At 41.8% G+C, this 72089-nt stretch overlaps 1 protein-coding gene across 1 annotated transcript; it reads left to right on the top strand.

Annotated features, from left to right (window-relative positions):
- The first annotated feature begins 38776 nt into the window (after positions 1 to 38776).
- LOC148010104 (pentatricopeptide repeat-containing protein At2g39620-like) lies at positions 38777 to 62603 on the top strand. The gene is made up of 12 exons (XM_087672870.1): positions 38777 to 39379; positions 39540 to 39594; positions 40780 to 40850; positions 40963 to 41041; positions 48093 to 48584; positions 48682 to 48704; positions 48803 to 48916; positions 49077 to 49131; positions 61515 to 62006; positions 62104 to 62126; positions 62225 to 62338; positions 62499 to 62603. The coding sequence occupies exons 1-12, from the start codon at positions 38777 to 38779 to the stop codon at positions 62601 to 62603; spliced, it is 2226 nt and encodes a 741-aa protein (XP_087528996.1).
- Positions 62604 to 72089: the final 9486 nt, after the last annotated feature.

Here is a 72089-nt window from a genome sequence, read left to right as displayed (position 1 = left end):
GGGCTCCAAAGCCCGAGTGGTTAGATGCAGACGACTAACACCGACTGAGGGAGGAGGCTACAAATTCGCTAGGACGTTGGAGTCAGCAGCGGGAGGCGGCGAGGGCACGAATCGAGGCCGGATCGGTACATCATCTTGGGAGTGGCGGCCATAGGACATATTTGGAGGACTTTGTAAGATTCTCTTTTGTTTTGCTTATTTGTTTTTTTGAGATATTCTTTGTACTGACAATCATGTTTCTAACAGTTAGCATTTTGTTTTCTTTGCAGCACTCCATTACAAATCGCTATCCGCAAGGCCTTGAGACTCGATATGCGGAGAGGCACGGTCTCAGATCATTGATCGACCGATTGTATAGACGCGGCGGCCCAGTAAATCACTCATCTTTCTTGTCCGTAGTTACCATGAGATATTTGAATGCATTATTGTATGGTGGATTGATATGTTGTTTCTTTTTCTGCAGAATCCGTTTGATGCTCCTTTACAGCGGGAAGAGCTTTCGGGGGACGACGATTTGTAGCTCGCCCTTGGATCCTTAGAGCTCACATACCTTTAGTTTTTAGTCGCCCGATCTATGTAGACATTTTCTATGTATTAGTGATATTGTTTTATGATTGTACCAATCGCATTTTATGCGATATCATGTATTTATTTCATCCATCAGTTTTATGATTTCAGTATACATTCTTTTTGTTTGCAAACGCTTTGTATGAAGCAGTGCAGAAACTATTTTGTATGGCTCTCATACAGCACACAGTGCCTGCCCTGCCACAAAAATTTTTTTTCTCTGTTACCGTCGCTATTTGCATCACAAATTTACTGCACTCGTCGCTATTGCCGTTGCTATCAGCGTCGCAAATTCTCTGTAACCGTCGCTATATGCGTCACAGCGACGCATATAGCGACGGTTATAGCGACGATTCTATGGCGTCGTCAATAACGACACTTTTTGCGACGACGGGGGCAATGTTGTTTGTATTTTCGTCGCTTTAAACGTCGCTATAAGGTCTATATCTTGTAGTGTAAGTCTATTGGAAAGCTCATGTCATGGCATGCTAGTCATCGTTCAAGTGATGGAAAATGGAGGATCCCTGCAGACACACCCGCATGGTAACATATAGATAATTTGTGGCCGGTTTTCAAAGAAGAGCCAAGAAATTTGAGGTTTGATTTAGGTATGGATGGAATCAATCTATTTGACATCAAAAGCACATCATACAGTGTATGGCCAGTGGTATTGGTGAACTATAATATTCCTCCATCCATGGCAATTAAAAAGGGACATGTGATGTTGTCCCTTCTGATTCCTGGAAAGCACAAGGTAAAAAACATGGACATTTACTTAGAGCCTTTGATTGAAGAGTTAGAAATGTTATGGGAAGGTATTGAGGTGCAAGATACAAGTGCATCTGCATCCTCTAGAGATTTCACATTGAAGGCCATGTTGTTGTGGACCATGCATGACTTTCCAGGATACAGAGAGTGTTCAGGTACATGCATATCACTCTATATTTGAAATTCAAGACTTGAATCAATTGCATTTTATTAATTCACTTGTTTTTTCAGGTTTAACCACGTCAAGATATCATGCATGTCCTATTTGCAGTCCCTCTCTAGTTTCCTCTAGGCCGGCACGTTTAAAGAAGGTTATCTATGACAATCATCATCGATTTCTTCCTATTGACCATCCCAAATATGTTCTCCCTACTAATGGAATGACTCCACAATCTCTAACCATTCGAGATTGGAAGGAGAGATGGATTAATACCGACAGCCACTCTCCACTCGGCATGAGTCGGTAAGAAGTGCATTTCTCTCGATTGACTTTAAAGTATTTAGCATGATGAATTGTTTACATAATATATTGTTTGTTTGTTAGGTTCTCTATATTTTTTTGTCTTCCCTACTGGACTGAACTCAAGATCAATCACCTGTTGGACCCCATGCACATATTCAAAAATGTTGTATCTACATTATGGGATCACCATGTGTGACTTTGGGGTATGATGACTTTTTTCTCAACTAATCATTTGATCTATGAATATTGTTTACATTCAGTTCGTACTTCCTACTAGCATATCCCATTGTGTATCCAAAGATGTACGTGATATCATTTACAAGATGGGAGAGCTTGTAAGGTGTGTATACATTGTATTTTTTCATTACATATCTTTGAATTTCTACACAAAATTAAAGAATTCTCAAATACATCTTGACAGATACGTGAGCTCGAAGGAAATTGATCCAAACACATTGCAAGATGCTCGAGTATTATCTGTTAAGGTGGTTTGTTTGGTGGAGGAAATTTTTCCTCGATCCATTTTGACTACTCAATTACATTTACTCGTACATTTGATTGATGAGATCGCACTTTGTGGGGCAGTTCATGTAAGGTGGATGTTTTTTCTTGAGCGCTTCATGAAAACCTTGAAAGATTTTGTGAGGCAAAAAGCACGGCCTGAGGGAAGCATGGCTGAGGGTTAATTAGTGCACTCATCCCTTGTTTATATCTCTGAATATCTTGCTGAAGTGGATCCCTCTCAACCACAACTATGGAAAGATGATGAAGACTTGAGGATGACCTCTATAGTACCTCAAGGAAAAAGAATGAGTGAAGTGCTAACAAAAGAAGAACTTCGTAAGTTAAATAGTTTTTGTGTGCTCAATAGTGATGTAATGAGCAAATGGGTGACACTATATAATGAAGTAAGGGCAAGAAGAAAAAGCGAAAGACAAGAATTTTGCACTAGATATGGACGTAATGTCTCATTTCCAAATCATCTAAATGCGCTCCCACATCATATTGATATAGATTGGTTACATGAGGAAATGGAGAGAATGGAAAAAGAGGAGGAAATTAATATATCTCAAGAAGAGTGGAAATACACACGAGGTTGCTTATCAAAGGTGAGACATACTATCCATTAATTTGTTTCTATAAGTTTTATTTTATATAAATAATTGACATGTTTGATATTTCATCTTTTACTACTAGTGCACATTATTCAATGCACTTTGATGTGAGGGTAAACATCTTCGAACTCAACATATAGATGAAAAGAGAAATACCCAAGATTGTGGTGTCCTTGCTCACTTCGAGGATGCCAATGGTACCATGGAAGGTTATTGTGGCTTGATCCAAGATATTCTGAAGCTTGACTTCAGACGATTCTTTATATATGTACTGGATGTGAAGTGGTTTAAAGAAGTGGTAACAAATGGTGAGCATTGCACAATCAAACGTCATCTAAGTGGTTTTGTAATCATTGATTCTACAAAATTTCACCAAAACAAGAATGACACATTAGTACTACCTCAACAATGCGAGCAGGTATATATGCAAATGCTAAATTTTTAATATGTATACATGTGATACATATACACAATATAATAAGTACTTAAGTTTTTTGCTTTTGTTTTTCAAATACAGGTTGTGTATCATCCAATGGTAAACAATAACCGATGGTGGTATGTCATACCTATATCTAATCGTTCAAAACCAATATATGGTAATATTACCGACATGGAGATAGCAGATGACAATCCAACAATTAATGATGATATGCATGATGACACCATAATGGATGATATGTGTGACATAGTACGAGATGAACCTCGCGAGGATGTTCAAGGAAACACAGAAGAAGACAATAATGTGATTGTCGATGATATTGATGAAGTTATTGAGCAATATAGCAACACATCTGATAGTGGGATAGACTTATTTGTTTTGTTACCTCTTGGTAACATAGACCTAGAAGTAGATAGTTTAGCAAGGGCTGATCTCATTGAAGATGAGATGGATCATTCATTGTAACATACTTAATTTGCTTATTGATTCAATGTGTATTCCTAATTCTGTGGTTTTTATCATACGCACACGTGCATACTCAAGAATCAATAGTCAATTTTAAAGCTAAATTGAATCTTCCATAATCAAAAGGAAGTATCTTTTATCATCTTCAAGTACGTAGAGAAATTATGAGATACATATTGCAATGCTTGCTACTAATTGTAAGGTTTCTGTCGCTTGCCGCTAATTACTTATATCAGGCTTGTCAATTGGAGGAACTACCATTCATTAGAGAGCAATGAAAAAGTAATTATTAACTCTATTTTTTTAATTGAATGATTCAATGTGTATTCTTAATTCTATGGTTTTTATCATGCGCACATGTACATGCTCAAGAATCAATTTCAAGTGGTTAAATAATTATTAACTTTGGTTTTTTAATTACGTGAATTGCCAATTTTAGGTGGTTAAATAATTGTGCATCTGCTGGCGCGTCTATATTAGCGTCTATTTATGCGTATGTATAGACGCAAAATTCGTGTCTATTTACACGCACATTTACACACACTTATAGACGCTGTGATAGACGCGCCTGACTTTGCGCATCTAACACGCGCATCTATGCCTCGTTTCTATTGTACTGTTGTTGAATCCCATGCATATTTTCAAGAATGTGGGTAGCATGCTATGGGACCACATCACAGGAAAGAAAGACACTATAGGGGCATGAATGGATTTGAAGGAGATAGGTAAGATGGAGGTGCTTTGGCCGCCGCAGTCGAGTGCTGATGGTCGCGTGTAGCTACCTCGTGCTGCTTGGGTTTTTTCCACTAAAGAAGAGCGCATTGTGAAGCAAGTAGTCAAGTCTACCTGCACTCCGATGGATATGATGCGTTCTCTCAAGTCTACATTATCAGGGCTAAAATCCCATGGCTGGCATAAGATATGTCAGGTTTATACTACGAATGGATTGTAATTGGTGTACGCATTTTGCTATTTAGAGTATAGCCATTATTCATAATGCTTTGTCATTTGTGGCAGTTTGTACTACCGATCGCGATCGCAGGATGTCTTACTCTAGAAATACACGGGGCTATTTATAGGTTGTCGAATTTGGTGCAATGGATTTCACAGAAGGAGATTAAGACATCCTCTATTGAATCTGCGAGGCGAGGAGCAGTGGAGACGGTCTATCTCTTTGAGAAATACTTGCCCACCTGCAAGCTCACGATACAAATCCACCTTCTTGTGCATCTTGTAGATAAAGTGGAGATTGCTTAACCTATCCATATGCATGGATGTTCTTCTTGGAGCGCTTCATGAAAACCCTGAAAGGCTTTGTGCGATAACGAGCTCGGCCAGAAGGTAGCATGGCTGAAGATTGGTTGGTGTCTGAGACGCTAATGCATATTTTACAATGGCTACCAACGGTGGATCGAGACGACAAAATGCTATAGTCGCTGAAGGACGATGATAGACCAACTGGAGATGTGGTGGTTGGAAATGGGGTAGAAAAAATAATGGATGCTACAATGGAGGAGAAGGTGAATCGCTTTTGTATGTTACACTATGCCTCTATGGAGACGTGGCTTGCCAAGTACTAGATCGCTAGACAAGATCGAGAGGAAGCGCGATTTGAATTCCAACATAGTATGCATCATCGATCGATTCGATATCCCTAGGGCATGGAGGAGACGCCGCGGTTCATATCAACGCGATGGTTGCATGGAGTTTTGACCGCAGGGTCTCGCGAAGGGACAGAGATCTCAATGGAGAAGTGGAAATTCTCGAGGGGATGTAGTCCAAAGGTGATGAGGTGTTTAGGATTTGTCGTATCTATATTTTATATACGACATCTAATTTGAGTGTTTCAATGTACAATACAAAATATATAGTGCAGTGTGGTCATGCGGACAACATTTTCGCGTAGAGTGTGTGAGAAATGCGGGATCTAGAGCATGGCAAAACCGGAAGCTATGGAGGATGGAAAAAGAAGTGTAGACTCATGATGGAAAGGACACTGTTTGTTACACAAGTGACTTAGGTTCCAAGATTGAGACTTGGACTCATAAACACAATCTTGTGTATGTGGACAATGACATTGACACTTTACTGAAATGAAAAGAGTACTATCATTGCATTAAGAAAGGAAGCAAGTACAATGCTTTATAGGAAAGTAGGAAACTGCAGTAGGCACCATTGTGCATATGGGATAAGTTAGCCTGCATATCCTTGACCCTGAGACTCCATGCAAAGAGGCTGTTTGAGTGTGATTGCTGATTCTCAACACCCCTCCTCAATCACAACTAGAAAATGCATAAAGTGTGTAGAGGCTGTAATGAGAACCACCTGCAAAGTGTGGGCATACCACAGACATGGCAAAACACCAGAGGCTGTCGCAGAAAAAAGCTAAGTGTGGGTACCATAAACATGGTGGACATCCAGAGGCTGTAACAGGGGCCTCACAAAGTGTACAGGGACTGTAATGCCAAGTTACATAAGGAGTTTACAAAGCTTATGGCAGGAAGCATTAGGGCAAGGAAGTACAAGGCTTTTAAAACAGTCTATCAGAATTATGAGAGTACAAGGACTGATGAGTCTTGTCCTTCCGATCCTGGTGGTCTTCATCTTCATCTTCTTCTTCCTTTGCTCCATTTTCTTCTTCTTCTTTGACTGTGACTAGATATGCCTTTTGGGATCTCTTTCTTGCGTGGCAGAACTTCTCGGTGTGTCCGGTCCTTTTGTAGAAGTCACAAAAGAGCTGATCCTTCTTGCCTTTGTACCTGTTGCCAACATATAATGCATGCTCATCTCTAGAGGTACTTGGTTCTTCTTTAGTTTTTAGCTTCTTTTCTTCTTCTAACAGTGATGCCTGGATATCAACAAGTTCAGGATTTGGCATGTTGATTAAAGTTGTTGATACATTATTATATTCAGGAGGCAAGCTCTTAAGTAGAACACCGATGCAAACATCTTCATCCATTTTAATGTTGATTCCTGCAAGTTGGGTTAGGAGTTCTTCCATGTAATTGAGATGTGTGGCAAGTGATGTGATGGACTTCATTTCAAGCCTGAAGAACTCAATCAGGAGACCATACTTTGATGATTTAGATTGTGCACCGAACGGGGTGTCAAGTCTTTTCCATGTATCGTGTGAGGTCTCACAGTTATCCACATGATGGATATAACTGTCGTCTAGCTCCAGTTTGATAATGGCCTGAGCTCTGTCATCATTCTTTTGCCAAGTAGTTGCAAGGTCCGCGTCCCGAGGTTTCTTCTCTTTGCCATTTGTGATGGCCCAGAGACCCTTATTCATCAGGATGAGCTTGATGCGGGTTTGCCAAGTATGAAACCCGACTCCTTTGAATCGAGCATTTGGAGAGTCTTTTCCCATGTTATATTTACGGGAATAGTAGCAAATCAACTTTAGACTTATTAGATTTGAGCAACAGAAGAATTGATTGAGAGACACAAGTGCTAAAAAACACTAACTGAGTGTCAATGAATACCAAATCTGCAAAAGTCTTTTACTCTTTTAAAATCCAAGTGATCTTCCCCTTCTTGATTTGATGCTGATGCCTTCAGATCTGAGTGACAGTAATTTAATGAACTTCAGAGAGTATTGCTCAGTGATTAAAATCACTGTTGATAACTTCAGTGAGAGAAACAGTGAAAAAATGTCAAGATTTTGAAGCTTTGGCTATGGTGGAATTAGGGTTTCTGAGATAGGGGCCTGGTTTTTCTCAGATTGCAGGAGCTACAGTGGATCATTTTCAAAAATTTTTATATGCCCAGGAAGCTGATTTCATGGGCTACCAAATCCCTATCATAATCATCAAAATCGTGGACAGTATGCAACACACAGGCACGTCGAACAGCAGCAGGCGCATTTCTGACAGGATTCCGCGATTTTCGCAATGCTGAAGCCAGGGCGCAGTAATGTCATCGATTCTCGTGCCAGGATGAAGGGCCTTGAGCAGAGGAACAACTCCCTAGAAGAAATCGTGGGCTGAAATGGCCTGGTTGAAGAGTTATGGAAGCTCCAAGTAAGGTAGGTCCTGTCTGGCTATGGCAGACATAGAGCAGAGATTGGGGATTTTCACAATGCTGAGCTCCAGATGGTCCAATGTCCTGGATTGATGTGATACAGGGAAGCTTTGTGAGTTGGGGAATACTTTTCCAGAAGGAAGCTTCAGTGAGAGTAGAGTTGGGAGATGAAGCCATGAGCTGACATTGAGCTAGACTGAGGTTGAAAGGAATCAAGAGAGGCTAGACAAGTAATGCCATGCCCAACTGGGCTCTGATACCATGTGAGAAATGCGGGATCTAGAGCATGGCAAAACTGGAAGCTATGGAGGATGGAAAAAGAAGTGTAGACTCATGATGGAAAGGACACTGTTTGTTACACAAGTGAATTAGGTTCCAAGATTGAGACTTGGACTCATAAACACAATCTTGTGTATGTGGACAATGACATTGACACTTTACTGAAATGAAAAGAGTACTATCATTGCATTAAGAAAGGAAGCAAGTACAATGCTTTATAGGAAAGTAGGAAATTGCAGTAGGCACCATTGTGCATATGGGATAAGTTAGCCTGCATATCCTTGACCCTGAGACTCCATACAAAGAGGCTGTTTGAGTGTGATTGCTAATTCTCAACAGAGTGTATTGACAAAATGCGCTCTACAATGGACTGTGGTATCATGACAAGGTTCGAGCAAGAGAGCCGACGACGAGCAACGGATCCAAACACGGTTATAGATGAGATGGAGTATTTTGGGAACTTGCAAAGTATTGTTACGGTGGATTACCGTAGCTTCTCCATGATACTATTCGATGTGTAGTGCTTGAAAGTGATACTTTGTAACGTGTCCACTAGTATCATCTAGGACACGTCTTAGCAGTCCATTAGAAAGAATGTCTAGAAAGCTCCTCCCGGCACTCCCATGGAATGTTACGGGATTTGCGATCTAGGTCTTTCCGTGTCTGCCATGTAGCAGAAGTATCTTGGCCGTTCCCACTTAGGATCAATCGGAATTAGGGTTTTCTTGATTGGTCATTACCTAACAGCAACTAGTGTCGGACCCAAGCGAACTACTTTACGCAGAAATGCCAAGTCCGAAGCGGATTCACATTGCACTTGTTTCAAGGAGAATGGGAAACGAGAGGGATGCAAAGCTCAACCTCTCTGCCATAAGGCATAGTCCCATTCCATTCCCCTAAAACAGTGTAAATCAGTTAAGACATAACTCTAGGTCCACGCTTTCGTTGTTTCTTTTGACGATCATCCCACTATTCTTCGAGATTTTGAGAAAAGTTCTCGGCTAACCGGGACCACCCAACTGTAGGACGGACCCATGGCCCATCCTCCGCACTTTTCTCGGTTTGTTTTGATTAGTAATTATCTAACACATTAATTTGACAGGTAACAATCAGCTTCTTTAATTAAACCGTTAAGCACTGGTTCCTTCACGTAATCTTATCACGTGACATAGAAAAACAATATCAAACAAGTTCTTTATTAACATGTCATCATATTTATCTTTGAAATACAAGGAGTTCCGCCTGTAGGCTTGTCCATAATCTGCCCGAAGGCTATCCAGTAATCCACAGGAATCACTGTTCCAAGCTTCCGCCCGTAGACTAGTATACGGGTCTCGAGATCCAATCCCGAGTCACGTTAGCCTCTTGTGCACGACAGGGAAGGCGAGGGATTTACGGCCAGAGCCCCCCTGGCACCCAAGTGTCCTCCTGCTCCAAGTAGAGCTCAACAGAGAGACTTCTCGCGGCGGGCTCGGTCCATGTTCCCGGCACGGTCAACAACCCCCTTGATTATGAGTGTTGTGACTCACAACATACCCATGATGACGGACGCAACACCAGTCAAGTAGCGACCGTACCCTATGAATCCAAAACATGCTCATGCTATCAAAGAGGAAATTGACAAGCTGATGAGAGCTAGATTCATTTACAAATTGAGGACATAGACTGGGTATCACCCATAGTCATTGTGATGAAGAAGAACGGAAAAATCCGAGTGTGTTTCAATTACAAGAAAGTGAATGCTGCTACGAAGAGAGACAACTATCCATTGCCGTACACTGAGCACATGCTAGAAAGGGTGGCAGGCAAGGAAGCCTACAGTTTTCCGGATGGCTTCTTAGGGTATAACCAGGTGCAAGTGCATCCTGCCGACAGGCACAAGACCGCCTTTGCCACCGAGTGGGGTGTTTTTGCATAGTCATGCCCTTCGGGTTGACCAATGCCCCTGCCACTTTCCATTACCTCATGTGCACCATCTTTAAGGACATGCTTCGCAAGGAGTTAGAGGTCTTTGTCGACGACCTGTGTGTCCATTCGACTTGGATCAAATACTTAGACAAACTCCGCGCAGTCTTTGAACGGTGCCGCTTATATCGTCTCTCCTTGAACCCCTTGAAGTGTCAGTTTTGGGTAAAGCATGGATGCATCTTAGGACACGTGGTGTCGAAGAACGGCATTGCCACTGACTTCTCGAAGGTCAGGGTTATTGTTGACCTTCCACCCCAATTAATTACAAGGGAGTTCAATGCTTTTTAGGCTATACAGGATACTATTGGTGATTTGTACTAAACTACATGCTGATCACCAGACCATTGTACAAGCTGCTCATTGTCTTCGAGTGGACCGAGGCATGCCAATGGGCATATGAAGAATTGAAAAAGGCTCTAACAATAGCACCAATTCTACGAGCCCCAGATTGTACCATTACCTTCCACGTGCACATAGATGCTTCTAAGTTTGCGGTGGGGGCAGTGTTATGCCAACCTGGTGAGCATAGCTTAGATTACCCAATGAGCTTTGCTAGCAGACAACTCACTGAGACAGAGATGAATTACTCGACAATAGAAAGGGAGGGATTAGCCATGGTGTTCGCCGTGAAGAAATTCCGGCATTATCTATTGGCCACACCCTTCGTCTTCTTTGTGGACCATCAAGCCCTGCTCTATTTAGTAAACAAACCCTGTGCTACAGAGTGCATAGCTCGATGGCTCCTCCTGCTCCTAGAGTTTGATTTCTCCGTGGTAGTATGAAAGGGAAAACAACATTACATGGCTGATCACATGTAACGCATCCCCATAGGAGAAGCCGCTGGACAAGGCATCATTGACGAGTTACCTGATGCCCACTTATTTCACCTGTCTAGCGAGAGGGATTTATTTAAGGCTGATCTAATGCCATATTGGGCAGACGACATAGTCCAAGTGCTCGAGCACAGACTACCTGAGCGACCAATAGAAAAGGCCCAACTTAGGCACTTGATCCTAAAAATCCAGCCCTACCAGCTGATTGCAGGCCAACTCTATAGGCTGGGGCAAGACGGATTGCTGCCTAGGTGCGTGTGTGAGTATGAGATGTACGATATGCTCTCGGAGGCACACAACGGCATTGCGGGAGGACACCTTAGCGGAGACACGGCAGGAAGGAATGTGCTCTAGTCTCAACTATGGTGGCCCACACTTTTCTGCAACGCCAAGCGATTCATCAAGCATTGTGATGAGTGCCAATGGACAAAAGTCCTGATTCATAAAGATCAAATGGAGTTAACCCCAATTATTGCTCGCAAACCCTTCGAAAAATGGGGAATTGACTTCATAGGACCCATCAGCCTTGCGGCACAATACTCACAAGCCAAGTACATAATAGTGGCCATAGATTACCTCACGAAATGGGCAGAGGTAAGAGCCACATGAAAAAACGACGCTAGGATGACTCCCAAGTTCTTATGGGAGCAAGTGATCTCGTGGTTTGGTTGCCCAATCGAACTGGTTAGCGACCAAGGCACACACTTCATCAACGAAGTGATAGCACATCTCCTATCCACCTTTCTCATCATCCATTGCAAATCCTCACCATACTACCCTCAGGCTAATGGCCAGGCAGAATCAACTAACAAGATTCTTATCAATGTCCTAACTAAGATAGTCTCAACCTCACGCAGCGACTGGGACAACAAGCTGATGGCAGCCTTATGGGCCTACTACACAGCTTATCAAACGGCTGTCGACCAAACCCCCTTTAGGCTGACCTATGGAACTGAGGCAATTCTACCGTTAGAATTCTTCGTTCCTAGCGTGAGAATAGGACTTCAAGAATGATGGGAAGGGCATGAGGCATGGACGCAACACCTGGTCGAGCTTGAACGCCTATCAAAAACTCGTCTTCTAGCCACCCACGTGCTTATTTGTGAGAAAGCTCGATGCAAAAGCTAGTTCGACAAGCATGTCAAGCAGTGAGAATTCAAACGGGGGGACTTAGTGCTCCTTTACTCAGTTAAGGGGCATAAGCAAAAAATGAAATTTAGAGGTCTCAGACCCTTCAAGGTTCGTGCGATCAGCCGAACCGGCAATGTCGAGCTTGAGACACTAGACAGAGAGGGAATAGGCTTCTTCAATGTGGCAGTCGCGTTAAGAAGTACTACCCTCCCATGCATCCTTTGCATGAGCTGCCCATGTTAGAACCGCCGGTCAAAGTACGAGTAGCCACAATCACTAAAATCAACGAAGATGATGAGGAAGCTTTAGAACCCGCCTACCTCCATGTCACGGTCACTGCCAAGCAAACATGTGCTTTCAACACCTTGATCGACGAGGGAGCAGACTTCAATGTCTTAACCCACAATCATTGGATCCAACTTGACAAACCATTACTTCAACCCACAACTGCCAAGTTAAATGCATATGGAGCTCAATCATATGCACTTCTCCGCAAGTGCTGAGTCACCGTTTCTATTGAGTCTGAGACTATTCCAATGCTTTTTTACGTGTTGCCCAGTGCTACAGACGCAGGCACGGAGTCACTGATGGGGCGAACCTTCAAAAAGCAGACTCACTGCAATGTTGATTATGAGTCGCAGCGCATCCACCTAGCAATAGGCAACATGGGCATTGTCATAGCTTTCAGCAAGGGTTGCATGACACCATCACCGTCCACAAAGCCACCGGTAGAGACATCTGTAGGCAAGACCAAGGAGGGGGTAGTGCAGCTGCCGCTCCCCGACTTCCATGAACTGCAACCCGCAGTGACCAAAGCAAGGGCCCAATAGCCTCATCTCCAGTGGGTGCCTAAACAGCCGCAACAACCGTCTAGGACTAGACGCATCTATCCTCATAAGACCCAGCACTCTAAACCTAGGAGGCCAAGACGCAATCACAGGAAGAGCCGTGTAATTAAGCAAAGATGGGTCCCTAAAGCCCTCTTGCATGCGCAACGCTACTATGAGGGCAATACCTCACTGTGGATCCCCAAGGCCCCCACGGCCAAAGGCACTAGTCGTACGCCACCCTCAGGCTTTATCAACCCACGTCCCTCAGCGCCGCGCAACCATAGGCCGCAGTGCTCTCCGGAGCCCCAACCATCCGACTCATCTACGCTTCAGCCCAAGAGAGTCGCACATACCTATCGAGCCAAGCAACAGCCACTATCACAAGAGGCATCACCCGACCAAGTCAATCCAGCTACCCAAAGAAAAGCCGAATGTAGCAATCCATCTATTAAGGCTCACCCTAATCCACCCATGTCCCAAGCAGCCCAACCGCAAGCACAAGAAAACTTCCAACCGTCCATCCTCATTGTAAAAAACGCTTCTTCTGCCAAACCTCAACCACCTGTCAGCCTTACGCCCTTCTACAAATGAAAATCCTTTCTGACGCTAGCCGCTGACCTTGCAGAGAACACTGGGGATGACATAGTGGAATGCATCAAACAACTTGATGCCACCTTCGTATCACTAGCCCTCTGCTACGACCGCTTGGACTTGGGTCTATTAGAAGAACCCTTTGCGACGGAAGTGCGCAATATGCCTTGCTCTTGGGAGACTTTTGAATTCGCATTTACAAAAGCTTCTCGCTCTACTGCTGAGTTGCTCAGTAGCGAGGTCTCCAAAGAGCAAGCCATTAAACAACGTCTCATCACGTCATACGATCAACAGACCACTTTTGCTATCACTGACCAAGAGATTGCAAAATTATCCCACCTTGTTGACATTGGATCACCTTTCTTGATGCAGTGGTACGTTCTTAGGTTGCAATGGGAGGTTGACGGATGTCGCATAATGACCAACGCCGAGCAACACCGAGCCATCAAAACGGCAGAGCATGATCCCACTTACGTCGCGCCTACCTCGTATAGAGTGTTAACCACTCTTCGGGGCCGAGCCATAGAGGAGCATATCAAGGGGCATCCCTATCTTGACTGCCTCTTAACAGAGGAAGAGCTCCACATCACGAGTCAGGTCGCCTCTGGTGACTTCCTCACAGATATCCTCACATACGTCACACACGTAGGAATTCGACCCTTCGATCTGGACTGCGCCGCTCAACTGGAATACAATCGGAATTTCTACACTTGGCTCCTTCACAAGTAACTCCTACCCCAACCTACCGAAAAGCCCTAACCTTTTAAACCCCAATGTTGGGAAGGATTCTTTTCAAGATGGAAGGGGAGGGGGTATGGTGAAGGTGAAAGGAATCAGATGGGAAATGAATCAAAAGGGATACAGTAAAGTAAAGGTAGTGAAAAGCATAAGCATAAAATATGAAAAAATGGCTTCCTAAGAAATTCATTCAAGAGTTTTTATTCTCATGCAACCAACGAAGTGATATGTGGAAAATACTAATGAAAGTTACGAATTATGGCAGGAGCATAAAATGTCGCAGCACAACTGCGCCCATCGACTCCCGTTCATAGACGAGGAAAGGGTGCAGTACCGCATCCATCTAGAGAACCGCACCTTCAGCTAACTCAAGTTCCGAACCATCCACAACATAGAAGTCGTGGTGGCCAAGGAGGAAGCAATCAGGAGGGTGGTGGAACAATGCAATCTCACAAAGTATATTGAAAAAATCTCGCAGGAGCCAGACCACCTAAAGTACGTGGAATTCCTCAGAACATACAACCCAGACCAAGAAAGTGGTATTGTAACAGTAGGCAGAGGAGAGGGTGCAAAGCAGGTATAAGTCCGGTTGGATCCAGCCTTGGTGAAGAAGGCTTTGGGATTGGTACCAAAGACAGAAAGGAAACAAAAAAGGGATGTTTATGCCATGCTGAAAATGAAGAAGGAAGCGGTGCTCACAAATGACGGCATAAGCATCCAGGACATCCCTGACACAGAAGCCAGGTTGCAGGCCAAGTTGGTACATGTGCTCTTCTCCAGCCAGCGTTACAATTCCTTGATGCATCGAATTAGCATACCTATGCTGGAGAATGTAGCAGCCCATACCCTAGACGAAGTAAATTGGAATGGCTACGTGCGGAAAACGATTGATCAAGCAGCCAAAGCATTGGCCCTAGGAAGTGCATCAGCAGGAGGAGAATCTCCGGCTTCTAAAGTTACGAAACGGAAGAAAGCCTCCTCCAAAGCCTCCTTCATTGGGTATGGAGGAGTCTTGACTGCACTTATCCAGGAGGTAGTAGAGGAAGCACAAGAGGCGGAAGAGGGAGAAGGACTCACCAGGACAAAGATAGGTCCACCGATAGAACTAAAATAGAAGAAGCAAGGGAGCGACAGACTAACAAAAAGACAATCAGGAAAACCAAGAAGAAGACGACGCAGAGGAAGAAGAAGGATGACAAAGGCAGAAAAAATGAGAAAGAAGACTTGGAAAGGGCGAAGAAATATTCCCTAAAAGAAGCAAAGGAGAGAGAGAGAACAAAGAGACAGGAGGAGGAGAAGGAAAAAGAGGAGTTACAGAAAGCAAAGGAGGTGTCGAAACAAGAAGCAGAAGAGAAGAAAAGGAGGGAAAAAAAACAAAAAGAAAAAAAGAAGGTAGTGCAGAGAAAAGCGGAGGAGGAAAGGAAGAGAAAAGTGGATGAGGAAGAGGAAGAGCTACGAAGAAAGGAGGAAGAGGACCTGGCGGAAGCCACCCGCGCTGGTCTATCGAACAACAGAGTCGAGCAGATGAACTGAGGAGCTTGAGCCCGCGTAGAGAAGAGGGGCCAAGGTCTAGCACGCAGGTGACAGAGTTCGTGCCACCTCCAATCCCTAAGGGCAAGGGCAAGGCCCCGCTCTATCCGATTCCTACCCTCCTCGTGCCTTCCACTAAACCCACCACCATCACCCCCAGCATCCCAACCAGGGCACACATGTCAAACTTTGTGGCATGGATGCAATATTTCATCAACAAAGAGATGGGCTAGGGACAGAGCACAGAAACCACGGCCACAGGATAGAAGAGGCCAGCTACAGAAGCGGAGTCTAGGCAAGAGCCCAAAATGCAAAAAAGTCGAAGCCTCAACCTCGCTCATCCACACAACGATGACACCATCGGGTAATTACGACGAATACGTCACCGAGCTGCTCTCCCAATTGGAGAAAGCTAAGGAGGAACGCAAGATAGCCATGGCTGAGTTGGCAGCGGAGAAGGAATCAGTGGCCACCTTCCAGTTGGATAAAACAAGAATGATAGCCTTGTAGCAAAGGGAGATCGCAGATCTCAGACAGGAAATGAAGGCTAGGGATGAAACGGAGGAGCACTAGAGACAGCTGCGTGAAAACGAGACACAAGAGCTAGTAAAAATGCAAAGAGAGCACAAGCTCCTAATAGTGCAATACCAGGAGCTTGCTGCGAAATCTGCTCAGATTGATGCACTTGTGGCTGAGTTGAATGCCAGGGACGAAGAAAGAAAACGAGGCATCGAGGAACAGCAGGAGGAACTCGAGAGCCTGACAGACCAGCTGAGCTCTGAAAGAGAAGAACAAGAGAGGCTAGTCAAGGAATTGGAAGACTATGAGCAGAAACTTTTGATGCTAATCCTAAAACAGGGAGAGAGCTTGGAAGTGATGAACAAAAGAGTAGAGGAGTGGGTTGTGCACAATGAAAAGAGGGTGAAGACACTGGCGCGGCACCTTGCTCTGGCAAAAAAGGAGAAAATCATCACACAGAGCAAGGCAGAAGCAGTCCAAGTGGCCTTCAGCACTCAACAGAAGGCCTTCCTCGACACCATCCTGGATGCCACCCACGCAACGCAAGGAGAGCCATTGGAGGTGATGCAAAGAAAGCTCGGCATGGCATGAAGAGCCCTACACACTGGATTGCAGATGCCACCCTTACATGCGGAGGTTAGGCTGAGCTTGGATGGGCAAGAAAATACCTAATGCTGGCCGGCCTAACCCCCCAGGAGATCAACGCCCTCGGATTCGAGGAAGAAGTAACACACGCGGAACGGTAGAAGGAAGAAGCAGAACTGGAAATCAAAATGAATCGATTCAGGGAGGACGTAGTCCCATAACCCCCCTCTCCGCAGTCTCAAGAGCCACCACAAGAGGACCCATCCGCAGAAAGAAAAGCCGCCTCTAGGGAAAGACACAAAAAGCTGGTGGAGGAAGCCAGAAAAAAATTGAGAGCCAAGCCAGCCGTGCTACCATCCGCATCTCTCCCACCGTGCCCTGATGATCTTCCCGCAGAATTCCACGCAGAACTGGTGTTGTGGGAGATACAGGAACTAGGGAAGGATCCATTCCCCTTTAGTTTCCTCTTACCCAACAGTCTACAGAGGGTCCTGCTGCTCAAGGTGATGGACGAGGTAATCGCGGTCGGTGGTGGCCGGTTGGGGCAAAGATGGCTGGAAGAGTAGGAAAAGACCCCGAACTCTTGGGGCATAGAAATGGCCGACTACTGGCAAAATAAAGTTTTTGAAGTCCCACACACTGTACAAGGCTACAAAAGCCAACCCCTGTAGAGGAGGCGAGTATGCGACATTAGCATGCTTTCCTGGATGGCATTTTGTAACACCTTGCCATTCGAGTGGAACAACCCTACCTACATGGCGTACCCTCGAAGGGTAGGGGTAGATTTTGATGCCACCCTCCACGGGCAGTATGACTTTCCCATTATTTATAACTCCACTGTAGTATCCTTTGAGCATGGCCTTCTTTTTACTGTCGAAAGCCTAGATGAGTCTATGATGCGTTTTCTTACGGACTTCTCCTCATGTCCTGACCCCACTTTTGTAACAACTTGCAATTATCTTAGGTTACTTAGGCTACTTCTTAAGCAGAACCCGACTCCACAAGAGCGTGGCCTACCTCCCCTATTCTTTGATCCTAACGCTATAGACAACTGCGCCATAGCTCATCTCATGATGAGGGCTAGTCTCCTTCCCTCTTTTTGCCTAGCCCTCCTAGAAGATATGAACGACAACCAATTCACTAGGTGCAATCACCCCTTTCTCTCCACCACTTCTCTTCATGTTCGCATGAATCTGAAAGATTACATGTAAATTCGCCAGTTTTTGAGAAAATCTATCCGACCCCCTTCTCCTCCCCATTCCGATGAAGACAATTAGGCCTATTTATCATTTCAAAAAAAAAAAACATCACAGTCACTGCACCTACTGTTTTCCCTAGTCCCCTCCCCACTTCACCCTTAGGGCATATCAAGGGTAGGACTTTCAGACCTGTCACCGTAAGACTTGCACCGCACCTCCAACGACACATGAACTGGGTCCTCAAGTGTGGGACCTGACCAAGGGCTTGCTCAAGGTTAGACCCATCTCTCAGTTCCATTGCCATGGGCATCACGCACTGCACTGCGAAGCAGATACACCCCCTAGGGAGTGCACAACTTTTCTTTCAGGTTATGTTCAAGTCTCAAGAACTGGCTACTCCACTAAAGAGGATCATCCACGGCATCCTTTAATGACCAAAACTTTTTCCCTGTACCAGTGTCCAGCCCTCTGCCTGCTGATGGCTACCATGATTGAACCAAGCCAAGATAGATCTGCCATTGGCATAGATCTTGGAACCTCATCTTCCAAAGATGCATGTCCAATGCCTCAAGATCTACGGATCGCTTATTGATTCCACAAGCCTGAAGACCTTCAACTCAAAGAGAAAGACCTTCAACTCAAAGACAAAGATCTTCAAATTAAAGACACAAATTTTCAATGCAAACAGAGTTCGGGGGGGCTTCTCCAGAATAAATCCCTCCAATACCATCCTCCTAAGGGATTGCTTATTGCTTCAAGCGTTTCTGATACTCGACGGACGACCGGCTACATACCGGGTGCCACAACAGTGTGAAAGATGTCGAATATCTTCATGGAGCCTAAAGCAGGCTAGAATCTCTCCTGGTCATCGTCCTTAAACTCCATCACCTGTCATTCGCCCAACCACCTTGAAAGCAGTGTCATCCACCTACCTGTTCCGCCTAGCAGCCGACCTAACTAGCCACTACGTCCCACTGCAGTGCCATGGGACTGGCACTTGGCTAGGAGGGGGGTAATGTTACCGTGTTTCCTGTAGTACAGAGGAGCGAAAAATGGAAAAAAAAAGAGAAATAGCAAAAAAGGTGCAGGATAAAAGTAGAAAAAGGTACCTTGACCAATAGCCAGACCTTGAAAAATTTAAATGTTCGAGCACGACCCTCAGAAAGCCTCGGTGTCGCCCCGAGACAACAAAAGAGTAAAACGACGCACTATTAAAATGTGGGAGCGCCCCCGAATCTTTGTAAAAGAGTGCCAGGCTCACTCCTGTGCAAAGTGTACGCATTAGTTGGGAATAGGATAAATTAGAATGGTGGGAAATGGGAAAAAGGGCCTAGGCTACGGCCGGCCATGTAAAAAAGGGAAAAGGGGATGACTGCCCAAAAAGGATTTAGGGCTTTGTATATAAAGTTGAAAAGTAAATGAGAAGCTCATTCTTTTGTGTGTGGCAAAAAGAGTCTTCTTCTTCCTCTCTTCTTCTCTCCTTCTTGCTTGTGTGCTCTTGAGAGAGGGAGTGTGAGAGTGTGAGGGAGTGAGTGTGTGTGGGAGTGAGGGATCAAGAGGGTGAAGCTCTTCACCATCTCCTCTTCTCTTCTTCTCTTCTCTTCTCTTCTCTTCTCTTGCGCCGCGGCTATGGAGGATGGAGCTTGGAGATGGAGGAGGCTTGAGGATGTTTAAGCTAGCATCAAGAATCGTGGAGCTACCAGAGTGCAAGAGAGAGGAGGGTACTCGATCAAGCATCAAGGTAAGCTCACTACACTCATAGGATTGATGGCGCGTCGGCTAGGTGAGAGATAGCCATTAGAGCTCGCTTGGAATGCTTGAAACAATAAGGGGTCCGTGGGTCTTGACGGTTGAGCGAGAGCTCCCACATGCATCATATGATATCAACACAATATTAGTGAGTTTGGGAATCTCCCAATTCCCATTTTTTGAATACTAAAAATGTGGCACTCAGATAACATACCCATAAGTTTCTCAAAACTATATAATGCAATCTATCATTGGAAAGCGCTTGAAAAATGGAATCTATTAAGCTATAGAGCGCTTGATTTGGAGTTATAGTGTTCAAGTTATGACAAATCCAAAGATTTGACCATATGTCCCAAACTTATGGAAAATTCCCATATTCCCCAATATGGTGTTTATCTATATGTCACCAATATGTAAATAACTTATCATATATGTCATTATAAATTGTAAGAAACACTTCTTAGTAAGTCCACTTTAGAACTTAAAGCATTAAAACATGATCTATAAGTAGAATTTTCCTATGATAGGTCTTATATATCAAATGCTATTGAAATCTCTTATATACTCGTTATATACAACAAATTATGCTTAGTCTCAACATAGATTACACATTGAATAAATGGATTTTATCATATCTTTTTCTTTGAATTCTCCTCTAAGGATGCTCCCCTATATGATCTACACTTTGTATTTGGTTGTGGCTTGTATGCGATGATTATTGGTATGATATAATGCAATAGTCCGTAGCTAAAGAAAGTATCATTGCAACAATCTTTGCAAACCTTTCAATAGGGTATCACCACATAGGTTTCTTACATGATAAAACCTTGAGAATTCATTTGACCACCAACCTCACACAAGTTACCTATTTGGGCCTTCATCTTCAGGGTCTATCTGAGGTAAAATGAAATGCTGAGAATTGGTCATCTCCTTATCTTGAAAGTTGAAATCTTGTAGCTATATAATAATTTTCACCCTTGTTGTTATTCAGATTACATGATAGTTATTGAGGGGCTATCCATTGTTGTTAAACGTAGTGGTTTCTTGTTTTCATTGAAATCTTGAGGGGTTTTATGTGGTTTGTAACCTTAGTGTCATTAGAGCCACAATACATATTTTTATCCTCATGAACCCAATAGAGTGCCCTTGCTTTTGGTTCTTGAAAGGGGTTGGTATTTTGAGGCCATAATTAAGGTAGCCTACATTCTAGCCTATCAATTGAAACATTCTATGTTCAATTTTTTTTACTAAATTAGAGATTATTTATAATACATATTATTGATGGTGTTTTACTACTTGCACACACATCTAGTGTAGAACATGCTATTGATGATGCACCTTTCGTTTCTACTCTACTATGCATCATTCTATGGTTAGAAGGACCTTCTATTTCAATAAATATAATGATTTACACCTACCTAATCATGAGCATGGATAATTATAGTTACATGCACAAGCTCAGATTGCTTTAGAGCTCTCCCTTCTCCTACTAAGGCATTAAGAAATGAAAAATATAGTGACAATAAACATTAGTTTATGATGTTTGATAAGAATTGTATTATTAAGGCATTAAGAAATGAAAAAATAAGTGGTAAAAGTAAATTATTTCAATGGCTAGGTTTAGGAACCTTCATCTTGGCACCAAAGTGATGAGTCTCTCTCTCTCTCTCTCTCTCTCTCTCTCTCTCTCAAGATGGCAATGGCATCTCAATAGTTGAATGAATAGGAAGAAAGGAGGAAACACAATCAACAAGAAGGGTTTAGTCCATGCTACGCTATTTTCCCTCGACATAGTTATACTCTTTAGTAGCCTTGACCCTCAACATTGACCTCTCCTTTGTCCTCCACACTACACCCCCTCTCCTCATTGATTTGATCCCTCCTAAATTGGTGCTTATCTCATCTCTTTGATGTTTGCCTGGATCAATGGTATGACCCTCCAATTAGTAAGATCCGGTTATAAGGCCTATGGTTGAACTTCATTAATGCTAGAGCCTTTGAGCCTGATAAACAAAGAGGGAGAGAAAGAAAAATAAGAGCTTCAAAGTCCACTCTGCAAGAAAATGGCTCCAATAAGGGCCTAAAAGCTGAGGAGTCGACATCCAAGTTGAGATCCTTGTCCCTGATCCAAGCTAAGCTAGGTTTTTCATTGGTCACTAATATGTGTTAGGTCACGATAGACAAAAATATAATTTATGCTTCTATGAACACATTAGAGGATCTAAATCTATCATGTGAGCAGGTGCTCTACTCTAAGACAAACTTTGTGAGAGCTAGCAAGATCCAATCAGTTACTCTGCTCATGATCCTCACTCCACCATACCACCATCTTATTACACATGCTCACAATGGGTCCGGCAAGACTAAATGTTTCGTCCTCGGAATGCTGAGTAGGGTTGCACCTTTCTAGAATTTTCATATATTGGATTTGAGAGACCAATGTAAATAATAAACAATATTAAAGGAAGAAAAATAAAAAGGAACTTAATAAAGATAGAGATCACACAATAGTTATCCCAAAGTGAGCCACCAAAAACACTCACAAAAAGTTGGATCCAAGAATGGAGCACCAATTAAGAGTGAGTAAAAAATGATTTTAGCATACAAAACACAATATAAGTGAGTTTGGGAATCTCCCAATTCCCATTTTTTGAATACTAAAAAGGTGGCACCTAGATAACATGCCCATAAGTTTCTCAAAACCATATGGTGTGACCTATCATTGGAAAGCGCTTGAAAAATGGAATCTCTTGAGCTATAGAGCGCTCAATTTGGAGTTAAATTTTTCAAGTTATGACAAATCCAAAGATTTGACCACATGTCCCAAACTTATGGGAAATTTCCATATTCCCCAATATGGTGTTACAATATGCAAGATGCCAAATAGGATTGCCTTTGTGTAGGCTACAAGTGGGATGAGACTCAAGAGAAGAAGACCCAAGAGAAAAATAATTAAGAGCATGAGATATAATAATAAGAGGGTCACTAGAGAGACCACAGTATCACTTTATAGAGCACAATACATATTTCTAACATGCCCTCTTGATATAATAAGAGTATGAGATATAATAAGAGGGTCACTAGGAAAACCACAATAGCACTTTATAGAGAACCATATATATTTCTAACATGTCATCTTGATACTCACTAAATGCTATAATAACAAGAGATGTCAATGGGAGAAAGTAGTCAAGAAGATGCTAGGACCATGGATGCTTTATACATAGGCTAGATGTGCCTGAAGATAACACAAAGAATACTCCTTAAGTAAAAATCATGGGATGAAGATACAACTCCCTACATGTGGTAGCTCACCAATTTCCATGAGAGTTTAAATGTTTCTCAAATCTCCAAGAAGACCATCCAATGGCTCTAAATCATGGACACTCACAACAAGTTGGATCTTAAAGTGAAGGACTAATCTAGAGTAAGTAAATGACGCTTTTGGCACACACTGTGTGGGGTGCCAAATACGGTTGCCTTTGTATAGGCTACAAGTGGGATGAGGCCTGATAGGAAAGGACTTAAAAGAGCTGGACTCAAGAGGACAAAGATGATGAGATATGTAAAAGAGTGGGGATAGACAGGTAGGACATGGGTTAGCATGGGAATACCCAGTTATACTAACAGGGTATATAAGGTGTTGAGAGACCCAATTAGGGCATGAGTTATCAATAATCACGTCTCTCTTTTATCATTCCTTGTAGCTTTCATGGCTTCCCTCCTCTTTCTCTCTCCTTTCGTGTCTTTCTCTCTCTTTTGCTAGTCTTTCTCTCTCTTCTTCTCTCATCTTCTTCCTCTTTCTCTCTCCTCTCTACAGTCTCTCCCTTCTGTCCTTCTCTCTCCTAGGTCTTCTTCATTACAGTTGGTATCAGAGCTTAGGTTTTTGGTTCCTTTTTCTTCTTCTTTCCTCATATGCAGTTATATTTCACAAAAAAAAAAACTAGTTACACAGGTACAACATCTATAAGAAGCAGTGATGGAGTACCACACGGTGTTGGTAGCCTTTCTTGGAAATCTCATAAGAGCCACAAGACTTGGAGAGAGTTTTGACTGCAGTTACTTCTCAAATGAGAGTTTTCTTCTTCATTCTTGAGAAGCTCCCATGGATTCTCAGTCCAACGAAAGAAGGGAGAAATCTTGTTTGTTTCTACATCACCCATAACAAGAGTTAAAGAATCTTTCGAGAGTAGCAACATCATATAGGCTTGGACTGCTTCTTCAGCTGTGTCAAATAACTATTTCTTTCTCCTGGAGTTTGTGTTCTCAATAGGTGTTCCTGTTGTGATAGACGAAGGCGTAAATCAGGGTGGAAAAACTTTTCAGCAAGGGTTCCTACTGCACTTAAAATCATCTCGCAATAGCTTGATCATTGGATCTTTGCTGACCAAGCTTTTCTGGTCGACACCTTGAGGATGGACGTACCCTTTCCGACTATTACATTCAGAAGGAAAGCACCATGCACCTTGTCTTACAGCTTCGTGGTGGCATGCAAATCTTCTTCAAAACACTATGATCACTCTGGAAGAGCAGGGCAAAAGGATCCATGTAGATGTGACGAAGCATGACTTTTGGTTTTGATACTGATGTGTGTAATGCACTGGTTGGGATGTATGCGAAGTGATGAAGCATGACTTTTGGTTATGATACTAATGTGTGTAATGCACTGGTTAAGATGTATGCAAAATGCGGCACATGGAGTCCTGAATGCTTATGCAACGCTTGAGTAGTGCAAAAGGATCCATGCAGATGTGACAAAGCATGGATTTTGGTTCTGATACTGATGTGTGTAATGCAGTGGTTGGGATGTACGCAAAATGCGGCACATGGAGGTTGCACCAAAACTTATAATCAAGTCCTTTGACGAGACACCACCACCACTTGGAATTGCAACAATGGCTGCTTAGCAGGGGCTTGGAACAAGGTTCTCCAATTCTTCAAAGGATTGCTATGTGCTCGCTTGAAACTGAATGACAGATAAGTGTGTTCTCTCTGCATTCAATGTCCTTGGTTAATCAAAGGGTCACCACTATTTCAGTGCTAATGTGGTGAGATCATTGCACCACACCAAGACCCTAAGATTGTTGTTGTATGATTGACCTTTTTGGGTCGGGCAGGACTTCTAAATGGAGCCAATGACAAAGTTTTAGGAGTAAGCGGTCAGCGTGGTGCTTCAATGTGGCTTTCCTTGCTTAGTGCTTGCAGGAAGCATCAAAGTATAGCCATGTAGAGGCATGCTTTTGAACACATCCTGAAATGTTTGGGGGAAAATGTCATGCTCTTTAACATCTATGCTACAGCTTGCAACTAGGACGAGGTAGCTAAGCTTAGGAAGGAAATGTCTGATGCAGAAATGGAGTAGGCAGAATGCACTTTGGCTCACATCAATAACTGAAAGTTTTCATGTGAATACAGGGGATGAAATCCTATCCACAGTTTCGCAAATATGATGTTGAGTTGAGAGAAGGTTGGAGATGATAAATATGGAAGGATGTGCACCTGACTTTAGCTCTGCCTTCCTACGATGTGATAGAATTAGCCAAGAAGTGATGCAATGCAATTCACTGAATGAGCTTGATCGTACATTAGGATCAAAAAATGTGGAGGCCAATGTCAAGAGGAGATCCTCTACCACTGCATCTGGACCTTTTCCTTTGTCCAATAGAAAGTAGTAGTAGTTCAGAGCTGGATCAAAGACACATAAGATAGAAGTTCTCTCGAGGTGCTCCGAGAGAATACAAAGCCTCTAGCAACTGATTCCAATGTGCTTTATAGCACTGAATGATGGAGCTTCAAAGCTCAGCTAAAGAAGTCACCAACTGGGCACTGGGCTTTCTAGTAATGCATGCATTCTATAGCTTAGCTCATAGATAATCTCCAAAAGATAGGAGGCAATCCTACTTGAAGGAAGGACATTCCTCATACTATTGTGGATTGTGGTTTGAGTCTTCAAAAAACAACAAAGAGACTATTGTTCAAGCCACTTCCAACCATGATGAGTTGGGTGAGGACACTATTGAAAAGTTTGAAGTGGAAGAACAACCTGAATGTGTAGATGTTCAGAAGTACATGAAATTTCAATTCCCTCAGAACTCTGCATATAAGTAAAGTTTCTTATGCCAAGAAATCAAGCTAGTCTTGTGCAGATGATTGGCAAGATTTTGGGAAAATTCTTGGTGTTGGAAAGCATAGTTGGAAGGGAGTTTTACACAAAATAGACAAAGGAACAGAACATATAGAATTTCATGCAGAATTCCTTCTATCAGAACTAGGGGAACCATTTGGAATCATAAGTGCCTAATAGTATCTTGTATCCTTACCAACTGTCTAAAGCAACAAGCTCACAAGCTCAAGCTTGATGGTGGATTTTGTCAGTTTGAAGTATCTTGGCTAATGAAACATATTGTACAAGTTACATGGCTAACAATTCCTTAGCTAGTAGTGCCAAAGGATACATTACACGAAATTGTTGTGTGGCATAATTATAGAAGAGTCCTGAGGCTGATGCATTTGTCTAGAATCACACTACATTGACTAAGGATGCATTACATGCAATTGTTGTACTAGCATAATTACAGAACTGCTTGACTTTCTGCTGAATGCAACTTCTGAGAAGGTTGCTAATGTTAGAGGACAACAAATTTTGATGAAATCAGAGAATTCAAAACTGCACTTCAACTTCCATCAAATAAAGTCCATCATAATATAATGGCTTACAGGGTCTAGTAATGCGGCCATATCCGCACAACCCTTTTTGCACTAAGAGTCCTGTGGGAGGCAGCAGTAACTTTCTGTACAGTCCTGAAAACTCAATTGCAGAATATTCTAAATATTTATTGTCAGAGATATTGTGATAGAGTGAGAAACATACAATAGCAAATAGTAGTGTGCAGATCTGATTTTCAGTAGTAACACTAGGGATCTTTTGATGCTTTGATGTGGCAAAAAATATAGGTCAATTCCTAGTGCTAAGCTAAATCACATATGGGCGATTTTGATAACCAAAGTATTGTAAAATACGACTTTGGGCAATACCTAGGCTATGTACCTTGTCATGAGGGTGGATCATGCTCCAATGGATTTGATCAACAGTGTGGCGAATATGGATAGCATGATTATGATTACAAGCACTCCTTTATGCAGAAACATAGTTCTTATGCAAGTCATGATCATGGACATGTATATGGTAGCTTATACAACATTGGTCAGCATCATGCATATGGATATTCTTATGCGATGCAGCAGCAAGCCAGTGATTATGACCAGCATCATGCCGATACCTATGCTCATGGACTTGCTACTCATCATATTTATGGTTAACCTAGGATGCAAGGACACCATTGTAGTCATGTTGGACAATCATCATGCAATCTTGGACAGCATGTTTATGGGCAACAATATGGCCAAAGTTCTTGTAATAGTCAACAGCAAATAGATGTAAATGAGCAGCAGGGCTGTAATCACCATATGCAATATGGAGAGAATGAGTATCATTATGAGCAGTAGCCACATTGTTATGACCCTCCATATGGACATCATGAGCATTATGGTCATGGGCATCCATCTATTGTACATGAGCTGAAAAATGACTATGAACAGCATGTCAGAACTATTACTGAGCTGACCAATGGCGATGAGCATATGTGTGGACAGCATGACTATCATTTTGAGCAACAGTCACATCGGCATGACCCTTCATATGGACAATATGAGCATTATGGTCATGGGCAGCCATCTTTTGTACATGAGCAGCAAGATGACTATGAGCAGCATGCCAGAACTATTACTGAGCTGACCAATGGTGATGAGCATGTGTGTAGATTGCTATCTAACGCTAAACGCATTAGACATCTTACTAGTGATATGATACGGGAACTGCATGCTGCGGGGTTATGTTATTGATGTGCTAAGCCGATATCTTCTGATCATCCAGACGAATGTAGAGCACAAAATGCAAAACTCGTATTTGTATTCAAATATCATTATGACAAGGATAGGACAGATCTTGCTGAAGACCATTTTGATGTGGGTCCAAAGCAAGATGAACTTTCATTCAAGAAAGAAGATCATGTAGATCTTAAAGATCATGCTCATAATACGGATCAAGAAAACATGTCCTTTCAGGAGACCCTTCAGTCTGTACACATGTCACATATAAGGGTTGATACAGAACACTTCTTAGCTTATGCAACCCCATGTGTTATTGATAGCATCCAAGCGCAGACCAAGCTTAATCATATGATGCTTATGGTAGGATCGATGCAACAGCTATTGGTACTGACCATTCTATCTTTACTTGTGGATGGTAACCCAATGCATGGAGAGAATAACCACTTTCCATTTAACCCCGGTAGTAGTGTAGAGACCCACGCTTGCATGGATGACCTGTATGCTGGTGATGCTTACCATGGAGGTTATCCATTTGATCCCGGGGGTTGAAAGAAAGCACTATCTACATCAGCACTCCCCCGGTGCAGTCCCCTCACTTTGAGACGGCAACCTTGGCTGAAGATGACTCGATTTGGGCATGTTTTGCAGAGACAACCATCTATTTTGGAACATTTTTGGGCCTGCATTAAGTGCACCTATGCATGACCTACCTAGACTAAAAGTACCCTCAACGAGCTTCATTTTGACATGTCATATGCCTCAATAGGAGATGCCCATAGGAAGTTATTACCAATTTTCTCCAGCACGCCTGTTATGGACAGCATGTTGTCCATTGTTTGTCAGCCCCTAATTGTCAAGAATCGGAGGCCAAACTCATATGCTATCAACTTGCACATGTCATATACATCATATACACAATTCTATGCCCCAATTCCACATGAGATTCTCCTATATTCTTCTTTGTAATGCTGAGCAAAGTAGTACTCTACAACCCCCCCTTTCGCTGTGAGCCATAAGTCATCTTTTTGTTTTTAAGGGCAAAGACCTTCGGGGTCGGGATGGAATGTAAAAGAGTGGGGATAGATGGGTAGGACACGGGTTAGCATGGGAATACCCAGTTATACTGATAGGGTATATAAGGTGTTGAGAGACCCAATTAGGGCATGAGTTATCAATAATCAAGTCTCTCTTTTATCCTTCCTTCTAGCTTTCATGGCTTCCCTCTTCTTTCTCTCTCCTTTCTTGTCTTTCTCTCTCTTCTGCTAGTCTTTCTCTCTCTTCTTCTCTCATAAACGCAAAGAAGACTCCTCAAGTATAAAGAAAGATATAAACAAACAACTCGCCACATGTGGTAGCTCACCAATGTCCACTATAGTCTAAGCTCGAGTAAGTTACTCATGAATATATGTGTGCATCACATGGGTTGAAAAAAATGTATTTTATAAAATACTATTTTTATACATTTTTTACATACATAAGGGTGTAATATAAAGGGATTATTTACAGATTGAATAAAAAAGGTTATGTTTTATTCAGGAAATTTTTACAGATAAGGATATTTATAAATAGGCCTTGAACGCAAGTGATGTAGATAATATGCATATAGTAACTTCCCCGAGAGTCTAAGTAAGAGATTCCCAAAGCTCTAAGATGACCATCCAATAGTTCTAAAGCATATGTAGATTTTGGAAGGCCACACAATAGATATCTACATTGGTAACATTGTCCTCATTTTTGTGCATTCTTCCCCCAATGATAACAGGATCAGTGTTGAGCAGAGCCTTGATGAATCATCAAGTGAACATGCCAAATAATATGGAAAGCAAGAGATAGGGTAGGATTGAATCTCTAAATGTTACAAATGTCATGACAATTGTTATGGAGCTCAATCATGGATGAATTATCTCACCATAATAGCATGATGCAAACACCACATGATATTTGAGACACTTTTGTTTGAAGATAATTATGGATTATCTCACCACATGGAAATAGTATTAGAGCTCAATAGATGAATTATCTCACCACATATAGCATGATTCATACATCACATGATATTTGGGATACTTTGATTTGAAGATAATTGTGTATTATCTCACTAGATATAGGGTCATGCGTACACCAACATGATCTTTGAGACACTTTGGTTTGAAGATAATGAGAGTGACCATTTTTATATATTTAAGACAACTTGGAAGAATCTTCTAAACACTTCACTTTTCATGATATGTTGTGATAATAGTTGGTTTAGGGTGATAAACTGACATCATCACAAAAATCATATTTGAGGAGAACAAGAAGCATCTTATAATCTTCTAGAACTCAAAATCCCAATAGAAAAAACTACATTGAGCCATGAGGAAGAACATTGCAAACTACCAATACTTTTTCAACTAGGTTGGAGGGTGCTAGGGTTATGATAGTGTTCTAATTAATAGCCACTACTATGGAGACTTATCAATTCTCCTCTTTTGTTTGCATGCATAACTACGAAGAAAATTGTAACTGCACAATGCAAAGAAAATCTATTCATGAAATCTGTCTCACTATCAGTTGAAGGCCGTACAAGGATGTCCTGATAGAGGTGTGGATGATGGTTGTGTTTGTGGGCAAGGATGTGGACATGGTCATCAGCAACGTTTCTCAATCTTGCTCTCGTCCTAGCAACCATGAGGGTTGAAAATTATTAGGTTATAGAGCTTGTGGGAGAAGGCTCCATCGGCAATTCTACAATGGCAGGTGCAACCATATTGGTTAGGTATGGAAACAACCAAGATTCATTACACTCTCACATCCTTGTGTAGATGAATGGATTCACATACATTGATCAAATGCATTTTTGTGTGCTTTTTTTAGCAGACTGTGGCAATGAAGTTCATCCTTAAACATGGCAAGTGCATTAAGCAAGAAATTGAGGTGATTCTCTTTTGCAGGGCATGCCAGCTCAGTAATCACATATCTGTCATAGCAAATCAAGATGCCCTACAAATGGTCTATGAAGTATGTCCTCCATTTGCAAGATTCTATGGGAGGTAACATCTATTAGAAGTGTGGATGTGATGGAAGCACCACCCTTCATTGTGCTATTGTTGGTGGGCCCACAATCAGAGAGAACTCTCCAATGCTTATGACATAGCTAGATGCTACAGGGTCCACAACAACTTATGACAGTGTGAAACACCACCACATCTCCCATGTTATACCCCCTATAGTCAGTAGACTAGCATGGTACTCACTTTGAGACTAAGACACATCTATTATCACTTGGGACTTGTCAGTTTGTGTGTGGAAATTGGTACATGCCTAAAAATAATGAATGGCCTAGTTAGGTAGAAAAAGCTTTCATGTCGTTGATCAATGTAGTTTGTTTGTTGTTTCCTTTTTCCTTGCACCACGAGTACGGCTACTCTACATGTAAATTGCATGTGTTGTGCTTGCAAAAGTGTGATAAGTGCTGACAAGATTTTATCATAGGATTTAGTCTCTGGTTCTCTTGTAGTTGGTAGATACTTTCTTAGATTGGGATTTAGTCTCTGATTCTCTAGTAGTTGGTGGATACTTTCTTAGATTGGGATTTAGTCTCTGGTTCTCTAGTAATTGGCACTTGATGTATAACCTGAAATAACACTTTCCTAGCTTGGGAAAGTGGCTTGAATGAGGGTTCTATGACTTACTAGATGACTACTACAATCGCATTTCAGTAGGGATTTAATAGGCATTGTAATGTTGTTTAGAGGAAGTGCCTAAGTTTCCTTCTAGCTGAAGAATCTTATAGTTAACCTATACATAAGGTGGATATAAGGTGGAATCCTTTGATTATAGGATATGCAGCACATGGACTTAGTGCAGAAGCTGCCAATTATTTTTGAAATATACATTTGGAGGCCATAGGCTTTGCTCGTATCACATTCACCTAGAAAGCTTGTGCCAACAGACAAGATTTAGGAAGGGGTGGTGTTGTTCACATTTACATGACATGTTACTGGATTGTAGAAGACTACCTAGTATTTGAGAGGGTGGTTCATGATGTGATTTCATGGAATGCACTATTTGCAACTTATGATGAGCATGAGCTTGGAAAACAAGTAGAGGTTGCATTTCAACAAATGTTGTTAGAGGATATGTGTGTTGATTTTGCTATGTTTGTCTCTCGCTTGAAAGCACTTTGCTCTATAGGGTCATTGGAAAGAGGTCAAGGATTATATGTTGAAACAATAAAAGAGCATCGGAGAGTAACCTTCATGTGGGCAGCATTGTGGTAGCTGTGTACATTGAATGATGGTTCTATTGCAGAAACTTGCCATTTTTATGAAAGGCTACCTTCAAATGATGTAGTTTCCTACACTTCCTCATTATAGGATATGATGAACATGGACAGCAAGAGGAAGTTGTCTTCTGTAGCAAATTTTGCTTGACATCCTATCTCTTCATTGTGACATGTTTGTTTGTATATTGAAAGCAAGTGCCACTATGGAAGCCTTATGAAATGGCAAGGATATGCTTGCTAAATTTACTAAATTTATGACGATTAGAGACTTAACCTTGTGCAAGTTAGTGTGAGTGAAATTTTAATCACTGTTCAAGTAAAATGATAGGTGTAAATGTGAAGCCCTCAACATTATGGGATGAAAATGCAAGCGAGTGCCCATGAGGAGGAAGGGGAGGGAGGTGCATGGTCATGCACGTCAAAAGTGTTAATGGATGCAAGTCAAACTCACATATTGCATTATCAAACTCATGATTGAATAACCTTTCTTTGGTAAAAACTATGTAGAAATGTGTCTTTCTTTGCTTGTGGTCTTTTTGGTTGGCTATCACCTAGTTATCTATTTGCCATGGTCTTGATTTTCATGTCTTTATGACAAGCATCACCATGCTTAGTAGATAAGGAGAAAGTGGAGGATATCATAGATCCTCAACTCAAGGGACAACATCAACAAAAAGAGTTGAGTTTGGTTTGTACGACCCTTTGATTATGCATGATGGCCTAGAGCCATCCTACATCTGCTGTGGGCAAGCACACAACTTTGCATATGAGCTATCAAAATAGGATAGTCAAAGGTGCAGGCTGCTAGACCTTGGTTTATCAAGAGTAACTAGGGCTGTGGGCCCTCTAAAAACTGGTGCTAAATGCAGAGAAATCTGCACACACACAAAGGGACATGTAGGATAACCAGTTTTTTACTCTAGATGCTTTTAGGGTTTCACTTTTGCAACAAGCACAATCTAGGGTAGAATCATCAAGGGGCAGAGGGCAGCAACCTTGAAGACAGACCTGTTTTCTTTGATCTCATTATTATTTTCTTCACTAGCCATACTTTGATCTCAAAAACAATAGTACTCACCAACATATGCATTATAAATAGACTACAATTGTATGCATATGATGTTTAGTGAGCATTATAAATAACACAACATGTAGAAGATATATTGTGATAAGGTGGTTTCATTTGTATGCTTATTTTTGGTTGATGTCTTCTATGGTAGATGGGTTGTGTAGTTGCATGAGAGAGGGTTTTTTTAGTGGAAGCTTGTTTAAATTTGACTAATCACTGATAAGTGCGTTGTCCCAGATGGCCAGGATTTGGCTCTATCAAAATAAAATCTAGAGCTCCGAACTTCAAGCATAGCTACATGAGCAAATGGCCTTCAAAGTGAACATACACTTGACACAAATTCATCAAGTCCTAATTGGTCTAGGTCTTCAACTGAAAAACCTTTAGCTACTATCAAGAAGAGGGCCCTTCTTCGAGTATTTGTGCATTGAGATGTCGATTCATCTAAACATGCATATCCTATGTAACAAGTTGGATCCCTCGCTCAACAACATTTGGCTATGTGGATTCCATGCATACATGAAGCTTTGGAGAATAAAAATTGGGCAACATGGAAGGTAGCAACTGAAACACTTACTCACATTGGTTCCAATCTTGGTCCTATAGTAATGTCTTTCAAGTCAACCACCTTGAGTGTCCTTGAATCTTGTCAATTGGACAAGGTTTGTGCTTTACCATTCTATGATTTTGTTTTGATGCTTTTTGTCACATTCTTGAAAGACATGCTTTGTTTATGAATATATAATTTCAGGTTATTTTTTTACTTAGGTGAAACCAGTAAGAGAGAGTGTGCATGATGCAATACAATTATGGAAAAACCTTCCAGGGGAGCAGATTGTGAATTTCCCTTTATCACCAAAGAAATTTGGTATTCTGTTTTGAAATATATCTAGTTGTCTAGTTGTGTAACCTATTTGGAGGAGGTTGGGACTACAGTAAAAATGCATATCTAGTTGTCTAGTTGTGCTTCTCATGCTTTGAGTGGTAACAAATTATCATTTCTTTTAGAGTGAATGAAGCTTCAAATTTGTCTTATTAGTCAAAAAATGTAGGTTTGGAGGTGTTTAGAGTATTATAGTAAGTCTGTTATAATAGCTATAAATAAATTGCTCTCTTGATCCATGGCATTCTCTATAATAGTTATAGATAGATTGCTCCACCTCTTGTTTCCAATGCCAGCCCTTATATCACAAGGAACTTTCAATCATTCCCTACATAGGAAAAAGAAAGGGAATTCTCTATCAATTTCCTAGTTAAGAATATACATAAGTAGGGAAAGTAAATGATAGGAAAAATGGAACATTTCTTAGTTAGAGAAAATTCCCTATGTAGTTCCCTATGTAGGAAAATTCCTACATGGGAAAATTTCCCTATGTATAAACTCTTTTCCCTATATCGAAAATTTTCCCATAGGGGAATTTCCTATATGACTCCCTAGTTTCTCTAACTAGGAAATGTTCCATTTTCTCTATCATTTACTTTCCCTACTTATGTGTATTTTTAACTAGGGAGTTTATAGGGAATTCCCTTTTTTTTTCTATGTAGGAAATGATTGAAAGTTCCTTGTGCAGATGTACAGGGGTCTCTTGGTTATGCCCAAGAGTGCGGCCGTAGGTGGGAGAGGACACACTTTAGACATACTTGAGAGGGGTATGGATACCTCATAGATGATAGGACAAGAGCTGTAATCATGAATGATGAGGGGAGGAGGCTGATGTTTCGCATGAGAGACTTGTGCCAACAAGATTTTCGGCACGTCTTGGACCATCGGAAGAATATATCCGATGGGAGAAAGGACTACATATATATCTTCTAAAGAAATATATATGTAGAATTCTGTAAATAAAGGGGATGTAAGTAATGTACATACTATACATAGAGTAGGTTGCTTCCAGTTTATTGTTTGGGACAGATTCATTTTTCTAAAATCTAGTGATAATTAGATGATTGTAAATGATGGACAATATATTTAAAGTGTGCTTTGATACGTACTAAAGGTCTCTCTCAAGTTTGGTGTTCATCCGAGCAAGAATGTGAAAGTTATAGTCTCTAGAAGATTGATAATCAAAGCAGACTATATGTAGAAATTTAGGACTGCAGGCTATGCGGAGCTATTTCAGGATAATAGCTCAAAGAATTTGGTTCTCAACTCATCTGAAGATTCTAGATTGAGAAAAGAGCTACAACTTTCTTCTTAGAAGCTTGGTGATATGAGACCTGGTTAGAAAGTTATGAGTTTTTTTGTGCAGTACACTATGAGGTAGATTTTCAAGAAAAGGAGTTTATGTTTGTCAGATTTTTTTGAAGCTTTTAATAAACGTTTGTTCACACTTTGTGTTCCAAACCAGGAGGTGGCTGGTCATGGTGGATGAAAATGAGTGACCCAGGACATGATGCTGTGTGGGGTCAAGTGGGGTAACACATGCAAATATTATTATTTTGTCTTTCTAACACCTACCTGTAGAGCGGGAGTCTGGTTGTAGATGGAAATCCCAAGTGGTACCATGAATATTTGATATGTGATTGTGATATTTCAGTGTTAAGACACATACGTCATGTAGAAAAGGGTATCCTCATACAAGGAACATGTTCTCGTTTCCAATTTTGAGTCCTCAAGTGGGATTTTACGTGGCAAGGGGCATGTTTGCCATCTAGAAACTAAGGGGAAGTAGGGAGGCATCTTGGTAAAATAGGGGAAAAAGAAAAAATGTGAGGAGTTTTTTTTAGAAAAGAGAGAGATAGGAGTTCTACACAAGACAATTAGCATATCACAAAGAGAGAGAGAGAGTAGAGTAGAGTAGAGTAGTTTATTATAGTCCATGGAAGGCCAAATTATGGCACATGGGACCTTTCCACATATACAATGATTCTCCTCCCCCATGGTAGGAAAGGGTAGCTACAGTAAAACAACGATCTATGCAGTGTGGTTCTCTCGAGAGTGTAACACGTGGGTGATGAGAGCCCCTAACTTCGATATAGGAGTAGTGGTCAGAAACTGGTGAAGTGGCCCTTGTAAAGGGATATCAAAGTTAGCTTGTATGTGTGCATATGCTGGGCATGTCATAATCATGTGCTCCTCTAGTTCTACACTCTATAGTCCACACAGCTTGCATAACCTCGTCTCTCTTGCCTGTCCACTCCATGCACCTATCTCGATCAATAAATTGTGTGATCGAGTTTGAAGTCGTGTAATACTTCATCTAAATTGTACTGAGAGCAGGTTGGCTATGTATGGTTGCGCATGTGCCTCTTCCTGCATGTAGGATTCCCAACATGAAGGATAGATATGCATACTGTAATAAGCAAGTTTTCCATTTTCTCCCTTACTTTGATATTTTGCTTGACAAGCTTGTAAGAGGTCTAATTGAAATGTGTCCATGCATATACCTTTGGATGCCATATCTAGATATCTATCCACTCCCCACCCTTTCAACCATTTTCTCATATCCAGCTGAATCTTCTAGTCTAAAGTAGAAGAAAGAAGTTGTGCAACTGAAGTTATCAAATCCGTGGAGCATGATGGCAGTATATTAAAGATGGGGTTGTTGAAGCCAATTGGCTGATGCGAGTTCTCAGGTTTCATAGATGATGGCAATAAGAGTCTTCCTCTTGTCTTGTTTTCTTCCACTATTGTGTGGGGCACAGAATGTTAGTTGTTTGTGTGAGGCTTCCCATTAGGAGAGAAGAATGGAAGTAAATGATCTCTACATCTAAAACTAGGTATGTGGGTGAGAATATGTATTATGGGTGGGTGTTGAATGCACAGACTCGAGTTAGTGGAAATTCGAAAGGATTTGCAGCAACTAGGAAAATGATGAATTAAAGCTCATAACTTTTGAAGCTTTGTAACTCTTTATCAATGCAAGATATGCTAAGATGTATCTGCTATTATGTTGAAATGATAATCTGAAATCAAAGAAAGTGTCCTCTTGTTTGCTGTATAGAGGAGCAATGTATATCTATAGTACTCTATGAGGCAATTTCTATGCTACATGAGGCAAAGGAGTGAATTCAGCAGCATCTACACCATCAACTTGGTTTCCCATAAAAGACATCATGATTATCCATTGATATATTAGTATAAACTTTGTTTTGTTGTAGTAATGGAATGTCTACAATAGTGAAATGCTTGTAGCAATTGAATTGGCATAAAAATTCTTTGTATAAAGCTTTGGTTACTTGCATTTTTGGTTTGTATTTATGTGTGCTCCGAGAAAAGAAGAACACAAAAGATCTACAATTGATTTTGCACTGCTTGAGGCAACCATGCGTTGTGGGGCAATTTCTGCATGGGGTTGCAATCCCTAAAAAGTAGTTATGTGAATCTGAAAGCTTGTGTTGTTAGAGTCTTAGCCATGGTTGTTTCCGCATCAAATTCTCTCAAAAATTGGTAAATTCTGAGCTTGATGGTTTAAAGTGCTTAAGTGTTGAGTTGAAGTCTTAGTGACAAGTAAGTGATTAGAAATATTTGACCATGTGTTCAATGGTTCTATCTCATGGAATTTGTTGAGGGGAGATCCTCAGTCTTTATCTTGTGGTGTTGTCTTGGGGGTTGTTAGAGGCCAACTACCCAATTCACCTACTACCAACGTGAGGAGGAGGGGAGGTGAGGGGACGTTTTTTTTCAAAGCATGCAAAAAAAAGGCACCCTACTATATGGTGGTGGAAAATTGAGAGGGGGGACTAGAGAGACAAAGAACACTCATATCAATTGATTACATTAGCCTCCTCCATTTTTTTTTACTTCCAATCACTGCCTCCACTTCTGTGAATGATGGACTGATCAACGAGATCCAAAATCAATATTTCTCTCCTTTCTCTCTCTCCTCTTGTGTGGGCTATTCATGTGGAAATTCTTGTGAGAACATTAGGATGGAGATCAATTGTTTGGCCTCAATCGGATTGATGTGGACCATGTCGATGCTAGGTAGTGATGAACATAGATGTTTGGAGACCAATGGCTAGTTCAGTTGCTATCTGTAAAATCAATTCTTAAGATCTGAGACACAAAAAATGATGGTAAGCCTCTTTTTTAATGAAAATTTGGATTGTTTTTGTCATTTTAAGCTTGTTTGTGATGTATTTGAGCGCTCTAAATCATAGAATGCAGAACCCATGTTGTCCGTGCTTGTGTGTGTTTTAAAAGTACAAATGATGTTTTCTTGGTTTTGAGTGTTCAATCCATGTTCATATGGGATGATACATGGAAACATCTCTTAATATATCGATCAAAAGTAAAATCCTAAACAGTAGGGAGAGGATATTAGGTGCTAAATATGGTTTAAATTTTTATTTGTTTATTACAGTTTTCATCTAGGTTTCAATCTTATTTTATGTGTTAAGAGGTACACTGACATGGACTAGTCTAGCATTGCACTTTTTAAAATTTAATTTATTTGCTACACTTTTCATATAGGCTTTGATATTATTTTAAGCGTTAAGAGGTTCAATGGCACGATGTAGTCCCACACTGCCTTATCATCATTGCAAAGTTATTAGTGAAAGAAAATCATGGAAATAATATTTCAACACATTCAAAATGCTAATTTCATTTAAGTAAAATGTTTGTGCAGTCAAAGACATCCACTTTGCATTCCATTGCATTGACATGGTATAAAGAGAACTATCTCCCAGGTACATAATAGTTGATTTCAAATTATTAACGCACGATGAGTGTACTGTGGCTTCCTATGTTATAGGTTTAGTATAATCGTTTCCTTGGGGAGAGTGTGATAAAGTGTGCAAACTTGTTTCCAAAATGCAAGAACAGGGCCACTTACCTGACAGCACAATTCTTGTCTCAATGTTGAAAGCTTGCGGTAATGCAGCAGCTTTGGAAATTGGGCAGAAGATACATGCTCAAGTTCTCAAGGCTGCACCCAGCAACATTGAAGTTGATCTGGCTGTAGGTCTTATTGACATGTATGGTAAATGTGGAAGCATGGTTGATGCTCAGAGTGTGTTTGATGGGATGTCTAAACAGGACTTGGTAATGTGGAATGCACTGATTACTGGTTATGCTCACCCAGGTGAGAGTGAAGCTGTCTTCCTTATGTTAGAGAGAATGAGGGAAGACAATATTCAACTGGATGGAGTTACATCTCTTAATATACTTACTGTGTGCAGTCATATGGGTCTTGTGGACCAAGGTCAGAAATATTTTGAGCTGATGAGTAGCCGGTATGGCATTGGTCCAAGTATTAAGCATCAGAATTGCTTAGTTGAGTTGCTTGGCCGTGCTGGCCAGCTAGACAAGGTTGTTGTATCAGCAGAAAATATGCCTTCTAAACCTGATGACGTGGTGTGGAGCACTGTGTTGGGTGCATGTCAAAAGTGGGGTGATATAGGGATTGGAAAACAGGTATTTGGTCCACTGCTGTATATAGGTGAGACAGTTTGAAAAGGTCTTGACAGAGGACACAAAAGATCTGGAAGGTAACAAAAGGAGTTTTGAGATGCATAAACAGATGCCTGTGCAACAGCTTTAATTTTTCTCTTGTATGTTGTGAATAAAATTGCAGAGGGATGCATTGTTTGTTCAAGATTATCCTCACCATTTGCTGGTATACACATCTGGTAGCAAACCTGGGAAACCTCAATTGGGAGTGGCTGGGCCGCTTTTCTAAAAAAAGAGGAACCTAAAGGAAAGCAAAAGAAAGGATCAAAAAGGATGGAAAAAAAGGTAGGATCCACTATGGAAGAAGGGAACGACGCGAATTCAACGGAGAGAGATGGATTTGTTTCTGAGTAGACGAAGGGGAGTCGATTGATTCAGCGGCAGTCGCTTGACTAATAGAGATCAGTAGAATCCTGCTATTTGGGGGGGAATACTCAATGCTGCAACTGAGAGGAAACGGAAAAAGCAGGACAGAAGAGCTCAGAATGAAGATGAAGACAAGATTGTTGTGGTGACATCTAGCAAAGGGTGGAGGAATCCGCAGTTTTGATGGACTGTAATGACAAACTGAAGCTGCTAAAGTACGAGAGGAGATCAAAAACGTCACTCAGTTGTGAGTGATGAAAAAGCTACAAATGAAGAAAAAAGCTAAGTATGAACTTCTGAGCATAAAAAGTGCCTTACCACCAGACATTGACCTCTTTCATTGGTAAGAAGCGCAGCAAGGCTCCCAAAATTCAGAAGAAGAAACGAATAGCAAAAGCCATCAGTTCTGTGGAATAGAGGTTGCTCCGTGCCATAACTGCCACCTTAGGTGCTTAACAGCAAAACCTGCTTTTCGTCAGTGATTCGTTTCCCTAACGGCTGAACAGAGAGGATTTATTTTTGTGACCATCAAAGGATGAACTCAGATCTAGAGCAATAGAGGCTATCATACATGAGATAATAAACAGCTCCGTATCCACCAGATAGGTGCCGAAGAGAAGCTTCTCAAGGAGAGAACTATTGTAGGAAGTCTAGTTCTTAGAACAGTAACTTATTAAAGCAGAACGAAGACAACCTTTATTTTGTCATTTCTCAAGAAGATTCGATGGTAATGCATCTAACCTCCAGCATTCTTCTGCGAAAATATTCCTGCAGCTTAGGCCAAGAGTATATTCTGCTTCTTGGACATGAAAATCAAAAGTTCCTTTAAGGGTATAAAGAAAGACCTTACAAAGTGGAGTCACGAAAGACAGTTTCAGGCCCAATTCTTATACCAGCCCTTTCTTTAGGCCTAAGTATCAAGAACCATGGTGTGGGGAAAGGCTGGTATGAAGGTGTGAGCTTTACTGTTGCTGTTCTGCTTGTTATTCTTGTTACAGCCATCAGTGGCTACAAGCAGTCTCTCCAATTCAGGGCTTTAAGTGAGATATCCAGGTTCAAATTATCAGAGGCGAATGAACAAAAGTAGTGTCTATCTTTGATGTGATAGTGGTGATATTGTTCATCTCAACAATTGGAATCAAGTTTCCTTTGGGTTTATTGTTAAGTCTGTGGATCCATAGATCCATCCTTTGGCTGATGCTGCTGAAAGGACAATGCTGAAATTTCTGTCTGTAGTTGATAACCAGATTTATACTGAAGGTTCCTATGTTGAAGGATGAATTCTATACTGAGCTGAAAACTTGTTTTTGATCTTATCATTGCTGCATAGATGAGGTCTCAATGAAAATTTGACGGATCTATTATTGTACACAGATTCTTTCATCTTTGCATCTTTGCTGATCTTCTATCCAGAAATTTATCAAGGTCTTCTGAAGGCGCGATTTTGCTTTCACAAACCCTTCGACATCTTTGGTGAACCCGACATGAAAGCGTCGCAGAAATTTCATGATGGGAGATACTTCAGCCTCTATTTCAGCCTCTTCTACAATTCCAGCTGCGTCTACTTCAGCTCCATCAATGACTGCTGCGTCAAGTACTTCAACAGAGGATCTAAAGCAGATTTTGCAGAATATGTCCATGTATATGCAGCTCCAAAATCAGCAGACACAATTGTATATGCAGCAGCAGCAACAATTGCATCAACAGCAGTTGTCTCAGCAAAGATAACTCTATTCGGAGCAGGAGAATGCAAACAGCGCTACTAAGGCTATTGAAGCAGTTGAGAATGAGAAGAATCTATTTGACGGCCCTAATGTTTCAGCATATTTGAAGACATATGAGATCAAGATGGGGTTTTTTGGAGTTCCAGCCGGACTTATGAGTAAGTATTTCCTTCGTCTTGTCACACCCGCTTTGAGGGAAAAAGTGACTGATATTTTTATTCAAAATACACATTGGCAAGATTTTAAGAAGGCCTTGAAAGAAGAATATTTCCTTGAGGACTTTGGTATGGCTACTCGGCAGTCATTCCGAGAGTGGGTCTACATGCCAAACAAAGGTCTAGCTGCTTCAGAGTTGATTCGAGAATTTGAGGAGAGGTATAGTCAGCTTGATGCCATTGAACAAAGAGCATTGGATGTTGAAAAAGTTGAGCTTTTCTTGCAAGCTGCAGATCCTGCTCTTCAAGAAGAATTGGGTGAGCTTCTTGAGGATCGCACGAAGCCTATGGGTCTTAAAACGGATTGGCAAGATGCTCAGGATGCAGTCTCGACTTTGACCAAGAGGAGGATATGGAAGACTCGCCTACAGAATGGTTCCATGACACCTACACCATCATCAGCTCCTATGCCTGCTTCTATCCCTGTTATTTCTTCTCCTCCTCAGCCAGTTTCTTGGCCTATGCCAGTGCCTACTGTTTCCACTCCACCTATTCCTCCTGTTCCACGACCGATGCCTACACTTTCTGCTCCAAAACCATCCGCTCCATCGGTGCCTACTTCTCTTGATGACATAATCAAAGGCATAACATATTTGACACTGGAGTTAGCCAAAGCGGAGTTGGTGGGAAAGTTGAAAGAGCAGTTTGCTTCGACTGCGCCTACTACTTCTTCTAGTGCTCCTACTGCACCTAGGAGTGCTCCTAGTGTACCTAGGAGAGATTGGAGATGTATTTGGTGCGATAATACGGACCATCAGCATTGCAGGGATTGTGAATCTTTTCAGGATGCAAGGAGGAAGAATTTGGTATATTGGGGGCAAGATGGTAAGATTTGGTTGACTGAGACAAGAGCTCCACTTGCTACCAACTTTGGTAAAGGTGGAATGAAGAAGTTAGTGGATGACATGGCTGCGCGTACTTCTTATGTGAGAGCTAGAGGTGATGCTTCTGCATATGGAGTCCAGATTGAGAAGGGATCAGAGACTCAGTCAGCACTATGGAGTTATGCTATGGAGACTGTAAACAAGGGGAAAATTCAGCAAACTGTTTTGACTAGTGCAGGCTCTAGCATAAGATCAGAGACAGGTTGGGATTCGCCTGTTGACAGGTACTCTATTTAACTTATTTGGCTAAGTCTCAGGGAGCAGATGCACTTGTTGAGGAGAAGCGTAAGAGGGATGAAGAAAATCCAAGTGCAGCTAAGATGACTAGAGGGGGTGAGTTTGTTACTCCACCTACTGCAGGACCGTCTTCAAGACTAGGGCCAGATCGACATATGGAAGATGCTCCAAAGAGAGAAAAGAGGCAAGAGCCTAGAGAGAGAAAGTAGGCATGGTTTAGATTGATGTCCGATATTGAGACATCTTTGGACATGAAGAAAATCTTTAATGATAAGATACTTGGCAGTGAGGTGACTTTCACTATTTCTGAGATTTTGGGCATCTCGAAAAGAGAGTTTCAAGATCAGTTTCAGGAGGTCCTAAAGAGGAAAAGACATGCATTGTCTACCACTGATACACAGGGAGTTTTGATTGGGGAGTTGGATGAGGATGAGGATGAGGTTATGGTTGAAAATGCTTCTGTTTTTCTGCACGTAGAGAAGAGGGTTCAGCCTATGCATTATGCTGAAATTGATGAGCCTGTCTTGATACTGCGTAGTCACTTTTCGCGGAGCCATTGGGCTAGGGCAACTACAGAGACGATGGTAAAGATTGGAGAGAAACAGGTGCCTTATGTTGCATTGGTGGATCATGGTTCAGAGATTAATCTCATAGTTCGTGGAGTTTATGAGAGTAACAGATGGCCTATGGATGTAGAGCATGGGTGGCGTATGAGAGCCAGCAATAACAATGCAGGTGATTTGTATGCTGCCTGTCCTAGTGTCAGGGTTTCTATTGGTGATGTAGAGGAGGATTTTCATTTCTTTATGCAGGATTCATGCTCTTATCCCATAATTCTTGGTCGGCCATTCATCACAGAGATGCGCATGGAAACAAAGGTAATGGATGATGGATCTGCTTATGCACGGATTCGCAGTAAAGATTGCATGAGAGCAGTTCAGTTTATGACTGTGTGTGTGAACCATGTTAGAAACAGGGATACTCTCAGAGATGCACCTTTGCCCACTGTGAGGGATTCGGGTTTTCATTAGGTACCGCCGTTTCGCGAGACGACGGTGGTACAGAGCAAAGGAGATTGGAGTTCTCGCCTCCTAGCAGCAGTGTTTTCTCCTCCGGTTTTGTTGGGATTTCAGCAAACAGTTCAATGAGCTATTAGAAGACTTCTAGGTTGCCTAGAGCTGCCAGGCAGTATATATGCAGGAAGGAGAAAAATTTGAAACATGCAGGAATTTTGGAGGATGATGAGCACATAGATGGAATATATGACAGTGTGATTTGTGCAGATACGATGACAAAGATGGGAGATATGCTGAAAATTGATATGCAGAATTGTCACAGTAATGTATTAGTGCAGTCCCTGGACATGTTTCATGAAATTGCAGATTTTGTATCACAGATTGAGTCAGAGGCTGAGGTAACTCAGCAAAGAGTGTTGAGTGCTGAAGAAATTCAGCAAACAGAGTTTCCAGCTGGTTATGATCAGCTTTCAGAGACACAGAGGGCTGAAAACTTTCAGCCAACAGAGTTTACTGCTGAAATATTTCAGCATTCAGAGTTTAGGGTTGTTCCTATGCAGTCCACAGAGTAGAGGGCTGAGGATATTCAGCCATTGAAGTGCAGAATTGCTGATTTACAGCAAGATGTGAGTAATGCAGAAGAGCATAATGAAGCCAGGGTTGACACGAAATACAAAACTGTGGATAAGAAGGTGAAGCCGGTTGCTGTACCGCTTCCACCTGACAGTGATCAGCAAATAGAGAGGGCTGCTAAACAGCCAATTTCGAGGAATCCGGAGCATATTGGTCATAAATTTTCAGCAGAGACTCTTGCTGAATTGAAAATTGGAAATGGTGATTTCTTGCTACCCATAGAGAAGCAATGCTTTCAGGAGATGCTTGAGCGACATGGAAGGGGATTTGCTTTTTTCTCGCATGAGATTGGATGTGTGAATCCTGATATTGTTACTCCTATGGTCATTTTTACTATTTCTCATATTCCATGGAATCTTCGACCTATTCCAGTGCCTAAGGCACACCTACCAAAGCCGATTGATTTATTGAATGAGAAAATCAAGATGGGAATTCTTGAGCCTTCATTTGCACCATACTCAAACAGGTGGTTTACGGTTCCAAAGAAGAATGGTACTCTCCGATTTATTCAGGACATGCAGCCAGTGAACAGAGTTACTATCAGGAATGTTGGTATAGGTCCAGTTGTGGATGAGTTTGCAGAGGCATTTGCTGGACGTGCCATCTATTCTTTAGGTGATTTGTATTCAGGATATGATCAGTTTCAGTTGGCTTTGGAAAGCAGGGACATAACCACCATGAGAACTCCTATTGGGCTTGTCAGGATGTGTACCTTGCCTCAAGGTGCCACTAATTCTGTTGCGCATATGATGAATGCCATGCATAAGGTCCTTCATGATTACATACCTCAGCTTACCATGCCTTTCTTGGATGATGTGCTCATTAAGGGATGTGCAGAAGAAGAGAAGAATGAGAGTCTAAATGAGCAGGGATGCAGATCCTTTGTGGCTGATCATATTTCAGCATGTGAGAAGATTTTGGCCAAGTTAGAAGAAGTGAACTTGACACTTTCAGGGCAAAAATCTATTTTTGGAGTGAATGAGGTTGTCATTGTTGGACATATGTGTGGATATTATGGCAGGAAACCCTCACCTGATAAGGTGAATGCTATAGGCAAGATTGCGGAGTATTGTTCTACCACTTCAGAGGTACGGAGATTCATTGGAGCTTGTGTGTTTCATATGATTTGGATACCTCATTTTGCACACATAGCTGATTGTTTGTATCAGCTGCTTCGAAAGGGGCAGAAATTCTATTGGGATGAGAGCCACACTAGAGCCATGCGGAAATTGAAGAAGTTATTGCAGAATGCTCCTACTCTCAGGAAAGCGGATTATAATTGTGGAAGGCCTATTGTATTGACAGTTGACACTAGTCCAATTGGCATAGGTTGGGCTGTGGGTCAAGATGATGCAGATGGAAATAGGTATGCTATTCGGTTTGGGGTGAAAGTCCTAAACGAGAGACAGAGGAGATATCCACAAATCAAGAGGGAGCTACTGGGGATTGTTACAGCTCTCAAATGTGACAAGGAGTACTTTATTGGAGCTTCAGTTGTGGTAGAGACAGATTGCTTGCCATTGATTGGTATGATTACGAGTTGCTCTACTCCGGATATAGCCATGTTGAGATGGATTGCATACATCAAGTCATTAAATCCGGAATTTAAACACATAGCAGGGAAGGATAATCCAGTGGCAGATATGTTGTCTAGAGCCAGATATGATGATGAGGAGACTCTACTTGCAGAAGAGGATGATGCAGAAATTTCAGCCACTATGGCTGATCATGTTTGTCATGTCTATGATATTGTGGCTTTTATAGAAGAACTCTATGTTGGAGATTGGTTGCAGATTGGCAGGTACCTTAGCACACTAAGCAAAAGAAATGAATGGACAGATGAAGAGTTCAAGAAGATCAGAAGGAAAGCCTATGGTTATTTTCTCAAGGATGGATTTCTTTGGAAGCATCCGAAGAAAAGAGGCGGATTACCTTTGCGGGTTGTTTGCGATAGAGAGACACAGTTACAGGTGATGAGGGAGTTTCATGAGAGTCCTTGGGCTGGTCATAGAGGAGTGTGGGCTACTTATGAGAAAATCAAGGAGAAATATTGGTGGAAAGGCATGTATAGAGATGTTTCTCACTTTGTTGAGACTTGCAGAGACTGCCAGATGTATTCGGTAGTGCGTCATCGAGATGAGATTCATCCGACCTATCCGCTATGCATTCATTATAAGTGGGTAGTTGATTTGGTTACCATGCCTATGGGTCTATGGCAGATGAGATACATTGTTTTAGCGAGAGAGGATCTTACCAATCATGTTGAGGGCAGATCTTTGAGAACGAAGACCACTTGTGCAGTGTGTAAGTTCTTATTGGAAGAAATTTTTTGCAGGTATGGTTGTGTGGGTAAGATCACTGCGGATCGTGGTGAATTGGATGCAGATGAAGCTAGGGAGTTTTTCTCTCAGCTAGGAATCAAGTTGGCTCTAACTACAGCATATAATCCAGAGGGAAATGGGAAGAGTGAAAGAGGGCATCCGCCGATAGTGAAAGCATTAGCCAAAGCATGCAGAGCATGGATTGGAGAATGGCCGAGACTTCTACCATTTGCTTTATGGGCTGATCGTACGACTCACTGTGTTACCACAGGATATATGCCTGCAGAGTTGATGTATGGTCAGAAACCTGTTATGCCGACTGAGACTTGTGCTTTGACTTGGTCATTTTTACCTTGGCAGGAGGATTTGACGAGAGAAGAGCTCTTAGCTCTTCAAATTCGACAGTTGGAGAGGAGACCAGAGGATATTTAGTTAGCTATTGACAGATTGAAGGTTGCTAGACTAAGAAATAAGGAAGGTTTGACAGCAGGCATCGCTTGCAGCCTAGAGCAATAGAAGAGGGAGATTGGGTATTGGTCTTTGATAGCAGCCTTGAAAATCAACATACTACACTTCGGAAGATGGTGAAAAGATTGTTTGGGCCGTACATAGTCAGACATATCTTTGATAATGCAACATATGAGCTGACAGAATTGGATGGGACAGTGCTTACAGTGCCTATTGCTAGAAAAAGAATCAAGATTTTCAAGAAAAGAGATGATGAAGATTATGCATTGGAAGAATTTGCAAGAGAACAACAAGAAGAAAATCCGATAGAAGAGACAGATGATATGACAGATAATCTTGTTGATATACCGAAAATGCATAATGAAGAGGTTGATCTGTTTGTGGAACTTGATGATAATGATCATGGGTAGTTGGCCCATCTGGAGGATGCGCAGGATTAGAGGGGGTGGATGTCGTATTGCTGCGCATTCGAGCTGTGAAAACCACCCAAAAGTTGTGTGTGTGATCTGATACTTTGTACATACTTAGTCGTTATGTTTGCTCTTTCATTCTATGCGGAAAATATAGTGAAGAGGGTTTGGAGCAAGAGGAATTAATCAACAATGCTCTGGTTGACATGTATGCTAAATGTGACATGCTTGTAGAAGAACAGGGAGTTTTTGATAGATTGGTAACTCGAGATGCAATCTCATGGGCTACACTTATTTCAAGATATGCCAATTATGGGCTTTGTGAGGAAGTACTAAACTATTTCCAAGAGATGCAAGTCGAAGTACATTGGTGGTCTGTATGCCAAATGCGGTTTGCTTGTAGAAATCCAGGAAGAGTTTGGAAATCTGCTGTTCCGGGATGTGGTCTCATGGCCCTCAGTAATTGCTAGGTACCAAGCTGAAGGGCTTTATGAAGAAGCATTGAGTCACTTTCAAGAGATGCAGTTGGAAGGTGTGTGTCCAGATGCAGTCTCATGGAATGTCATAATCATGGGTTATGCTGAGCAAGGAGAGTGTGATAAAGTGTGCAAACTTGTTTTCAAAATGCAAGAACAGGGCCACTTACCTGACAGCACAATTCTTGTCTCAACGTTGAAAGCTTGCGGTCATGCAGCAGCTTTGGAAATTGGGCAGAAGATACATGCTCAAGTTCTCCAGGCTGCACCCAGCAACATTGAAGTTGATCTAGCTGCAGGTCTTATTGACATGTATGGTGAATGTGGAAGCATGGTTGATGCTCAGAGTGTGTTTGATGGGATGTCTAAACAGGACTTGGTAATGTGGAATGCACTGATTACTGGTTATGCTCACCTAGGTGAGAGTGAAGTTGTCTTCCTTATGTTAGAGAGAATGAGGGAAGACAATATTCAACCGGATGGAGTTACATCTCTTAATATGCTTACTGTGTGCAGTTATATGGGTCTTGTGGACCAAGGTCAGAAATATTTTGAGCTGATGAGTAGCCGGTATGGCATTGGTCCAAGTATAAAGCATCAGAATTGCTTAGTTGATCTGCTTGGCCGTGCTGGCTAGCTAGACGAGGCTGTTGTATCAGCAGAAAATATGCCTTCTAAACCTGATGATGTGGTGTGGAGCACTCTGTTGGGTGCATGTCAAAAGTGGGGTGATGTAGGGATCGGAAAACAGGTATTTGGTCCACTGTTGTATATAGGTGAGATTGTTTGAAAAGGTCTTGACAGAGGGCACAAAAGATCTGGAAGGTAACAACAGGAGTTTTGAGATGCATAAACAGATGCCTGTGCAACAGCTTTACTTTTTCTCTTGTATGTTGTGAATAAAATTGCAGAGGGATGCATTGTTTATTCAAGATTATGCTCACCATTTGCTGGTATACACATCTGGTAGCAAACCTGGGAAACCTCAATTGGGAGTGCCTGGGCCGCTTTTCTAAAAAAAGAGAAACCTAAAGGAAAGCAAAAGAAAGGATCGAAAACGATGGAAAAAAAGGCAGGATCGACTGTGGAAGAAGGGAACGACGCGAATTCAACAGAGAGAGATGGATTTGTTTCTGAGTAGACGAAGGGGAGTCGATTGATTCAGCGGCAGTCGCTTGACTAATAGAGATCAGTAGAATCCTGCTATTTGGGGGGGAATACTCAATGCTGCAAAACTGAGAGGAAACGGAAAAAGCAGGACAGAAGAGCTCGGAATGAAGATGAAGACAAGACTGTTGTGGTGACATCTAGCAAAGGGTGGAGGAATCCGCAGTTTTGACGGACTGTAATGAAAAACTGAAGCTGCTAAAGTACGAGAGGAGATAAAAAACGTCACTCAGTTGTGAGTGATGAAAAAGCTACGAATGAAGAAAAAAGCTAAGTATGAACTTCTGAGCATAAAAAGCTCCTTACCACCGGACATTGACCTCTTTCACTGGTAAGAAGCGCATCTTAAAACCGAAAAGCCCGCGTAGGACCAAGGCTTATGGAAGGCCCGGTTTTAAAACCGAAAAGCCCGCGTAGGACCAAGGCTTATGGCCTTATCCTTAGAAGCTTCTTAAAGAAGCTTCTAAGAAGTTTTTGGAGATCAGCACGACGTCGTGGGAGGCCGAATGAAAGGCGTCGAGGACTTGATGGCGATGGCGAGGATGGGCGGCGGCCTGGTGGTCTCCAGCAAGGCGGCGGCGACCTTCTTCTCACCCAGCGTCGACAGCACTCCACCCTCCAACACGGCGATGGCAGCAGCCGTCTGTCCTTTCCTCCCCCTCTTCAACACCTTAGCGGGTGTTTATATAGGCATGGGGGGGGAGAGAAGGGCTCCACCACGTGGCCCCCTGCATGGGTTTCCCCCTCCCCATGCAGCCCACGACTCCACCACGTCCCATCCCCCCACACTCCCTCTCCTCCAGCGGTGCATCGGCTGGGGAAAAGGGATAAAAATAAAAAAATTTGCCTTGATAATATTCAATTTGCCCCTCCCAAGAGGGTGTTTACGTGTGATTTGTGGGTTTGAACTCTCGGGTTTGCCTTGCCAATGCGGAGGTCCCGATTTCTCGCGTGCAGGTCACAGGTTACACTGCCGGCAATTTCAATATGAGAGATAACCTTTGCACAAGGTTTACGCAGTGTGCGGGAAGTCAATATTAACGGGTGGGAATATTACATTCTCTCCCCCTTAGAAGAATCGAGATGTCCTCATCTCGAGATAAACTGGGGATATTGAAGATTGAGAGAGCTTTCATCCATCCAGGTAGCATCCTCTTCGGGATAATCTTTCCATTGGACGAGGCATTCTTTCAAGGTTCTAGATCTTAACTGTCTCTCCCTGACATCTAAAATCTTTTCCGGTCTTAGTTCAAGGACTCCTTGACTAGGCATTACAATTTGTTGGTCATCAAGTACATGATTAGGGTTGGGTACATATTTTTTTAAGAGACTAATATGGAATACATTGTGAACTTTTAGAATATCCGGAAGTTGCAATTTATAAGCATTGGGTCCCAGGCATTTGAGGATTTTATACGGCCCACAATACCTTGGACTTAGCTTCTTGCATTCTCCTAGAGATAGAGAACTCCTTTTAGGGCGTACACGAATGAAGACCATGTCTCCTTCTCCGAAGACCCTCTCTTGGCGTTTCAAATCCGCATATGCCTTTTGTCTATCTTTGGCTGCTTGTATGTCTTGTCTTATTGACCTTATTTGGTCATCCATGTCTTCCAACATTTGTCTTGAAGCTTCAACTCTTAGGGTTGGATCAGAAAAGTTTAGGGGACTTCGACAATCATGACCATACAATGCCTGGAAAGGGGTCATTTGAATGCTCTGCTGGTAAGAAGCATTGTAGGCAAATTCTACTAACGGCAAGTACTAAATCCACCTCTTCAGCTCTCGACAGCAGTATGCCCTAAGCATATCCTCAATGATTTGATTTACTCGCTCTGTTTGTCCATCCGTTTGGGGATGGTAGGCAGTGCTAAAACAGAGTTGAGTTCCAATAGCTTCAAAGATAGCTCTCCAGAAGTGTGAAGTGAAGAGAGAGTCTCGATCGCTAATGATCCTTCTAGGTAACCCATGTAGCTTGAATATCTCTTTGATAAACACTCTTGCAATGTCGAAGGCTTTATAGTTTGTCTTTACTGGAATCAGGTGTGCAACCTTAGTAAGCATGTCAACTACAACCATAATGGAGTTGTATCCTCCTTGGACTTGGGGTAAGCCCACCACAAAATCCATACTGATGAATTCCCATTTCATTTGGGGAATGTCAAGTGGTTGCAATTTCCCTGGCATCATGACATGTTCAGCCTTGATACGTTGGCAAGACAAACATTCAGTGACATATTTGAGAACGTCACCTTTGAGCCTCTCCCAATGGTAGCTCTTCCTAATTGCATTAAGAGTTTTTGCATAGCCAGGATGTCCTGCGAAAGGGGAATCATGAGCTTCCCATAATATCTTCTGCTTAAGTGACTGGCTTGTTGGTATACACAGCCTTGTTCTGTAGTAGATAAGTCCATTATCAATGGAAAATTCCTGATACTTAGCTTGTGACTTCAGACTCTGCTCCTTGGTAGATATTTCTTTTATCATGGTTTGGTAGGCCAAATCATGGCATGCTTCCTCTCTAGCTAGTTCGAGTATAGGGTTGCTTGGCATAGATACCTTTGTAGCCAGAGATCTGGCCGTTGATGGATTCTGCAAGATTAGGGAATTTAGGAATGCCTTGCGACTGAGTGCATCGGCAACTACATTCTCTTTCCCTGGTCGATACTTGATTTCAAAATCATACTCCTCCAATACTTCAATCCATCGACGTTGCCTCATGTTGAGCTCGTTCTGGGTAAAAATCCATTTGAGACTCTTATGATCGGTTACTAGAGTAAACTTGTTACCCAACAGGTAGTGTCTCCAAAGCTTTAGAGCATGGATGACAGCTAATAACTCCAGATCATGCGTGGCATAATTCTTTTCATGACTCTTCAACTTCCTTGAAGAATATGCTACTGGATGACCTTGCTGCATAAGTACACACCCCAAGGCAAGAATGCTGGCATCAGTTACTACCTCGAACTCCTTATTGAGGTCAGGAAGTTTTAGAATAGGTGCTGATACCAAACATTGCTTCAATTGGTCGAAGCTATTTTGTTCGGGAGTTGACCATGTAATAGAAGTCAGCTTCTTTAGTAAGTCGGTAAGAGGTGCTGCAATCAAAGCATAGTTTTTGATAAAGACCCTATACCATCCTGTCAAGCCAAGAAAACTACGTATTTCTTTGACGGATATTGGTATTGGTCATTCAAGCACATCTCTGACTTTGGCTGGGTCTACTGATATTCCTTCTGATGATACTATGAATCCTAGATATTCAATCTGACGTTTGAAGAATGCACACTTCTTCATTTTTGCATACAGCTTATGAGACCTCATTGTCTCAAGGACAATCCGAAGTTGAGGTTCATGATCTTCTTCCTGTTTAGAATAAACTAAAGTGTCATCGAAGAAGACAAGCACGAAATCATCAAGATAGGGTCTAAAAATATCCTGCATTAATCTATTGAAGGTGGCAGGTGCATTTGTAAGCCCGAATGACATAACCAAGAACTCAAAGTGCCCATATCTTGTATTGAAGGCCGTTTTTGGAATATCTTCATCCTTGATCCTTATTTGATAGTAACCTGACCTGAGATCAATTTTGGAGAAGATCTTTGCACCTTGAAGGCGATCAAGAAGCTCATCTATTCTAGGAATAGGATACTTATTCTTGACTGTTGATTGATTCAACCCACGGTAATCAATACATAGTCGAAGTGTCCCATCTTTCTTTTTCTGGAATAGTACTGGAGCTCCCCATGGTGAGTTGCTAGGCCGGATGTAACCCTGATCTAACAGTTGCTTGAGTTGTTCCTTCAACTCAATAGCTTCCGGTATGGACATTCTATAAGGTCTCTTTGCAATTGGCGCAGCTCCAGGCATTAGCCTTATTTCATGATCAACTTCTCTTGGAGGTGGAAGTTCAGTTAATTCCTCAGGGAATACGTCAGCGTATTCCTTTAGCCAAGAGGGTCCCTCATGAGACTCTTGCCTTTGATCTAATTTGTTGAGTTTGATCAGGTAAACAAGTAATCCTTTTCTAACCCCTTTTATGATCCGCGATACTTTGGCTAACTGGATTCTTGGCACTCCCGCCTCACCTTGAGTTGTAACAAACTCTCTTTCAGAGTTTTGAAAGGAAACTTGACCCTTTCCACAGTGGATGTGAGCGTCATTAGGCTTAAGCCAATCCATCCCGAGTAGACACTCATGGATACCTAAATTCATGACTCTGAATTTGACTGAGGTTTTCTTTCCTCCCAGAAGGAACTCTTCCATACCAGTTTGCCTGGTACAAGTTACCTCACGGCCGTTTGCCAATTCCACAAGTAGGGTAGGTGCTTCTACTGTGGCTATTCCTAATCTTTTAGCACACGTTGGTGAGATAAAGAAATGTGTACTACCACAATCAATCAAGGTTTTGAAGCCTTTACCTTGATAGTCCGACGGTGTTTGAATCACCGAGAACTGGCGATTCGGCCCCTTCTTGTGTAAAGCGGCATGGACTGTCGCTCTTTCGAATTCCGCTTCCATAGTTGGATCTTCCTCTTCTTCTGCTTCACATCTTTGCCTATTGGTAATGCAGGAAGTTCTTCCTCTTCCACGGGTGGGGGCTCCTTGACCGCGGCCTGCACCTTGACGATGTCCCTCGCTGAGCTTGGGACATTGCCTTTTGAAGTGACCGAGTTCGTTGCAGTGGAAACATCGGAGGTTTCGGCCATTACTGTGAGTAGGAACAAAGTTGTTGACGTTATTTGTCCTTGCTTTCTTCCTTTGTCCCTGATTGAGACCTTGAACTCTCTTCACTTGGGGTCTAAATGCTCCTCTGTTCGGATCGCTATAAGACCAATTCTTAATACCCCTTGGTCTAGCTTGCACTTCTTGAATTATAGGTGCCGCTCGAATGAGTGCATCCTGAAGATCTGATGGTCGCATAGATTCGAGACGAGTATTTACAGGTGGGATTAAGCCCACGCAAAATTTGGACACCTGCTGCGTCGTGTCCATTTGTGGCGCATACTTTAAGAGTGAGACAAATTTAGAGTAGTATGCGTCAAGGGTGAGTCCTAACTGTTTTAGCTCATAGAACTCATTCATTTTCTGTGTACGATATGCAGGTGGCATATATCTCCCCTGCACGGCTTGCTTTAACTTCTCCCAAGTAACGGACCCCTCTGAAGTCCCTTGATCCCTGCACCATTGTTTCCACCATAGTCTAGCTTCACCGGTGAGTTTTAATTTGGCGAGCATGGCCTGATTGGTAGGTGCAGTACCAGCTGCTTCGAAGTAATCCTCCATAGATTCAATTCAAATTTCATCATCAGACTGGACGAATCTGCCTCTCCCGTCAAACTCGGGTGGCTTTATCTATTTGAGGAGGAACTTCTTCTCCCGGATCACAGCAGTACTTGATATAGGGGGCGAATTTGCAACCTGTACCTGGGGTTGTGCCTGGGTAAAAGTTTTCTTAACGTTATTGTATGATAATTGACATTAGCTTATCTTTAGTTCAGCTATCTCGTAAATCATGAAGCTACTTAACTTTTTGTAACAACCCTGATGCACAATCGGATATTGATAAAAGAAGTCATTATTTATATTTATATGGGCGTAGCCTTATACAACATCTCGTGTGATGATAATCCAATCATTACATTTAGTTTGGGGAGAACAACGTTGTATTGCATTTGTCTACAGGAACTGTGTAATAGTAGGGTTTTGGGTCATGGATCTTTAGGAATCGATAATTCATTGGAAGTTCAGGATATCCTTTCCGCTGGAATCCATACTTCCCATGGCGGCCCAACACCTTAATCCTGTCGGCTGGGATTACACGGGTCACTTCCTCATATACATATGAGTTCAATTCAACCCTCCGACCTTGAATATGCAAAGTCGAATTTACGTGAGCTTCCACAAAAATGAACAGCTTCACGACTTTCAAGTCTTCCAACCACTTGATCCTCTTTAGGTTGGTTTGTAGATAAGCGAACCGGTGGGTAGCTATGTAGTAGATTCCTGAAGACCCAGTCCATCTTCGTTCTATATATAAAGGTGATGGATTATAAATCTGCTCCAGGATGTTCATCATTTCAACTCTCTGCCTATAATGCGGAGAATGCATTGCAGTCATAAACATGATTCGGAACACCAAAAACTTGTTCCACGCTTCATAGTTCTACAAGACAGTATTGAAGATGAGGAAATGTTTGGACAACAACAATTTCTTTACTTCATTTTATTGAGATCTTACAAAAACACTTCCGTTGTTGGTCGGCTCTGATACCAACTGTAACGTATCCGCTAGAATCATCCAGGACACGTCTTAGCAGTCCATCAGAAAGGATGTCTAGAAAACTCCGCCCTGCACTCCCACGGAATGTTACGGGTTTTGCAATCTAGGTCTTCCCGTGTCTGCCACGTAGCGGAAGTATCCTGGCCGTTCCCACTTAGGATCGACCGGAGTTTGGGTTTTCCTGTTTGGTCATTAGCTAGCAGCAACTAGCGTCAGACCCGAGCGAACTACTTTACGCAGAAACGCCAGGTCCGAAGCGGATTCATGCTGCACTTGGTTCAAAGAGGATGGGAAACGAGAGGGATGCAAGGCTCAACCTCTCTACCATAAGGCATAGTCCCATTCCGTTCCCCTAAAACAACCTAAATATGGGTAAGATGTAACTCTAGGTCATCGTTCTCGTTATTCGTTTTAATGATGATGATCATCCCGCTGTTCCTCGAGATTTTTGAGAAAAATTCCCGGCTAACCGGGACCACCCAGCCGTAGGACGGACCCATGGTCCATCCTCCGCACTTTCGTCGGTTTGTTTTAGTTATGTAATTATCTAACACATTAATTTGACATATAACAACCAGCTTCTTTAATTAACCCTGTTAAGCACCGGTTCCTTCACGTAATCTTATCACGTGACATAGAAAAACAATATCAAACAACTTCTTTATTATCATTTCGTCATTTTATTTTTGAAATACAAGGAGTTCCGCCCGTAGGCTTGTCCATAATCCGCCCGAAGGCTTATCCAGTAATCTGCTAGGGATCACTATTCCAAGCTTCTGCCCGTTAACTAGTATGCGGGCCTCGAGATCCAATCCCGAGTCACGTTAGCCTCTTGTGTAGGACCCAGAAGGCAAGGGATTTACGGCCAGAGCCCCCCCTGGCACCCAAGCGTCCTCCTGCTCCAAGTAGAGCTCAACGGAAAGACCTCTCGCAGCGGGTTCGGTCCACGTTCCCGGCGCGGTCATCAACCCCCTTGGTTAGGGTCAGGCAGGCAGTCGGGGGTAACTGAAGCTGCCTCTCCCTTCAGGCCTTCAACCTGAAGCATTTAGATATATTTTCATCCTTTAGTTCCTTGAACAAACAAAGCAAACAGTGCTTTCTAAACTATTACAAGCACAATCAATTTCCAGTGGTCGTTTATTTGGCCAATTGTTAAGGAGTGAATCCTTCTCTCCAAATGCATCCAGCATTCGATCTGGGATCAATTGTGATTTGGCAAGAACCTCAAGGGTTTGTTCGTTTACCCTTTTTGTCCTTGAGTTAGGGCCATACCTTGTTAACCCAACTTAACCAATACCTTAGGTTTTATTAATAGTAAATCCTGGCGGCCATGTCGCTTTAATTTATTGATTAATCATTTGCGTCCAAGAAAATACCTAACTTTCCTTAACTTGGCAAATTTTCCCAATGAGGGTGATGTAACAGGATGACTACTCATCCCCTTGCAAGTTAAACTTGCGCAAGAACCTGCCAACCTCATTCCAAGGAATGGCAAAACTTTCTTGTGATCAAACCACAAGGCTATGCGATGTTGCAACTTGTTGCACAAGTGTCGCCTCCATTCCAAGAGATCATTTCACCCATTGAATGGTGTTTTCTGGTCAAAGAATTATGATTAGACTCGAAGTAGGGTTTAGGGTGTCTTCTTACTCACGCCAATCCTAATTGCACTAGACCGACAACGTTCGGTCCTAGGGATTCCAACTCAATCCAAGTTCTAGCACTAGGTCGAATGATCCTTAGGGTAGAAACCCTAGATCATTATTTGCGTGTGCATCCCATTGGCTCAACTTTCCGGGAAGGTGGGTAGGACCTTTGGGTTTGAGGACTTCGACTTGGCATCCAAGTACGATACTTGGCTACATCTCTAACGTGCCAAGCCCTAGCTAGTACTTGAGGTTTTTATTGAATCGGCTAGTTATGCCTATACGAAACCCTAACAGTCATGATACCACAAATGACTTGGGTAAATTGACCTACTTGTCTTATGACAAGGACAATTCTTTCCTAGAGATGATATACTTGATCTAAAGTAGAAAAATAGTTGCAAAATGTTACAATACATGTAAACATGTAATTCATTACTTCACGCACCATAAGATCCGCAATAGTCCTATCCCTTTTTTGTTAAAGTCAAAAGGCATGATAATTTGAAGAATAACTTACATAGGGCTTACTAGGATTTACATCAAGGAATAACACCTACAACCTTGTGTCTAAGTATTTGCATTTCATGCTTTTATAAGCCATGCAATCATTCCTAAATGCTACATGATGAAATGAAATTTGCGAAAGTATAAGTGCGACCCTTAGATACAACAATATCGTGAATGAAGTTCATGCAATACTAAGGCAAGTGTCAATTTAATCTAATTGCAAGCATCTTTTCCCATGCAACTTATATAAGATCGGGGTTCTTTTTCATGCCGTGCAAAAGAATTTAACAATTTCCTCATGCGAATCCTAACGAAGGGAGTTATTACAAAAATACTCCTTTCCTTCATGGCCAATGCACTTAACAATTTCCTCATTAAACCTAGGCAATATGTGGCTTTCCTTTGAAAATGCATGACAAGGCAATTTACTGTTAAGGTCGTAAGATGGCTGGACAATTAGCGTTTATATTGAAAATACCAATTTTTCCCAATTGCATTTAACTTGGGTTAGGTGAATTTGAACATGCACGGTTGCTTCTTAATCCATGGAGTTGTCATGCTTAATGCATTACTTTAGTATGAAATCACAATAGTAAAAACCTGGGTCTGTGGGCTCGGGGAGATGTCCACGTGAATGCTAGGAGAAGAACCTCCCACAGGCGCGCCTTGCGACTTCTTGGGAGCCATCGTTAGCGTGCTTACAGACTTCCGGTTTGCCTTTACCCTTACGCGATCGATGAGTCTTCTCCAACCGTTGCGAGCAGTTTCAAGATCTTTCCCCCTTTTCCCTCGTACGCCGGAGATTCCTTCCAAAGCGCGGATCCTTGAGAGTACCGGCTTGCGGGTTTTTGGGCTTATGGAAGGCCCGGTTTTTAAAACCGAAAAGCCCGCGTAGGACCAAGGCTTATGGAAGGCCCGGTTTTAAAACCGAAAAGCCCACGTAGGACCAAGGCTTATGGCCTTATCCTTAGAAGCTTCTTAAAGAAGCTTCTAAGAAGCTTCTGGAGATCAGCACGACGTCGTGGGAGGCCCAATGAAAGGCGTCGAGGACTTGATGGCGATGGCGAGGATGGGCGGCGGCCTGGTGGTCTCCAGCAAGGCGGCGCCGACCTTCTTCTCACCCAGCGTCGACAGCACTCCACCCTCCAACATGGCGATGGCAGCAGCCGTCTGTCCTTTCCTCCCCCTCTTCAACACCTTAGCGGGTGTTTATATAGGCATGGGGGGGGAGAGAAGGGCTCCACCACGTGGCCCCCTGCATGGGTTTCCCCCTCCCCATGCAGCCCACGATTCCACCACGTCCCATCCCCCCACACTCCCTCTCCTCCAGCGGTGCATCGGCTGGGGAAAAGGGATAAAAATAAAAAAATTTGCCTTGATAATATTCAATTTGCCCCTCCCAAGAGGGTGTTTATGTGTGATTTGCTGGTTTGAACTCTCGGGTTTGCCTTGCCAATGCGGAGGTCCCGATTTCTCGCGTGCAGGTCACAGGTTACACTGCTGGCAATTTCAATATGAGAGATAACCTTTGCACAAGGTTTACGCAGTGTGCGGGAAGTCAATATTCACGGGTGGGAATATTACAGTCAATGCATTTTTTGGAGGTTTTCCTGGTAGGGAAGACTTCATGGAAGAGATGACCAGACACCTTGGCTGCTCTCCCATAGCGGACGAGGTGTTTAGTGTCATGTCTGGGACGCCTCTGGCATCTTTGCCTGGCACTACTTCCCAGACTCCACATGCAGGTACTCCTCATACAGGTACTCCATATGTAGGTACTCCATATGCAGATACTCAATTTGCAGGTACTCCACGTGTTCCACGTGCATCGACTAAAGCACAAGCATCTGCAGAAGCACGTGCATCTATAGAAGCTCGTGTGTCCAGCGAGGCAGAGGGCAGTCCACAGAGAGGGAGGAGGGAGAGTTGAGGGGGAGGAGGAGTGTTGTGTGGGGGCTGCCTAGGAGGTGGCGAGCGATCACCCTCACCAGTAGGTCATGTAGAGGAGGTTGTACGCCAGTACTATAGAGTTACAGATGGTGATGGCATCTTTCATGATGATGAGGGAAGGGATGTAATGCCGTACATGAGTGCATCAATGGCGGTCGTCGGCTTAAAATCGACCGACCGAGCGCGTCTGCTAGCGTGTCTACATCTCAGTGTAGACGCAGATATAGACGCGAAAAAATGTTTTCTCTCAAAGCATCTGAGAGCGTGTCTTCGAGTGCGTGTACTGGCGCGCATGCTCTGTAGTGTACACGCGATGATACGCACGCTGCACAGAAGGTTGACCTGCAGTCTACACGCGCATTGACCTGGGAGGCGTGTCTGACAGCGCGTCTGTGCTGCATGTTAGATGCGCAGATAGACGCGCTGGACAGAAGTTCACTCTGGAGCGCGTCTGAGAGCGCGTCTAACCTGCAATGTAGACGCGGGGATACACGCACCAGGTCTCCCAGTTCTAATATTAAACAATATATTTTTGCAACGATGAATGTGACCAATCCCATGTTTGTGTTTATCGGTTTTCTTCTTTAAGAGAAGCATTAGCACTTAAGTGTTATGCTCAATGTCTAAAGAAAGCTCTTTGAAAATCTAGGTAATATATGATTTTTTGTATGCAAATAAATTTGTCTTTTTCCTGTGTTTTTTTTGCAGATGTCGTATCCTAGTTCATCTAGCAATGACCTAGATGTGGATTGCATGAATGATACATTGGCCTCCTTTGATAGGGGGGTCAATGCATTTTTTGGAGGTTTTCCTGGTAGGGAAGACTTCATGGAAGAGATGACTAGACACCTTCGCTGCTCTCCCACAGCGGACGAGGTGTTTAGTGTCATGTCTGGGACGCCTCTGGCGTCTTTGCCTGGCACTACTTCCCAGACTCCACATGCAGGTACTCCACATACAAGTACTCCATATGCAGATACTCAATTTGCAGGTACTCCATATGCAGATACTCAATTTGCAGGCAATAGAAGAGGGAGATTGGGTATTGGTCTTTGATAGCAGCCTTGAAAATCAACATACTACACTTCGGAAGATGGTGAAAAGATGGTTTGGGCCGTACATAGTCAGACATATCTTTGATAATGCAACATATGAGCTGACAGAATTGGATGGGACAATGCTTACAGTGCCTATTGCTGGAAAAAGAATCAAGATTTTCAAGAAAAGAGATGATAAAGATTATGCATTGGAAGAATTTGCAAGAGAACAACAAGAAGAAACTCCGATAGAAGAGACAGATGATATGACAGATAATCTTGTTGATATACCGAAAATGCATAATGAAGAGGTTGATCTGTTTGTGGAACTTGATGATAATGATCATGGGTAGTTGGCCCATCCGGAGGATGCGCAGGATTAGAGGGGGTGGATGTCGTATTGCTGCGCATTCGAGCTGTGAAAACCACCCAAAAGTTGTGTGTGTGATCTGATACTTTGTACATACTTAGTCATTATGTTTGCTCTTTCATTCTATGCGGAAAATATAGTGAAGAGGGTTTGGAGCAAGAGGAATTAATCAACAATGCTCTGGTTGACATGTATGCTAAATGTGACATGCTTGTAGAAGAACAGGGAGTTTTTGATAGATTGGTAACTCGAGATGCAATCTCATGGGCTACACTTATTTCAAGATATGCCAATTATGGGCTTTGTGAGGAAGTACTAAACTATTTCCAAGAGATGCAAGTCGAAGTACATTGGTGGTCTGTATGCCAAATGCGGTTTGCTTGTAGAAATCCAGGAAGAGTTTGGAAATCTGCTGTTTCGGGATGTGGTCTCATGGCCCTTAGTAATTGCTAGGTACCAAGCTGAAGGGCTTTATGAAGAAGCATTGAGTCACTTTCAAGAGATGCAGTTGGAAGGTGTGTGTCCAGATGCAGTCTCATGGAATGTCATAATCATGGGTTATGCTGAGCAAGGAGAGTGTGATAAAGTGTGCAAACTTGTTTTCAAAATGCAAGAACAGGGCCACTTACCTGACAGCACAATTCTTGTCTCAATGTTGAAAGCTTGCGGTCATGCAGCAGCTTTGGAAATTGGGCAGAAGATACATGCTCAAGTTCTCAAGGCTGCACCCAGCAACATTGAAGTTGATCTGGTTGCAGGTCTTATTGACATGTATGGTAAATGTGGAAGCATGGTTGATGCTCAGAGTGTGTTTGATGGGATGTCTAAACAGGACTTGGTAATGTGGAATGCACTGAGTACTGGTTATGCTCACCTAGGTGAGAGTGAAGTTGTCTTCCTTATGTTAGAGAGAATGAGGGAAGACAATATTCAACCAGATGGAGTTACATCTCTTAATATGCTTACTGTGTGCAGTCATATGGGTCTTGTGGACCAGGGTCAGAAATATTTTGAGCTAATGAGTAGCCGGTATGGCATTGGTCCAAGTATAAAGCATCAGAATTGCTTAGTTGATCTGCTTGGCCGTGCTGGCTAGCTAGACGAGGCTGTTGTATCATCAGAAAATATGCCTTCTAAACCTGATGACATGGTGTGGAGCACTGTGTTGGGTGCATGTCAAAAGTGGGGTGATGTAGGGATCAGAAAACAGGTATTTGGTCCACTGCTGTATATAGGTGAGACAGTTTGAAAAGGTCTTGACAGAGGGCACAAAAGATCTGGAAGGTAACAACAGGAGTTTTGAGATGCATAAACAAATGCCTGTGCAACAACTTTACTTTTTCTCTTGTATGTTGTGAATAAAATTGCAGAGGGATGCATTGTTTGTTCAAGATTATCCTCACCATTTGCTGGTATACACATCTGGTAGCAAACCTGGGAAACCTCAATTGGGAGTGGCTGGGCCGCTTTTCTAAAAAAAGAGGAACCTAAAGGAAAGTAAAAGAAAGGATCGAAAACGATGGAAAAAAAGGCAGGATCGACTGTGGAAGAAGGGAACGACGCGAATTCAACAGAGAGAGATGGATTTGTTTCTGAGTAGACGAAGGGGAGTCGATTGATTCAGCGGCAGTCGCTTGACTAATAGAGATCAGTAGAATCCTGCTATTTGGGGGGGAATACTCAATGCTGCAAAACTGAGAGGAAACGGAAAAAGCAGGACAGAAGAGCTCGGAATGAAGATGAAGACAAGACTGTTGTGGTGACATCTAGCAAAGGGTGGAGGAATCCGCAGTTTTGACGGACTGTAATGAAAAACTGAAGCTGCTAAAGTACGAGAGGAGATAAAAAACGTCACTCAGTTGTGAGTGATGAAAAAGCTACGAATGAAGAAAAAAGCTAAGTATGAACTTCTAAGCATAAAAAGCTCCTTACTGCCGGACATTGACCTCTTTCACTGGTAAGAAGCGCAGCAAGGCTCCTAAAATTCGGAAGAAGAAACGAATAGGAAAAGCCATCAGCTCTGTGGAATAGAGGTTGCTCCGTGCCATAACTGCCACCTTAGGTGCTTAACAGCAAAACCTGCTTTTCGTCAGTGATTTGTTTCCCTAACGGCTGAACAGAGAGGATTTATTTTTGTGACCCCATCAAAGGATGAACTCAGATCTAGAGCAATAGAGGCTATCATACATGAGATAATAAACAGCTCCGTATCCACCAGACAGGTGCCGAAGAGAAGCTTCTCAAGGAGAGAACTATTGCAGGAAGTCTAGTTCTCAGAACAGTAACTTATTAAAGCAGAACAAAGACAACCTTTATTTTGTCATTTCTCAAGAAGATTCGATGGTAATGCATCTAACCTCCAGCATTCTTCTGCGAAAATATTCCTGCAGCTTAGGCCAAGAGTATATTCTGCTTCTTGGACATGAAATTAGAAGTTCCTTTAAGGGTATAAAGAAAGACCTTACAAAGTGGAGTCACGAAAGACAGTTTCAGGCCCAATTCTTATATCAGCCCTTTCTTTAGGCCTAAGTATCAAGAACCATGGTGTGGGGAAAGGCTGGTATGAAGGTGTGAGCTTTACTGTTGCTGTTTTGCTTGTTATTCTTGTTACAGCCTTCTTGTTACAACCATCAGTGGCTACAAGCAGTCTCTCCAATTCAGGGCTTTAAGTGAGATATCCAGGTTCAAATTATCAGAGGCGAATGAACAAAAGTAGTGTCTATCTTTGATGTGATAGTGGTGATATTGTTCATCTCAACAATTGGAATCAAGTTTCCTTTGGGTTTATTGTTAAGTCTGTGGATCCATAGATCCATCCTTTGGATGATGCTGCTGAAAGGACAATGCTGAAATTTCTGTCTGTAGTTGATAACCAGATTTATACTAAAGGTTCCTATGTTGAAGGATGAATTCTATGCTCAGCTGAAAACTTGTTTTTGATCTTATCATTGCTGCATAGATGAGGTCTCAATGAAAATTTGACGGATCTATTATTGTACACAGATTCTTTCATCTTTGCATCTTTGCTGATCTTCTATCCAGAAATTTATCAAGGTCTTCTGAAGATGCGATTTTGCTTTCACAAACCCTTCGACAGCGTCAGGGGCAAGCCTTCTTCCTCTCCCTCTCTCACCCTCTATGCAAAATGGTCGCTCCCTCTCTCTCTCGCTCTCCCTCTCGAAATGTTTCACAAATGTACGAAATGAAACGCGCTTGGGTTTTAGCCCTCTTTTTTTTCCCTTTGGGGCATCGCTATTTGCATCGCAAATGCGACACTAATAGTGATGCAAATACCGATGCCACTATTCCTGCATCGCTACCCGCCGTCGCTATACCTGCGTTTCCTTGTAGTGATTTTTGGTCTGCCATACTTCCAATATCTCCACAAGCACTATCCAAGAGAAAGAGTAGAAGAGTGGGAGAGCTTATTACCTATTGCTTGCTTGCTCAAATAATTGCTTATTCTTATTCATTTAATCTTTAAAACTAGTCTCTCTTACTAGCTTTGCTCTGATACCATGTCAGGACTCATGTGGTGAAGGGACTTTCTTGAGTTATTGTATGAAACACACCATACACACAAGAGAACGCTCACTCAAGAACACAAAAAGAGAGATGGAGACCACAAAAATTTCTTGCTAGTTTCGTCTTCTTCTTTAATGACACAATACAATGTTCACAAAGTATAGGTAAGAGAACATAAAGAAAAGTGACCTACTAAGTCAAATAGTGCATAATTGACTATACTAATTGACTGGTGCTATAACTATGCCAGTTGTAGGTAGATGCAATAAATTAGATATAATAAGTACTAAGTCAATGGCTATGTGAGGATCATAATGATCATGACATGCTAAGAATAGGTGTGCAGACCCATCTAACCATGTATTCCATCATTAATGTCCATATACGTTAAACTTGTTGTCTTCACACATACTCACACACATACACATGTATATAGAGAGGAAAATAGAGATCTTGAAGGAGGACTTTGGAAATAAGTCCAAGGGAACACCAACTCACAAGGGAAAAGGAGAAGGATAAGGTCACAAAGAAGAGATTCAAGGTAGTAAACATGCTTCTCCAAGCCTTGAGGTAAGCTATTTACTCCTTCTCCCCCATTGTCTTTGTATATTTTTGTTACATGGAGAGAAAGAGATTATCGTTTATGTGAAGAGAAAGAGAGAGAGAGATTGAAGAAGAGATAGGTAGAGGATAAGAAAGAGAACGAGTTCTCTCTTTGCTTCCATCCCTCTCTCCCTCATACAAAGAGATTCTTACCATCTTTCTTTTTTCTTCCTTCTCTCCCTCTCTCTTTTTCCTTCCATATATCTCTCCCTCACTCTCTCATGGGAGTTAGAGACAGGCCTTCCCTCTCTTATGGGAGAGAGAGGGGGATGAAAAGAGAGATAGGAAAAGAGAGGAAAGGAGATATAAATAGATATGAAAATAGAGAGAAAGGCAGAGAGATTAAGAGAGAGAGAGAGATGGAAAAAGAGAGGGAGGGAGGGAGGGAGGGAGGAAGGGAGGAAGGGAGAGTGAGTGAGTGAGTGATCACCAGATTTTAGAAAAATGAATCTGCCCCAAACAATAAACTAGAAGCAACCTACTCTACGTATAGTATGTACATTACTTATATCCCCTTTATTTACAGGACTCTACATATATATTTCTTTAGAAGAAACACATTGATTCTACTATTGTGAAGAGACGCATCTAAATCTTGTACCAAGTAAGTACCATTTTCAAGCTTTCGCTTGATGAGGAAAGGTCCTTTCCATCTTACTCGAAACTTGGTTTGAAAAGTGGAGTCCAAGCTATTGTCATATCTCATAACCAGCATTCCATCTGTAATATTCTTCTTCTTCAATAGTGTATTGAACCATTCCCTTCTCTTCACAATCTATTTTTCATAACAATCCATTACTTGTTGCCTATCCAACTGTAGGTTATGCAAGTTCAGTCCTCTATCAACTCCCAACTCTATTTGATCTAACAGATGCTTTCTTACAAACTCCATCATAGGAAATATGACATTCATAGGTAATAAAGCATCTGACCATATACTAACTGAGAAGGGGTGACTCCTTGTCTTCTACATTGTTCTACAAGCCCAAAAATCTTTATGTAGATAATTGTCCAAATATTTAGGATGATCTTCCACCAGCTTAAAGAGAATCTTCTGTAACATTCCATTGAATGCTTCCACCAGTCCCTTGCACTGAGGGTAATAAGAAGTACCAAATCTGTGTTTCAAGTCTAGTTTCCTTATTAATTCTCTCAATAGTTTATTTCTGAAGCCAGTACCTTGATCTGTCACTATTTTTAGTGGTATTCTAAATCTGCAGCATATGTCCTCCATGAGGAATTGAGTTACATCCTCTTTCTTGCAATTCCTTGCAGCCTTAGCTTCAAACCATTTGATTACATAATCAACTGCAGTAAGGATGTAAGACTTTCTTGTTTTTGTACCATGCAAAGGTCCAATAAAATCCAAACCCCCACTTCTCAAACCATCCATAAGCAACAATAGCTTTAGTAGGTTCTCAAATTAGTACCCTTTTTGCATATGACTAGCAAGCATGACAAGTTTTACACAAATGAGCAAAGTCCGCACTCAGACTAAGCCAAGTAGGTCTTGCTACTAGAATTTTTCTTTTAGTAACATCAAAACCAAGATGACCACCACATGCTTCCTCATGACAAGCAGATAACCAAACAGGAATCTCAAAACTATCTAGCATCCTTCTCAATATATTATCAATCCCTTTCATGTACAGCTTATCATTTATGAGCACTATATGCCCTAGCCTTTCTGACAATGATAACCAAACAGAAATCTCAAAACTATTCAGCATCCTTCCTAGTATATTATCAATCCCCTTCATGTACAAGTGATCATTTATGAGCTGATATGCCCTAGCCTTTCTAACAATGGCATATCTTTTGTATTTATTAGCCAATGACTTTAACTCCCCAAATTTTAGAAACTCTTTAATTAGGTGAAGGGTTTCCCTATGCTCATACCTAGTATTATCCACCCTCATGGTAGCAACATAGTGGGAAAGAGCATCTTTAGCCAGTTCATGAGCTCCATGGTTGTTTTCCCTGCTAATATGCCAAATTTTAAATTTTTGCAACTACCTCATGAGGCCTTTTATCTTAAATAGCCAATCCTTCAAAATATCTTTATTGGCTTCCCAATCATTTTGAACTTGTCTAACCACCAACACAGCATCTCCTTTTGCAAATATCTTCCTCTATCCAAGTTGTATACACTATTTTAAGAGAGTATGTAAACTCCCATATCCAACTTCATTGTTACTTTATATCTCTTTACTTTCTTGAATTCCAAAAAATACTTCTCAAAAATGAGAAAACCCAATCCTCCCTTTTTTAGCACTCTCCTGTAACTGCCATTAAAAAACAAGGTAGCATATTTATCCTTCCTCTCCTCATGAATTGGCAATTGTGAAATTAGTTTTCATTTTATAATAGTTGCACTTTCAAAAGGTTATTTACAAGTCAAAATATCAGCTAAGCTAGCTCTTGTAGTATCGTCCTTTAAACATGTAAACTCAACATCTTGCAGAGCCAACAGTCACTTAATAACTCTTTGGGCATTTTTAGAAGATCACAAAACCAGTAAGTACTACAAATGGTTTTTGAATCAAGTATGATTTCCATCTTTTAACTATATATACCAGCCCCTATACGAATAAATCTTCTTCCATCCAAGGTTTTTTAATTGCTCCAATGGAGCTACTTATATAAAACACAAGCCTCATATAAGACACCCCCTTTGCCTTCTACATTAAAATGGCTCCCACTGCATTTTTCCCAACACTGATGCTAATGAAGAAAGGTTCATCCCAGTTTGGAGGCATAAGAACTCGAAAAATGCTAAACTTTTCTTTAATATGCAAAAATGTATCCTCTTCAACTTGCATCCAAACTAAAGGATCCCTTTGAGTTGCTTTCTATAAAGGATATAAATACTTGGCCAGTATATGGAATGGTCTTGATAGATACCTCAACTTTTGAATAAAGCTCATCAGTTCTTTTATAATTTTTGGAGAATCCATAAGAAGTAAAGCCTCAACTTTACTAGGCTAAGGTGAAATACCATTAACAAACACTTCATGACCTAAGAGTATCACTCTAGTTCTTGCTATTTTATATTTATCAAGGTTTAGCTGATCACCATCATCATCAAGTCTACATAAATATTCATTAAGTTTTTGAGAGTATAATGCCCTCGAGTTGTACATACAAAAGTCATCCATAAACACATGTAAAGATTTCCCAATGAAAGGGGCAAATATCCATCTAACCCATCTTGAAGAGCTGGTTTATACATTCATCAGACCAAAGGGCATTACTCTATAGAAGAAGGATCTCCCATGGGCTACTGAACGTTGTTTTCTTTTGATCTTCTTTTGCTTTTCTGATCTAGAAATATCCAAAGTATCCATCGCACATAGTGTAAAATTCATGACCAGCCACTTGATCCAAGATCTCATCCTGAAATGGAAGAGGATAGTAGTCCCTCTTAGTCGCTACATTAAGCGACTTGAAATCAACACATACTCTCCACTTTCCATTCTTATTTGGCCTCATTACAACATGAGACACCCACTCTACATCATCAACAGGATGGACAAGTCTCGCATCAAGCAACTTCTGAATTTCAACTTTAAGTACATTTTCTTGAATTGTACTAAGTCTCCTAAGTTTTTGAGCCATTGGTCCATACCCTTCTTTCAATTTGATATGGTGCACAATCCTATAAGTACCCCTCAATTCGTGATATTATGTAGCGAAGAGTTTCGGGTATTTCTAAAAAATGGCTAAATATTTATCTCTTTCATCACTGAAGTCATTTCCCAACATATTCATAAGCTTGGGTAGTCCAATATTCATTTCACGTTGTTGATCACATGTTTCCTACATGAGGTTTGTACTTCCTGCAGGAATATTTTCAACTTTTTCCTCTCTTTTTGAACCTTGGATTGAAAACCTGAAGAGGTAAACATCCCTAGAATTTAGGCTAGCTTCCCATTCTCTATCCTTCTCATCAAGGCTAGAATTTTTTGAATCACTACTTTCATCACCCGCATAGTATCACTTTCATATCCATTTTGAATAATAGACCTTGTTTTCATGTCAAAGATCACCCTCTTATGAGATGGCTTCTTCAAATAGAGTTTTAATTGACCTCCATACCAATCTTGTATGGAAATCATACCAATCCTCCACAATAGTCCCAAAAATCAGAGGATATTCCCCAAGTTTTGCAGGCATAACATGGAAATCCAAACATGATCTTTGGCCTCCAATATTGATTTCTAAGTTCTCTATGACTCCCAAACATTTCACCTTTTGAGTTGTTTGTCATTCTAACCTGAAAGAGTGACTTCCCTGTCATTTTAAGATGAATTTGCAACATTGCTTCTTCAGTGATTACACAAACTTGCGCACCACCATCAACATAAACTTGATCAATTTTCCTTCCGTGTATCCATGCATTCATGATAGGTATAATGTCTTTCACATCACTCCAACATGCCCAGTTCGTGTTTTTCCTTTCATGATGCTAACCAACCCATGCCATTGCCTGATTAAAGATGAGTTAATTTGCAATAGTTGACCATATGTAACCTTGGCCTTCTTACCTTTTAAATCTTTAAGAGAGTTGTAAGGAACTTGATTGACTCCCCAAGTAAAGTCCCCCATTTGAATCTTCCTTCGTTGTCTAGCTTTCTTGCTTATTTGTGGATTGTCTACAATCTGTTTTTCCTTTTTAATCCTTGCTACCCAAGAACTAAGACTAAAACATTGGGCACTACCCATAGAATTGGTAAATTCTAACATCCCCCTACAGTGCCAATGTGGTAAAGTATAGAAATGATCAATCACCAAAGGGGAGAAAATTTAAGGACTTGCGAAAAGCATCATTTTCCTGTGTAGGAACATACATCAAGTTGATCTCTCCTACATAGCATCTCTCTCTAACATAATGATAATGCACCTCAATATGTTTCATGCGAGCATGAAACACAAGATTTTGTGCCATTGCAATAGCACTCTAACTATCAGAAAGAATGGATGTAGGACCCTCCAATGATAAATGTAGATTAGCCAATAATTTGCACAACCATATACATTTCATTGTTGCCATGAAGGCTGCCCTATACTCAACCTCATAAGAGAAGGTAGCCAGGTTGTTTCCCGCTTAGCCATGAACTGCATAAATGGTCCAAAAAGAAATTGTGTCCACTAGTAGATGGCCTAGTATCTGCATCACACATTCGCTTAACGACTTGGTAATGTATAGTCGATGGGCTATGCATATACCTACTCATCTCAGATACTGCATACTGAATGTCAGGGTGTGTGTTGCAAAGATAAAAAGGACAGCCAATAGCCTAGCTGTAAATTGCAACATCAAACATCTCTTCACCATCATGCATAGACAACTTTAAGCTCTGGCCCCATAAGAGTGCACATAGGTTTGCAATCTTGTATATTAAACCAATGTAACAGCTTATCCACATACTCTGACAATGACATGATGATATCATGTTGATTTCAGGTGAACAGAATCCCCAAATAATAGTGTAGAGAGCCCATATCTGAGATAGCAAGTTTCTCCATTTTAAAACAATATTTCAATAATTAGTTCTTGCTAGTGACCTTAGATAAATGTTAGATTTGATATTTAAGTTTCCCATCTCCAAATCCTTTCATATGTGTGTGCTTTTTAAGAAAACAAGTATAGAACAACTTCCCAATAATTGATGGTTATTGGTGCTTTTAGATTAAACCTTAGAGTGGATGTTTAAGCTTCCCATATCCTAGCTATTTACGTTGTATATTCGATGTAGTTATTTTAAAATGGTGCAAATTCTTGCAATTGTATACTTTCATGGTGAGTAACATCTGATATAATTTGTGTTACATTTCAAACATCTAGATGATAAGCAATTATGTTTTTTAATAAAAGATATGTTCCAAGTGTATGTTCAAGTGACATAAATTAACTTATACTTTGTAGGTTAAGCATGGGCTATCATGCTTACATGGTTGCTCTCGTTTTTTGTATAGAGTTTGTAAAGATGGCCCTCAATATTGCAGAAGCACTCTGCATTTGCTTGACAGAGGCCATTTCATCTAGCATGGAAGAGAAAATATCACTCTCTAATAGTAATGATGTTGCCTTTGTCAATTTTTGTAATCGGGTATGTGCAATCATGCGTACTATGTTGAAGCAACAAGGGCTTTCACACTTAGTCATTGATGCACTTGGGATCTTGAGAAAAATTTACATCTTTCTCACACATTGCTTGGAAATGCACCAAAGATGTTGGAAGATCTTAAGGAGTTAGCACTAGCGTCTGCATTGAGAGAGAAGTTAGCTCTCTAGAATACATAGTGGAGAGAGGAGGTGGCACATTCAAAGCACACGAAGGACTTTTCAAGTGCAGCCTCATTGCCAAAACATCTAAGGACTACCATAGGTGTAAGTCCTAGTTCTGATCACTCTAGGTAGTGAGATGACTTATCAGGGGTAGCAATTGTAAAATATTACACGGCACAGCGAACAAAATCTGAGAAAGAGATAGAGAGTATACAACAGATAAGAGGAGAATCAGTAAATTCTTTAGCTCCAAACAACTGATACAAAGATGGCTCTATCCGCCCGTGCACTTCCACTGTGTGAAGCTTAGATGGCAATCTAAATAGAAGATAGGTGAAGAGCTTAAGGCTAGCTGGAACAACAACTCTGATTGGGTGAAAGATGAATGATCGATGGCTGTGAAGGGGTTTAGCTTTTATAGCCTGCGAAGGCCCTTAGGTCGGCTTGACCGACCTACCATATAAGCCTCTGCTAGTCGGTCAAGGAATATTCCAAGGACTATTCCCTTTACCATCGGGCTGGGGGCGCTGCCCCCGGACCC

The sequence above is a fragment of the Lygodium microphyllum genome, chromosome 30, assembly GCF_053477565.2.
Source record: "Lygodium microphyllum isolate KBCC chromosome 30, Lygodium_microphyllum_v1.1.10, whole genome shotgun sequence".
NCBI lineage: Eukaryota > Viridiplantae > Streptophyta > Polypodiopsida > Schizaeales > Lygodiaceae > Lygodium > Lygodium microphyllum.
The sequence above is the reverse complement of the archived record's forward strand: the minus strand, read 5'-3'. Positions and strand labels throughout refer to the sequence as shown.

Coding starts and splice junctions, on each gene's coding strand:
- LOC148010104 (XM_087672870.1), top strand. CDS start 38,777: ATGCAAGAACAGGGCCACTTACCTGACAGCACAATTCTTGTCTCAATG. Junction 48,585..48,681: donor TACTGGTTATGCTCACCTAG/GTGAGAGTGAAG, acceptor TACTGTGTGCAG/TTATATGGGTCTTGTGGACC. Junction 49,132..61,514: donor TTTGCTGGTATACACATCTG/GTAGCAAACCTG, acceptor GTTTGCTTGTAG/AAATCCAGGAAGAGTTTGGA.